Below are 57,962 nucleotides of genomic sequence, written 5' to 3'. Positions count from 1 at the left end.
AAACAAGTGGAAGAAAAACAGACAATACCATAGGGAAAAACAATTAACAGACAATACCATAGGGAAAAACAATTAACAGACAATACCATAGGGAAAAACAATTAACAGACAAACAAGTGGAAGAAAAACAGACAATACCATAGGGAAAAACAATTAACAGACAATACCATAGGGAAAAACAATTAACAGACAATACCATAGGGAAAAACAATTAACAGACAATACCATAGGGAAAAACAATTAACAGACAATACCATAGGGAAAAACAATTAACAGACAAACAATGTTATGCATGTTTGTCATACGTTTATTTAAATTTAGAAAAGGGTTTACAGTAAAATCATTAAAAAATACTGAACTCCAAGGAAAATTCAAAACGGAAAGTCCCTAATCAAATGGCAAAGTCAAAAGCTAAAACACATCATACGCATGGATAACTGTCATATTCCTGAATTGGTACAATCATTTTCTTATGTAAAATATTTATGTAAATTTTTTCAAAGCCAATTGAACTAAACACCACAATAATGAAAATATCTCTCCAACAAAATTGAACTGGATTTATCTTGAAAGAGGGGGATGAGTGGCAAATGGCCTCTGTATATAGTCTCAATGTAATTGCACCAAGATTATTTGTGGAGAATCAAAAGTGCAATGGGCAAATTATTGTGTTGGTTGTCCTGATCATGTTCAGACATACAAGCTGATTTTTGTATACAATATTAAGATGCCAAGTCACCAAGTCTGTGAAAATCTATAAAACTTGACAAAATCAAATACTGTAAATTCAGAAATTATTGTTTGCATTTATTATTGCAACTTTGTCATTTGGATTAAAATGTGAATTTAATTTTCACAATATTGACAAAAAATCCTGTTTAATTCAAATAACAAAAATCAAAGAGTTTAAATTCTTGCGATTCTATCCCTGTCAAATTTTTCACAATATTTTTTGAATTTACAGAGTGACACTTTATCAACCAATAGAAGAAATGGAAACTGACCTGATACAGACATTCGGACTTGCATTGGGCATTGGGACTTGTTTCAAATAATATTAAATGTATATTAAAAAAATATTTATTTTATACAAAATCATCAAAATAGGTATTCATTAATCCTGATATTGTTACATCATTCTGTAGTTTTTACATTAAACACAATAAAGATCTGATATAAAATGTAACATAGTCCCATATCTGAAAACATCATTTCATCTTAACTATATATATCTATCATGAACATTTGTAACTTGTGATTGAAACGATCAATCTATTTACCAGCAATGCAGGCTTTTATTTCTCACTTTGTCAGCCTCCCTTTCCTAATACTGAACACATTAGGTACATTAGGTAAACCTGAAATCAGTTTTGCTGATCACTGTAGGGAGATCACTTCATTACATTTTTACTCAATTATTTTCTAACTTATCCATTTATGAAATATTACAGATAAATTATCTATGAAGGGAGATCACATTACCTTTTTGTTCAATTCTTGTCTGCCTGTCCATTTATGAAATATATATTTTAAATTGACAGATACATAACCTATGACATTTTAATAATGTAAAGACCAAACTATGTTCAAAAGCATTTAAAAATAATTATTTTGTCTATGTAATTCCAATATTCAGTTTGGAATGATATTTTATGATTTGCATTTTTCATTCAATAAAATTAAAAATATTTTTTTTTGTATAAATATATTTGTTTTATTCCTCAACTTTCTGAATGTTCAACATCAGTAATTTCTCCTAGAATGGCTACTGCTTCAATCTCTACTTGTGCTCCCTGGAATAAAAAAAATAAATAATTAAAACTTCAGATTAATTAAATTTATACATATAACAATAAGATGAGGGCGTGGATGGGGTTTACAGAATAGAGAATAATTGGCAAAAAATAAGAAATAGCGAAAAATGAATACAGAATAATGAGGTGCTAGAATAAAAAGAATTACTCCAAAATTATGCCAAGACTACAGTTATATATCAAGTTGATACAGAAGAACAATTATATTTTACAAATAAAGAAAAATGAGCAAAACTATTAAAAAATACAGAAACAAATTACCCCCATCTATAGTACCCGATAGGATGTAGTTAAAAAATGTTAAAAAAAACTGATAGAGGTGTAATTAGGTACATGTAAAAAAACCTGATAGAGGTTTAATTAGGTACATGTAAAAAAACCTGATAGAGGTGTAATTAGGTACATGTAAAAAAATCATATTGACAATATTGATTGGTGGTTCCTTTCTGTCCAGTGGCAAATATTTCATGTATGTTCAGGTAAAAAAAATAGTGTTCCAAGAAAAAAATGAAGAAACAAAGACATATAAAATGAATAAGGATATAAATGGGGAATATGTGGAAGAGACAACAACCCGACCAAAGAGCAGAAAACAGCCAAAGGCCACCAATGGGTCTTCAACTAAAAATCCTGCCCTTGGATGCGTGCTTCAGCTGGCCCCTGTACATAAATATGAACTAGTTCATTGGTAAAAGACATCAAACTATTAGAACTTTTTAAAACTAATTTGAATGTGTACTGTATGTTTGTAGATTCAGAGTATTGTTCTACTGAGAAATACAAGAGAACTATACCAACCTTTGGTAAAGCTTTGAGAAATACAAGAGAACTATACCAACCTTTGGTAAAGCTTTGAGAAATACAAGAGAACTATACCAACCTTTGGTAAAGCTTTGAGAAATACAAGAGAACTATACCAACCTTTGGTAAAGCTTTGAGAAATACAAGAGAACTATACCAACCTTTGGTAAAGCTTTGAGAAATACAAGAGAACTATACCAACCTTTGGTAAAGCTTTGAGAAATACAAGAGAACTATACCAACCTTTGGTAAAGCTTTGAGAAATACAAGAGAACTATACCAACCTTTGGTAAAGCTTTGAGAAATACAAGAGAACTATACCAACCTTTGCTAAAGCTTTGAGAAATACAAGAGAACTATACCAACCTTTGCTAAAGCTTTGAGAAATACAAGAGAACTATAGCAACCTTTGGTAAAGCTTTCAGAAATACAAGAGAACTATACCAACCTTTGGTAAAGCTTTGAGAAATACAAGAGAACTATACCAACCTTTGGTAAAGCTTTGAGAAATACAAGAGAACTATACCAACCTTTGGTAAAGCTTTGAGAAATACAAGACAACTATACCAACCTTTGGTAAAGCTTTGAGAAATACAAGAGAACTATACCAACCTTTGGTAAAGCTTTGAGAATACAAGAGAACTATACCAACCTTTGGTAAAGCTTTGAGAAATACAAGAGAACTATACCAACCTTTGGTAAAGCTTTGAGAAATACAAGACAACTATACCAACCTTTGGTAAAGCTTTGAGAAATACAAGAGAACTATACCAACCTTTGGTAAAGCTTTGAGAAATACAAGAGAACTATACCAACCTTTGGTAAAGCTTTGAGAAATACAAGAGAACTATACCAACCTTTGGTAAAGCTTTGAGAAATACAAGAGAACTATACCAACCTTTGGGAAAGCTTTGAGAAATACAAGAGAACTATACCAACCTTTGGTAAAGCTTTGAGAAATACAAGAGAACTATACCAACCTTTGGTAAAGCTTTGAGAAATACAAGAGAACTATACCAACCTTTGGTAAAGCTTTGAGAAATACAAGAGAACTATACCAACCTTTAGTACTGAGAAATACAAGAGAACTATACCAACCTTTGGTAAAGCTTTGAGAAATACAAGAGAACTATACCAACCTTTAGTACTGAGAAATACAAGAGAACTATACCAACCTTTGGTAAAGCTTTGAGAAATACAAGAGAACTATACCAACCTTTAGTACTGAGAAATACAAGAGAACTATACCAACCTTTGGTAAAGCTTTCAGAAATACAAGAGAACTATACCAACCTTTAGTACTGAGAAATACAAGAGAACTATACCAACCTTTGGTAAAGCTTTGAGAAATACAAGAGAACTATACCAACCTTTGGTAAAGCTTTGAGAAATACAAGAGAACTATACCAACCTTTGGTAAAGCTTTGAGAAATACAAGAGAACTATACCAACCTTTAGTACTGAGAAATACAAGAGAACTATACCAACCTTTGGTAAAGCTTTGAGAAATACAAGAGAACTATACCAACCTTTGGTAAAGCTTTGAGAAATACAAGAGAACTATACCAACCTTTAGTACTGAGAAATACAAGAGAACTATACCAACCTTTGGTAAAGCTTTGAGAAATACAAGAGAACTATACCAACCTTTGGTAAAGCTTTGAGAAATACAAGAGAACTATACCAACCTTTGGTAAAGCTTTGAGAAATACAAGAGAACTATACCAACCTTTGGTAAAGCTTTGAGAAATACAAGAGAACTATACCAACCTTTGGTAAAGCTTTGAGAAATACAAGAGAACTATACCAACCTTTGGTAAAGCTTTGAGAAATACAAGAGAACTATACCAACCTTTGGTAAAGCTTTGAGAAATACAAGAGAACTATACCAACCTTTGGTAAAGCTTTGAGAAATACAAGAGAACTATACCAACCTTTGGTAAAGCTGCCACCTGGTACGCTGCTCTAGCTGGATAATTCTTTGGGAAATCTGTTAAAATATAGAAAATGATAATGGCAGAAACCATGTTAACTTCTACAGAAATCTGATGATGAAATTAATTGCAATTAAAAATTATGAAAACAAACAATAAGAAACAGGTTGTCATGACTGTTATTACACTCTGATGGTTTAAAAAAAAAAATGGACTCAATTTATCCATATTCATCTAACATATGTAATGCCTAGGTGTTCTAGGCATGTTAAAATATTTGATATACATCTAAATATTTAGTTGCCATTAGAAAAAGAAAAAAATTTGTTGGGCCAATTTGAAAAAAAACCAACAAAGGTACAGCCTTCAACATGGAGCCTTGGCTCACACCGAACAACAAGCTATAAAGGGCCCCAAAATTACTAATGTAAAACCATTCAAAAGGGAAAACCCAAGTGTTTATATGAATTTTACATAACATCTTGGGAGAGCTTATTGATTAAAACACTTTTGAGTGGGATAACCCTATCATTTGCAACGAAAACAAAATGACAAAATTAATCTGAAATGGACATCCTGGATCCGCCACTGTAGAGGTGAAATGAAAACTACACTAACAGGGCATTTTAGAACTTTTGCTTACAAATACTGGCAGGAAGGATTTATAAAATATGTAAATTTTAAAATGTACATATGACATGAACTGTTTTATGGAAAACAAACATTGTATTGCTATTTTATACTGATGATGTAAATAGATTTGGAAATTAATAAAGTTAACTTATCCTGCTTGAAATTACGGTTTTTACTTACCTGCCAGCTGTCATGAGCAGAGAGAAGATAGCAGACTGAACGAGTATTACATGTATTAACAATATTAAACTTATGTTTACCAGTATTTTTAAACTTTAAGACATTTTTTTTGGAGCTTCAGATAAAAATTCGTAATATTTTTGAATTGAATAAACAATTATTTCAAAATTTTGAAATTAATTAAGTTACTGGATTCAAACTTTTTCTAGAGTTTCAACTTTCAATAATTGAGGAAAAATGTACCTTTAGTGAATTAAGTAGTTATATGACTATGGTTTTAAATAATTCTGCAAATAGTTTGTATTGTGATAAATATTTTAATTCCTGGTACAAGTCAATCAGCTACATCCTTGATAATTGGTACCCCACTAAGAAATATTCATAACAGTATTTAAACCTTTGTGGTTTTAACTATAACTGCATATACAGTAAGTTTGTGATGTATTTAAACTGTCAATAAAATATCTTCTTACATTGACATTCATGTATGTAGCATATTTAATCTCTAACCATCTATAAAGGTAAACAGGTATTGAACAATCTAATTATCTTTTCAATAAATCTTGAAATACAATACTACATTATTTATAACGCCATATTACACATGTGTGTATTAACTGTAAACACACTTAGAAAAAACCAAGCCACTTGAAAACATTTTATTAATGCTTGAAGTTTGAAAAAAAGTTTATTGTTAATCTGTTCATTTTTAAAAATATTTTTGTTTTTGTTTTTGGGAAGGATGTTGGGCATTTTAAGTTTTAAAAATAATTAACTTATGCACTAAATGTGGCCTTATACCTTATTGGTTGACCAATGATTTTTTTTTTTTTTTTACACGAGAACTTCTTCTCAAGGAAAAAGTTAAGATTAAAGCAGATTTTATACTCTTGATTGCCTTCAAATAAACATAACTTTAAGACTAGATGACTTTTTCTCTTTAATTATAACTGAATAATCCATAAAATAAGTTTCAGTTCACCGTTAGAGCTATAAATTAAATTGCAAAGGATTGAAATGATGAATTTAAAATTATAATCGATTATTGAGATAGTATCATAAAACTATTAACTTTTAATGGAGTAATAAGGTCAGGAGGATACCTTAAATTATAGTGAAAATGATACCATCATTATTTCTGATGATATGTATTTACAGGCTTTTATTTATTGAATACATTAAAACCACAAAAGCGTCTCTCCATGTAAGGCCAAAAATATGTGTATACTTGTTTCCTGTCCTTTGGAAGAAAAAAAGAGATTTATAAGTTAGGTAAAATAATTTCATACTTGTAAATATTTTAATTCTTTAATAATAGGGTAATAAGTGTAATAAAACAGTGCTTAAATAGATTTTTTTTATAAAATGGGTTAGGGTAGACATGAAAATTCAGGCTCGATATAGAGAGACAGGTTACACAACATTATTTGCTTGGACTAATAAATATTTTTGTTTTGTGTATGAACAGAAATCTAATAAAACAATTCCTAACTTAAACACACTGACTTCAACATGAAACTACTGGTATTAAAATATAATCTGAAAAGTCAATACCGAAAAAAATCTAATTACTTTTCCTGTGAGTAATATAACTGGAAAGTTATTTGTTAAATGTTCTCATGCAAGGTTATATCTGTACACAGATATGATGAGGGGGATAGGACCTTTATGAGGACCCGGGGATCAGGTGTTTTTAAGCTCAGGATTTTGGGATTGACCGTTTCAGGATCAGGGATTTTTTTTTTCGAATGTCAGGATTTTAATTTATTCTAATTTGGAAGCCCTGGATTTCGGAATCAGAACCCCTCCTATCCCCATATGATACATACTAATTGAACTCATTGTAGTTCCTATCAGTAAATTTAATTATTACTCATGAACAGTACCATAGTTACTTCTGATATATTCAACTGGTACCCATGGTAAGTTTTATTAGCACTGATGTTAAATTCTAAAGATATTTTAAACTTACATTTCACATAAACATCATTGACTGCTGCAAAATCATTCATATTCTGTAATAGAACTGTTGCCTTGACAACTAAAAAATAAAATAAGGAGATTTTATGATTTGGATCACATAGAAATAAGTAATTGACAACAAGAATTTCTCAAGAATTTTAATGAAAGCATTTAAGCAAGATTAACAAAATATTTTTTACTAGCCTATCATAATTTTTTAGATTTGTTCAGAACACATCTGTTTACTCACTGTTATTAAAATCAGCTCCAGCGGCTCCTAACACAGCTCCCATATTTCTAAGCGCCTAAAATATACAATATAAAACAGTCTTTTAGTTCTGGGTTTTCCTTGAATGCTGTCAATGTTCAATTGTAATGTCTGTATTATTGAGTTAGGTGTCTTATCAATAAAATTGAGATTGGCAATGGGGAATGTGTCAAAGAGACAACAATCCAACCATAGAAAAAACAACAGCAGACGGTCACCAACAAGTCTTCAATGTTGCAAGAAATTCCTGCACCAGGAGGCGTCTTTCAGCTGGCCTAAACAAATATATACTTGTTCAGTGGTAATGAACGCCATACTAATTTCCAAATTGTACACAAGAAACTAAAATCAAAATAAAACAAGACTTACAAAGGCCAGAGGCTCCTGACTTGGGACAGGCACAAAAATGTTCATTTTTTTTTTTATTTCATATATAAATATATATTTAGTATGGGCAGGGTTTAGTCCTATCACACAAGTTTAAATATAGGATGATGTGGTATGGTTGCCAATTTGAAAAGCCTCCACCAAAGTCAAAATGAAAATGATGAAAGCAACTATAGGCCTTCAACAATGTTAAAACCCATTACCATTATAATCAGCTTTAAAAATTTAAATTAAAATAATAAGTGTGCACAGTTTGAAATGTTGTACACAAATAATTTGAAGGTTTGACACATGTATCACACAAACTTTAACAGTACCAATGATCAATGTAAATAAGGGCAAGGTCAATGACCTTAAAGTCATACCAGTCACAAATATAGATTAGAACTTTGGTTTTCCCGTTTGAATGCTTTTACACTTGTTATTTTGTAGCCATTTATAGCTAGTTGTTCGATGTAAGCCAAATTGTAATTTGGATGGAGAGTTGTCTCATTGGCACTCATACCACATCTTCCTATACAATGTACCTATTAGCTTCTAGTATCTGAGAAACAAAACAATATAACAAATTGAAGATTGACTAATATAAAAAAGAAGATGTGGTATGATTGCAAATCAGACAACTATCCACAAAAGACCAAAATGACACAAACATTAACAATTATAGGTCACTGTACGGCCTTCAACAATGAGCAAAGCCCATACTGCATATAGTCAGCTATAAAAGGCCCGATAAGACAATGTAAAACAATTGACTAACATGACTAATGACCCATGAAAATGAGATCAAGTTCAGATTGACCCTGCCAGAAAAAATGTAATCCATGAAATCATTTCAAACACTAATTATAGCATGTATAGCTGACTCATTACTTATACTACATGTATCTGATAAACCTATACATGCTATATAACCATGAAACCTTAAAGTCATAAGAAACCTCAAATAAAAAAAAAATTAATGCATATGTTTTTTATAACTCAATGGATAGTTTTCATTGTAAAACTTATGTACATATACTTTTTTCTAAAGAATATTCTTTAATTTATTCATATTTAGAAGAAGTTTACTGTATTTGAATAGCTTCCTTCCAGAAAGCAATTCCCCCGACATATTTTCAGTATGCAAGGTGACCTCAGTGTGACCCATCTCGTAAAAATCCAGTGACCACAATTCGCATGGATGTCCTTAAAATAAACTATTATCTGAATTTACATGTTAAACACGTGCTCAATTTCCATGCTTTTTTGTTTATTTTTCGTCAATTGTTGACAAACAGGTGACAATTGTTAAACTTCGGCTTCAAAACACGAACTTTAATTACCTGCCATATTTTCACAACAACACTGACCAATTGAAAAAAAAATTGAGGATAATACGAAATTTACACAAAAAAAAATATAAATTCGAGCACAGAAGACTAAGTTTATGATGTTTGTAAACATTGGTTCAAGAATTGGAAGAACATTATTTTTCACCGGTCACTCGTTTCTTATGACTTTAACATTGGTCAATGAACCACATTGAACCCTGCCAGAGTGACATTTATATACTTGACACTTTATACTCAATACATCAAATATAGTTGACCTATTGAAGCTTTGCTTAAAGTATCTGATACATGGACAAAACCAAGAAAAATAATGACTAATGAACCATGAAAATGAGTTCAAGGTCAGATTAAACTGACTAGACTGGAATGTACATCTTACAATCATTTCATACACAACGCTTGACAGTATGTCTACATAAAACCTTTAAAATTAATTTGAACCTTAAACTGCCTTGTTCATAGGACTGTTCCCTTTAAAATTCAAACCAGACACTGAGGTTACCAGTTGAAGGGACCATTTTCACATATGCAAAGGTTTATTTTTTCCTTTGTGATATATTATCCTGGGGATAATTTGTAACAGTAATTTTTTTCCAGACATGGAATTTCACTGGTAGATTTTTTCGCGGATAATATGTACCAGTACCAGTATATATTTTCCAAGTTTAACCCAGATACAAGTTTGCTTTACACATACCTGTTCTGTCTCTGGCACAACTCCACCAGATACAAGGTTACCAGTAGAAGGATCCATTCCTATTTGCCCAGAGAGATACATAGTATTTTCAACCAGCACAGCCTGACTTTAAACAATAAAAGATATTTCAAAATATAATAGTATGCATCAGAACAGTATTATGCACTGAGAAAGCTCTAATTCAAAAACATTTTTTTATACAAACTACTTGTAAGAATTTCACTACAAAGAACAGAAAGTAAAAAGAGTTTTTTTTCTTTGAATAAAGGAATGAATCCATTCCCTTTTCAAAATGAGAACAAGCCCAAAATTATATATTTTTGTTTCCTGCCTCTGTGTATAAACTAATTTCACATGAAAAAAGAAATCATTTCAGCTTCCCAACTTCCCAATTGTGAAGTTTCTATTTCCTAGTAGTAACATTCCAGCAGTGCCTGGCCCAAGGAATATCCTATCAATTGAGAGATATATATACTTCGTTTAGTGGCTTGTATTTCCTATCATGATTTCCTTGAAAGAGGGTTGCTGCTCACAAGGAAGCTATTAATCAAACCAAGTGTTCTAAATGGTGAAGTTGAAATCATCCCTTCATAAATTTTACAGACGCCATGAAGATTTGGTTGAGAATAACCTTTTTACAGATGATATCGAATATGTTCCTTATGTCGTAATGACACTACCTCTCCCTTTTCATGAATGTGACTTCTTACCGAACTAGACAGATTTGTAATAACATAAGCAACATGATGAGTGCCACATGTGGAGCAGGATCTGCTTACCCTACTTGAGCACCTGAGATCACCTCCAGTTTTTGGTGGGGTTCGTGTTGCTTAGTCTTTAGTTTCCTTTGTTGTGTCTTCTGTACTTCTATTTGTCTGTTTGTCTTTTTATTTTTAGCCATGGCGTTGCCATTTTATTTTCAATCTATGAGTTTGACTGTCCATCTGGTATCTTTCTTTCCTCTTTTGAACCCTTAAACAATTTAAATCTTGAGAATTTTGATTAAGCACCTATAAAGGGGCTTTCAGATTCCTGTTCACTGATATGTTTCAAATTCTCCAATTTGATTTTTAACAAATTAAAACTTAAATCCAATTTAAAAAAAAAGTCTATATAATAAACAATTTACAATGAATGGGCTCAATAATATGTATTAGTATTTCTTGTGCATTTTTGTCTACACTCCATCTACTGAACAATTGAGATGTTCTAAGAAGACTGCATATGGTCGACAAGATATTATTAACATGATCAGAGGCGGAATTAGGGCCCCCCTTTTGGGGAAAAAATTTGGTTGCTTATATAGGGAATCACTGAAGCGTGACTGGAGTAGGCCCCTCTCAGGTCAGTCACTTATGAAAATTTCTGGATCCGCCACTGATGATACATATAAATAGATAGCATTCATGTGCAATCACATTTTTCTAGGTTAGTTTGATTCCATATTATGTCATGTACAAATGTATATTATTATTATCATTTTAAATCAAAGAGCAGAATGCTCTGAGGGATACGATTGCCATAGTTTTCATTGACACATGTATAGCAGTTCTGCCAAATTTTCATTAAACAAATGCATGAGATTTGGCCAAAATTCAAAAGATCAAAGAGGAAAGAAATAGATCCAAGAATACTGTTGCAAAAAAAGCATGAACATGCGCGAGTCTCAAGCATTTTTGGCCGGTAACCCTGGTACAGCTGGATAGTATTATTCTCTAAACTAATTCAACTGCACATGCAAAATGTAACAATCTGAATAGTCACTCAACTTAAAGAATAGCCAATCCCCGTTACAAGTGTATGAGCCATGTACTTATTGTGTTTTATCGAATTATAGTTATCCTGTACCATTGTAAACTCGTACCATTAAAAAAAACAAAAAAAACTCGAACCATTGCTAACTCGTACCAACTTATTTAAATGCATTCAAATGGTGTTAAATGATGAATATACATGATATACGTTACTTTCATCCAATACCTCTTAAGTCTGTAAAATGTATATAATTTGAAAGTACAATGGCCAATTTGTAGCTTATGTTCCTTGTATATTGGATAGAAAATACTGTGGCAGATGTAGATAATTAAGGTATATACAGTTTCACCCGAAGAAATTTTTTTATGAATAATAAAATCTTAGCAGTTAGTCAAAATGATTGCCAAAATTATTTTTACTGTCTATAAATAAATGTAACAATGAAATTTAACTGATTCCTATTAAGGGGGTCCGCATTTTCCCCGCAAAAAAAAGCACATGGCTTTCAACAATTGTAAACATAGCATTCAATTTGTGATCATGGATTACAGCTTTAATTAACTTAAATTGGATATATACATATTCAACATGTTCAATTTTAATAAGGTACAGTTAAAGCAATGTTTTAACTTTCCTCTGGATTAAGTTCTACAGTGGCGGATCCAGAACTTTTCCTAAGGGGGAGCCCGCTGACTGACCTAAGAGGGGGCCCGCTCCAGTCATGCTTCAATGATTCCCTTTATTATCAACCAAATTTTTTCCACAAAAAAAGGGGGGGCTGGATCCGCCTATGTTCTAGTTTGAAAGATCAGTTAAAACATTAATGCTTTAAAACATTCTTTATTTATGTCTAAGTTTTCATTTAACTCCAGTGTAAAATTCAAGTAATTCAACTTTATTTCTATTAAGTTTACAAACAGAAACCCATTAAACATCATATTCTTTATATATTTTTCTGAATGTTACGACTTCCCAGTAGTACAAGTTAACTTTTTTGGTTCCAATGCCGTGGTACGAGTTAACTTGCTTCCGTATCTTATCACCGTAATTCTAGGAGGAACCCTAAACTGGACCCCTATCATATTGTGTTCACTTATCGCTACACTGACCTTCGGTGCGAAGCTATATATAGAACGGCGGACCAGTTTAGGAGGAACCCCATTTCTTACTCTTTAATTATCGAAGTTCCTTTGGGTCAGAGGGCATGACTCCTTTCCGTACACACTCCTCTGTTTACATTGAGATCGTTCTTAATATAATACGACGTTTACCGGCATTAACGACTTCTTGACGAATACTTCGAAAAGGGAGACAACTCGAAACGATAACATGGAAGATATCATTTCTGCTGAAGGGGTGTTATAGGTAATTTTTATGATGATACATTTATTTTAATTTAAATTATGCATGTGATTTAAAATTATGCAACAACAATAGCCCTCCATATGCAGACAGACATAGAAAGAATCCCATGAGTTTCAAATTAATCAATGAAGCGGGGAATCACTCAATCTGATACCCCTTGAAATCAGGAAAACTACACGCATGTGGGGTCTCACTAATTAGCGACAAAAAGCGTCAAGAAGCGACAAGAAGAAAATAATAAGTGACAAAAAGCAACAAGAAGCTATTTAGCGACAAGAATACATTTTGTTATCACATACATTACAATATTTTTTAGGATTATATTGAAAGATGAAGAAATAAAAAAAAATTTGATGAAGAGATTGTGTACTTTTTATTATCATATTGATAGATGCAGAAATTAAACATGTGTAAGAGCAAAGGAAATGTAAACGCTATAAAATGAAAATTAAAAACAAAGATTTGTCACCTTCCTTTTGAAGGATTTAATAAAAACAAAAACATGAAATATTATTTCCTTCCTAACTGTACAATTAATTTTTCCTGATAGGACCAACATTAGCTGTGGCTTCACTCTAAGGTAATACACAATTAAGAGCAACAAATGAGATTAACTAGGTGCGTGTCCTTTGTTTTATTGCAACAATAACATCCATTAACACCTTCATCAATTACACGCACCAGAATATAAAATTATTGTACCGAATAGTGAACACCTGTTGAAAACTCAAGATTGTCATCAGTTTCCTTTAATCTTCAATCTATATCCATAAACATGATAAATATCGTTAAATGAGACAATACACTAAATAAAATGATGAAAAATATTCACATTTTAATTATGTTTTCCTCTTGTTTAATTTCAGTTCTTAATTTGTATTTCACAATTTGTGTATGAATTTTCTGGACAATTATGCACAAATAATGCATTTTGCAAGTTAATTATATATTGTACAAAAATGGTTTTAAAAACAAATAAAAAGACAAAATATACTTCCTGTGATACCTTATAAAATATCATGTAAATAAATGTAGCAACTGAATTAGATTTACAAGTTTCATTTCCCCCCCCCCTATCAAAATTAACTTTCCTGTCGTTGAAATTGTTTTCTTTTGCATATTTTTTTAATATTTATTTCGAATAATAATATAAATAAAAAAATGGTTTCTTGTCGCTAAATAGTTTCTTGTTGCTAATATTATTCTTCTTGTCGCTTCTTGACGCTTTTTGTCTCTACAATTCTTTTTGTCTCTAATTAGTGAGACCACGCATGGACATTAATACATAAACAAACCGCGACTTGCGATTTGGAACAAGAACGTTTATTAAATGATATGATGAATGGTTCTCCATTTCTTTATGAGAGTACAGTATCAAATATCAGTTTCATAACGGTAAAATATAGAAATACTTCACTTCAGTTCTTGTGACAGAAATAGAATTATCGATCGGCTTTCAGAGAACTCTCGCAAGTTATCAAAATTTGGGAATTCCCTCTGACGTGTTTCTAAATTTATAAAAACACTAAATATAAATACTGTTTAATTCTGATTTTCCGTATTGTTAAAAACACGCATATAAGTCAAGGAAAATATCATACATGAAGATTATGAGTAAAACATTACAGGAAAGTTGTTTATGTTCAATTGTTTTGCTTGTTTTTACCTTTTAAAGCAAGACAATCATAAGAATCTGAGATGTTGCCGAATGTTTAGAATAAAACGAATGACGTGAGGGAGTGTGTCATAGGGTCAATGGTAAAAGTCTACAGATTGCTTGACAGCAATCGTATCCCAAAAACCTGTCTAAGAATGATTATTGTGGATCAAAGAAACCTACCGTAATAGGACTCATTGTAATTCCCTTTTATCATATATTTGCAGCTCTTGATCGAACCAATACATCAAAATTATCATTAAGTATGGTTTTCATATAGATAAAAGGACAAGAAGGTTCACCTTTGGCCAATAATGGCCATGATTTTCAACTTGAAAGTAATTTTTTAAAATGGCCATAATTTGGTTCTTAAATGGATCTATCGTTAAAAAAAAACTGGCTTCCTTGACTTCCATGTTAGAATAAATCTCTTCATAAGAGTAAATTATTGGCTTCAAAATCATCACATTTCAGATATAATGTCAAAAAGCTATGGTTTTGTGCATTTTTTCAGACTTAAAAAGCTTGAGAAAACCTAAATGGCCACAACCTAGAATCCATAATATTCTGTAACCAAAAGTTGCCAATGATGATATTGGATACCTAGACATAGAAAAGTTCTGGATCATGGGTGATGCCCAAAGTGTATAAATGCAAAAAAAAAATATTAAGAATTATCTAAGATTTGACCAAATCTGACATAACAACACAATAAATTTATACTGATTATGATGAAAATATTTCATGGAAATAGTAATATCACAACTACATCTATGTGAAATTTGTAGTATTTTTGCTGGCTTAAAAAAACATCACAAACTTAAGGCTAATTCGAACACATTTAACCCTGATTCTTGAACTTAATCCTTTATATTCAGTAATTCTAATTTCTAGTTTATCTAATAACATAATGAATAAGGGAGATAATGCAAATTAAAAACTTAATACATAAATCTCTTTTAACACAAAATAAAATAGGAAAATTGTCAAACATTTTCATGTCATATATATAAAGTCCAGTCAATCTAGATAGCATAAATTTGACCCTGACATGAAAGTAATTGCAACAGATGATTTTTAAGTTTTAATCTTTAGCATTATACCACAAACATACACTGAAAATAAGTCCAATTTAATCTTACTTGAGGAGGACTAAAAAAATCACCATTTAAAATTCATCATTTGGAGATTTGCATTGAAAAGGGAGATAACTATTGCAAAAAAAGCAGAAATATCAATAAAATTGATACAAAATTATAACTTTACCGCTTCTATTCATCAGAATGCATTGATTCTTGATTTTTTAGCAGTCTTTAGAGTATAAAAAACAACTCCAAATATGTTTTAATATCTTTTATCAAGCTATAATCTAGATTTCGTAGTTCATTAATATGAGGCAGGCATAAACCTGTAAATGGGGACGAAGTCTGCATGAATTATTTTTCTGTAACTTAAATATTTGTTTAAAAAAGAAACGGAAAAACCGTAACGTTTCCAATTTTGGTTCTGTTGTTAGGGATTTTAGTTGTGATGTTATTTAGTTATGACGTCATATGCAATGTAAACAAAGAAACACTATCATCAGGTAACGTTTTTTTCATATCGAGGAATTATTAAAAATGAAATTGGTATTGCGTTCCTTCCTATTTATAACAGACTGGTAAATATATATTTTACTTAAAGATTCATACAAACAAAACCGGAAAAAGGTCTGAGTACATTGTAGAATTCTGCTCAGGTCCGTGATTTTAAAACATGACACAAAAAAAATTGAATGATTTTGAGTTCATTAAAACAATGAAAAATTCGGGAAATTTTCCCGAATTTTTTTTTATTGAATTTTCTACTGTTATTGGGGACTTCGTCCCCATATTATGGACTATTTATTGAATTTTTCAACCTGTCAAGATAAAGAATCTCAAATTTAATAAAAATAATTAAGCATGTATTCTTCTTTTTGTGGTTTAAAGTCTCTTTAGACAAGTAAAATGCTGAAAAAATATAATATATAGATATAAACAATTCCAAATTTTCACAATATTTTATTTAAATGGTCACAAAGCTTCAAATTTGCAATTTCTTTAATGAAAAATGGGGGGGGGGCCCTTTATAGCTTGTTGTTCGGTGTGAGCCAAGGCTCGTGTTGAAGGCCGTACTTTTACCTATAATGGTTTACTTTTTAATTGTTATTTGGATGGAGAGTTGTCTCATTGGCACTCACACCACATCTATATCACTTCCACCTGGAATTCAGTAACTTAATAACAAGGATACTCCGACCAACAATGTTATCAGAGTAACTTGTGAAAACAGCAAATTATAATATTTAATAAAAGTATAAAGTAAAATTGCTCAGCCTCAGGTGACTTAAGGTGCACATTGTCAGGTTTCTTAAATATTTGGCATAGATAATCACCTGTATGGTCCAATAGCAGCTGGAGCCTTTACTGTCTTTATTATCTTTCTTACAATTCCTGCCATATTTCAATGTGTTTGGTCAGCTCAGTTTAATTGTTTGTCCTTGTCATATGGGAGGTAATCGAGGAATAAAACGGTTCTTAAGAAGCGCGATCCTGAGCATTGATCTATTATATTTTTAAGTTCATGCCACATTTTTACGTTTGGTTTTGTAAACTATGATTTTTTTATAATAATGGTTTTCATTTTCTGGTCATATCATATGTTTTAAACAGTGACATTATTTCTTTGGTGGTGAAATAATATTTCTCTAATTTTTGTGCTATTTTCACATTTCCTGACCGGTGTGAGAAAAATATTTCTCCTCACTAGTGAAAAATCTGTTCTCGGCAAATGATTAGTCGAAATTTGATTATGACGTCAAAATGTTTTGTTTTCTTCTCAATTTTCCTATTGTGACGTCATCAAAAAAGGAGACCTTGGCTGATGACGTCGCATAAAAAAAGCACAATTTTCTGAATTTTTTTGAAAAAGAACGATAAAAAGCATTAGAGAAACAGATTCCAACACTATAACTCGTGTATTACGATATTTCTCCACTCTCGACAGTTAAATTTTATTATTTAAAGGGCTCGGCAAGCCTCGCGCTTTAAATAATAAAATTTAACTGTCTCGAGTGGAGAAATATCGTAATACACTTGTTGCAGTGTAAGAATCTATATATCATTTATTCCGGAAGTGAATCGTCTGTCGTGTACAATAAAATGTCTGCGCCCATCAGAAACATGTTCTAAAACTCTAAAAGATGTAAGCGGATTAAAGTTGGTCAAATATAGTGAATTAGATTTGTCAAGCAGAAAAAAAATACTCTTTACAGGACCATGGTATGATTTAACATGTTTATTTTATGTATTTTATGGAAAAATACCTCAAATATAGTAGATAGTTACTAGACAACCTGATAACCGGCATTTGAGTTTTGAGTTTTGAGTTTACAAACAGGTACTTGTTTGTTTATCCATGGCAACATAAACAAAACATGTGCCTGTGCTTGAGTTGTTTAACTACTAAAATGTTATGCAGCAGGGGCTTTGCTGGGTTGCAACACAGGCATATATAAAGGCACAAAATGTGCACCATAATAGACCACTTTCGAGTTCATCCGTCACCGGAAAAAACTTGTCAATTATGCGCGCATTTATGACGTCATTTACCAGATAGAGGGGCTCGTCTGTATCCCTGCACTATTAACGTTCATCAAGTGTCTTAGTGATCATCGTTGTGCAGGACAAACTAGAAATAATGGTTGTTCTGTAGGTACTTAAAATGACAATTCCCTTATGACAGCAGTGCTGATTATCAATTTTGAGAATTCAATTTGCCGAACAATTTGTACAATATAGAATTATAGTTTACCAACCACTCGCTCAACATTAGAATAGAAATGACGACAAACCTAAACGCTCAAATGACGTTTACTAAAAGAGTTTTTCATGGAAATGCATCAAACTCCAAAGTTGTCTATTCAGTTACCTTGTTATGAAACCCCCATTGACATAGCCCCACCGGACACAATTATGAATGATTTTTGAACTATTTTTTATGCAGACTACATTTCTTGAATTGTTTATGTTTATACCTGGTAAAGAGTTTAAGATGTATGAAGGCTTTCCATTTTGCATCATACATGTATCCCACATAAATTTTTATTCATGTTATGATACTTTAGTAAGATTTGTGTGACCCTGTTTTACGGCTCAAGAGAGCCACATATGGACGCAATTCCAAACAGCACTATATTGATATATCTTGCAGAAGAAATCAATAACAACAGTCTAGATTAACAAATTTAAAGCATACATTAATCTTGATCTCAAACACATTTTCATAGCAAAATAAGATGCACCAGTCTGTTTTTTACTTCTGCAGTGGTTGAAGACGAAATGTTGGTCATGTGTAAAGGAAAGATTTCTGAATTTTTTTTTTTCCTTCTTTAAAGGAGCACTAACATGACTAAATTCAAGTTTATCCATTTCGGTGGTGTACTAACCATTCATCTATGATTTTTTTTATATAGGTCAACTTTTCTTTCAAAGTTTTCTGGACTTTTCAATAAAATTAACACATTTTCTGTTGACCATAAATAGGGTCACAAGAGTCTTAAAAACATCAATTTCAGGGTTATTTGGGCAAGATCAAAGGCATCCACGCATATGAACAGAATCAGGAGATATTTTTCTTTCTATATATTAACAAAAGAAGGCAATATGCACTTACCTTTATGTTTTTTCTTATATAGCTTGCAGGCCGGATTGCAGTTCTTATAATATTTTCAGAATGATTTTGTCATCGTCATCAACATTCACCAAGTGCACATAAATTGTATTATCATGAAAACAAGGGAATTTTAATCATGTTAATAGGGGTTTTATTTATAAAAACATTTATTGATAAACATAAATAAATATGATCTCAGAGAGAAAACATTGGAAATCGTTCGTAATTGTGTCCAGTCGTAATTGGTGGTACATTGTAATTGCGTCCTGTGGGGCTAATGGTTACATTTTTAAAAACTATCATAAATCATCATATTCAGAAATTTTCAAATCATGGTACATGTACCTTCATTGACGTAATGGTTACATTGGTTACACTGGTTACACACATACAAGAATCCCTTGTAACCATGATGTTACCATGGCAACACCATTTTTCATGGCTTCCAGGTTACATAAGTTCTTTAGGGTAACAATGGTTACATGCTTTGAGAAGTACGGTTACAATGGTACTTTGTCCATATAATTATGATGTCTTGAAACATATTAAAAGGAGATGTGTTATGATTGCCAATGAGACAACTCTCCACAAGAGACCAAAATGACACAGAAATTAAAAAGTATAGGTCACCATACAGCCTTCAACAATGAGCAAAGTCCAGTTTAATATAAAAGGTCCTGAAATGACAATGTAAAACAATTCAAACGTGAAAACTAATGACATCTTGAAAGGCTATTTAGACATGTTAGAAATAAGCTCTGAGGTTAACCATGACGTCTTGAAAGGCTATTTAAAAAAAAAGCTCTGACATAAACTATGACAGCTTGAAAGGCTATTTTTGTTTTGTAAATTTAACCAGATTTTTTAAGGAAAAAACAGTTATTGATTTGGGGCATCTGTCAAACTGTCCGTTTATTTGCATGTAACATGAAGTCGCTTTTAAGATTTTTTTTAGAGTAAAATGTTGTTTCTGTGACCAAATGAAGGTCAAGTTCAATTTTGACGATTTTAGCTTTTCACGATGTTTAATAGTTAAAGCCTTCCCGAAAAGTTAATTTTTTGATGAATGAATCTGTTTCTGAGCAAAGGGAAATAACTATTTTTTTTAAAAACATTTTTTGTAAATATTTTAAATAATTTTGTGATAGTTTTTATTGTTATTCTGTGTAAAAAGCTTTCTAAATGCTGTATATGTAGTGAACTCCTTTAATTAGATAATTATCTTTTTTGTTGAAGGATAAATTTGATTACATTTAAAGTTGTTAAAATTAATTAGTTGCAGATCTGTTAAATGGTTTGTGACAAATGAAAGAAAAAATATTTGGATATATATATATATATATAATTATATTTGAATATTATTTGAAAATAGATATACATTGTGTTACATCATATCTCATTTTAGAGAATTCAAACTGTTAATCCTATCTTATGTTAGAGTACTATGTTAAACCATATTTCTGTTTAAAGGGAAATAACTCTAACTTATTCCATGAACTAGTACAAAATGTTATAACAAAAAAACATCAAAATGTCTTTACAACTATTTTTTGTTAAGTCATGTGTGTTATGAAGGAACATGTAGATGTCACAGTTGTTATGTGGTATTTTATTTTTGTTTTGTATGTTAATGTTTAATATTTACACGATCCTGTTAAGAGTTCAGATTTGCAAATATCATAATCATTATTAATTAGTTAGTAATCCATGTAATTTATTTTAAATATTAAATCACAATCCTAATTCAGAGCTGTGTCAAGCTTAAATGTTGTGCCCTACTGTTCAGGGTGAGACTTTTGCAGAAAATTTAGGTTGCTCTCACTAAACAGCCTCTTGTTATTCAGATATATCAAAGTATTTCCCTATACATTTTGCTATATACATGATGTAAGTCATAATCATTTGTAGGTTACTATATATATTTCATGGGAAAATATGATATACGATTTTATGTGCTTATCCAAGGGTTATTTTCAGAAGTTTTTTTCACGAAATTTTGAAATGAAGTATTTGTGTCCTATATCCTCATAAACTGGTACCCACAACAATTAACCAATCCACTGTAGAACATATTTGGTCTGAACATCATGTGACTCAGAAAGGTAAAACAAGTCACTGTTTCATTAGTGGCACCCATTGTGTAACAGAAAAGCCACAGACAATTGTTAATAATAAGTAAAATTGAGAATGGAAACGGGGAATGTGTCAAAGAGACAACAACCCTTTTTAGCTCACCTGGCCCGAAGGGCCAAGTGAGCTTTTCTCATCACTTGGCGTCCGGCGTCCGGCGTCGTTGTCGTCCGTCGTCGTTAACTTTTACAAAAATCTTCTCCTCTGAAACTACTGGGCCAAATCAAACCAAACTTGGCCACAATCATCATTGGGGTATCTAGTTTAAAAAATGTGTGGCGTGACCCGGTCAACCAACCAAGATGGCTGCCACGGCTAAAAATAGAACATAGGGGTAAAATGCAGTTTTTGGCTTATAACTCAAAAACCAAAGCATTTAGAGCAAATCTGACATGGGGTAAAAATGTTTATCAGGTCAAGATCTATCTGCCCTGAAATTTTCAGATGAATCGGTCAATCGGTTGTTGGGTTGCTGCCCCTGAATTGGTAATTTTGAAGAAATTTTGCTGTTTTTGGTTATTATCTTGAATATTATTATAGTTAGAGATAAACTGTAAACAGCAATAATGTTCAGCAAAGTAAGATCTACAAATAAGTCAACATGACCAAAATGGTCAGTTGACCCGTTTAGGAGTTATTGCCCTTTATCGTCAATTTTTAACCTTTTTTCGTTAATTAAAGTAATCTTTTACAAAAATCTTCTCCTCTGAAACTACTTGGCCAAATTAATCCAAACTTGGCCACAATCATCTTTGGGGTATCTAGTTTAAAAAATGTGTGGTGTGACCTGGTCAACCAACCAAGATGGCCGCCACGGCTAAAAATAGAACATAGGGGTAAAATGCAGTTTTTAGCTTATAACTCAAAAACCAAAGCATTTTGAGGAAATCTGACATGGGATAAAAATGTTTATCAGGTCAAGATCTATCTGCCCTAAAATTTTCAGATGAATCGGTCAATCGGTTGTTGGGTTGCTGCCCCTGAATTGGTAATGTTGAGGAAATTTTGCTGTTTTTGGTTATTATCTTGAATATTATTAAAGATAGAGATAAATTGTAACAGCAATAATGTTCAGCAAAGTAAGATCTACAAATAAGTCAACATGACCAAAATGGTCAGTTGACCCCTTTAGGAGTTATTGCCCTTTATAGTCAATCTTTAACCATTTTTCATAAATCTAAGTAATCTTTTACAAAATCTCCACTGAAACTACTAGGCCACAATCATCTTTGGGGTATCTAGTTTGAAAAATGTGTCCGATGACCTGGCCATTCAACCAAGATGGCCGCCACGGCTAAAAATAGAACATAGGGGTAAAATGCAGTTTTTTGCTTATAACTATGAAACCAAAGCATCTAGAGCAAATCTGACAAGAAGTTAAATTGTTAATCAAGTCAATATCTATCTGCCCTGAATTTTTCAGATGAATTGGACAACTGGTTGTTGGGTTGCTGCCCTCCAATTGGTAATTTTTAAAGAAATTTTGCCGTTTTTGGTTATCTTGAATACTATTATAGATAGCGATAAACTGTAAACAGCAATAATGTTCAGCAAAGTAAGATCTACAAATAAGTCAACATGACCTAAATGGTCAATTGACCCCTTAAGGAGTTATTGCCCTTTATAGTCAATTTTTAACAATTTTCATTAATTTGGTAAATTTATGTAAATTTTTACCAAAAATAGTTCTCTGTTACTAATGGGCAAAGTTCATGATAGATATAATTGTAAGAAGCAAAATCGTTCAGTAAAGTAAGAACTTCAAACACATCACCATCACCAAAATACAATTTTGTCATGAATCCATTTGTGTCCTTTGTTTAATATGCACATAGACCAAGGTGAGCGACACAGGCTCTTTAGAGCCTCTAGTTACTGTATATTTTACTGATTGTCAAAACCTTGAACATTTCTTTTTCAGAATTCCTATGGTCAAAACAGAGGAATGAAGAGGAAGGCAAATGTTTTAATGGAAAGACCAAAAGGTAAAAGCTGTGCTCTTGACTCAATAAGAATATATTATAGAGGAAGGCAATTGTTTTGTTAGAAAGATCAAAAGACCAGAAGGTAAAAGCTGTGCTCCAGATGGGTTAGATTTTCATCTTAATTTACAAGAAGTTCTTTTTTCCTGCTGAGTGTTAAGGTTTCTCTATACACTCTTGCTTTCCCTGCCATTAAAAAGAGACCAACCTGATATAGGAAACAGTGCTACAAGTGGCTTTAAAACACTTGAAAATCAATCAATCTCTGGGGGCCATGTAAGTATCTGGACAGACCACACCAACATTTAAAGAATGAAAAGATGTGTTTGATCTGTATGTTTTATATGGTACTGAAGGTTGTCAAATAACAATTGTCTCAAGTTTCTCTCTTCTGTCAAATTGTATAGTGGCAGTCTTAATAGAAAGAGGAAGATGAAGATGTGGTATGAGTGCCAATACACCTTATCGCTATTTTTCTGCCATTGCTGGATATCACACAGGTTCCCGTAAAATTTTGACGTCATAAAACAAAATGTCTGACGCCACAATGGAAAAGTGATTGTTGTATGCGTCAAAAGTTCAAGGGGCCGGGTCAGCTGGGATTAACGATAAGGTGTATGTAAATACCTGTAATATATTACCTTTATATTTTGCAGAAGTTGGCATTATGCAATATGCACAGAGTAGAGCCAATGAGATAGAAGCTTTAGCTGAAGAAATAAAGAAGAATACAGGGGCCAGAAAGGTTTTCCAATCACTTCCCATTCACATGAGGAGACGAGCCATGAGTCATAACATCAAACGTTTACCTAGAAGACTACAAAACATAGCAAGGAAAGAGGTTATAATCAGTATTTAAATAATTTATATTGATTATTAAACTCATGCTTAACTTTTAAAATAGAAGTGACAACTTCATGGATGTAGTATGCTACTATGTCAATATTTGATTTCAAACCTCATCATAACAAGTTTCATTAAAATAGATAGATGCTGTTACTTTTCTCAGCCTGTAGTAGATAGAAGTAAGAGATTAGCCAGCTTGGTGTTATGTTCTCTGGTATGGTGACATTTTTCCCATGGATGAACACCTTGCAGCTAGAATGTATACAATTCACATCAGTATGTCAGTCTTTATCAAAGTATATATTTTTTTTTTAATATTTCATAATTATTGAACCTTGTTTAATGAGACATACTTGAAACGCTACTATCAAAGTTTTAAAATGTAATTTTCGATTTTTATTGATTATTTGCAAAGTCTGAGAAAAAATATAAATGTTGTGGATTTTTAAAGACATCATTCCTTAGATTTGTTTTAATGCCCATGTCGCATCGAAGGGGGCATTAAGTGTAACTCTTGTCAGTCTGTATAGCCAAAATTTAGTTTCCGTTCTCTAGCTACAGTTTGCCTCAACCAAACTTATACAGGATAAAAAATAAGAAGATGTGGTCTGATTGGCAAGGCGACAACTCTTTATAAGATAAGAAGATGTGGTATGATTGCCAATGAGACAACTCTCCATAAGAGACCTAATGACACAGAAATTAACAACTATAAGACACCTTATGTCCTTCAACACTGAGCAAAGCTCTTATTGCATAGTCATCTATAAAAGGCCTTAAAATAACAAATGTAAAAAATTAGACAAGAAAACTAGCGGCCTAATTTATGTACAAAATCATGAACAAAAAAAACAAATAAACAATCAACAACCACTGAATTATGAGCTCTTAACTTGGGACAGACACATACAGAATGTGGAAGGATTAAATTAGTTTGAAGGGGGTTCTCCCCTTCCTGTAACCTTAGACAACGCTTATTACCTCAAAAACATATCAAGTTCTTCCTAAAACACAAACTTAATAGGGCAATGCAGATGACAAATATATTGAACTTAATCATTATGTTAAAATTCAAACTGACATTTAGATATTCTCAAATTAATGTATTTGTAAAGCATGTTCAAATCCACACTAATATTGTTTCATATTTTTTTCAGTATGATAAAATTACATCAAATCCAAAGCGTCCAAGTAGAAAACATAGGCGTCGACCTAAAAATCTACTTGAGGAATATCAGCGACGACAGAGGAAGCATATTTGGTTAGAAACACACATTTGGCATGCAAAACGTTTCAAAATGGAGGACAGATGGGGCTATAGGATCCCATTACATTCAACAGATAAAAGTATTAAAGCATGTTACCGAGCTACACAGAATTATTGTCAGATTCAGGTAAATGTTTACAAATAAATAAAGAGAGTAAATGTTTACATATAAATAAAGAGAGTAAATGTTTACAAATAAATAAAGAGAGTAAATGTTTACATATAAATAAAGAGAGTAAATGTTTACATATAAATAAAGAGAGTAAATGTTTACATATAAATAAAGAGAGTAAATGTTTACATATAAATAAAGAGAGTAAATGTTTACATATAAATAAAGAGAGTAAATGTTTACATATAAATAAAGAGAGTAAATGTTTACATATAAATAAAGAGAGTAAATGTTTACATATAAATAAAGAGAGTAAATGTTTACATATAAATAAAGAGAGTAAATGTTTACATATAAATAAAGAGAGTAAATGTTTACATATAAATAAAGAGAGTAAATGTTTACATATAAATAAAGAGATGAGGTATGATTAACAATGTGGCAACTATACATCGAAGGTCAAAGATGAAGGATTTAAACAACTGCAGGTCATTTCCATACATGCCATATTGCATTCAACACTGAAAAAAGCCTCATAGCATATAATAGATTAAATTCATGTTCACCAATTTGATTTCTGATATTTTATTTGTAACTTACTAAAATATATATTTGAATAAAAATTTCTGAAAGAAAACCCAATTAACATGCATAGGCTCGCTATAATGTATCGCCATTTGTGTGTTTTATAGACTAAACACCTGTAACTGGAGAGCATGTATCGACTCTACAAATTTACATCGTCACCACCAGGATAAACCCTGGTCGCCTGCATGACAGTCAGTGGGTTAACCCACTTAGCCAAAGAACTGATTCTCTAGCTCAGTTGATTAAGACTGACTTATATGTTCTACCTGTACTAAGGAGGGGACACAACCCTGCTACACACCATTGAATTATCTATGGAGATGACCCCAAAAGACTGCAGACAGTTATATAACTCTGATTGAATATTCAAAACAAAGCAAGCAATCATATTTTGTTTTCATATTAGAGGTTAAGACTATACTTACTAAAAATCATTGTTTAACCTGTATATTAAAGAATGATTTATGTGTCATTCAACAAGATTATTCCTAGTGTCTCCCTTGTTTTACATTTCAATGTTGACATTTTTTTCTAATAATGAATGAGCCATGTTTGGAACACATGTGCAGAACACTTCCACTAAAGGTTAAATTAAAGGTTACATTCATAAAGAATTGAATGAATTGAATTATTGTCATGCTAGTAATGTTAATGATAGGAGTTTTTAACAACCTGGACTATCTATAAAGCCCTGGCACGGTCAGTGCTAGTAATGTTAATGATAGGAGTTTTTAACAACCTTGACTATCTATAAAGCCCTGGCACGGTCAGTGCTAGTAATGTTAATGATAGGAGTTTTTAACAACCTTGACTATCTATAAAGCCCTGGCATGGTCAGTGCTAGTAATGTTAATGATAGGAGTTTTTAACAACCTGGACTATCTATAAAGCCCTGGCACGGTCAGTGCTAGTAATGTTAATGATAGGAGTTTTTAACAACCTGGACTATCTATAAAGCCCTGGCACGGTCAGTGCTAGTAATGTTAATGATAGGAGTTTTTAACAACCTGGACTATCTATAAAGCCCTGGAACGGTCAGTGCTAGTAATGTTAATGATAGGAGTTTTTAACAACCTTGACTATCTATAAAGCCCTGGAACGGTCAGTGCTAGTAATGTTAATGATAGGAGTTTTTAACAACCTTGACTATCTATAAAGCCCTGGAACGGTCAGTGCTAGTAATGTTAATGATAGGAGTTTTTAACAACCTTGACTATCTATAAAGCCCTGGAACGGTCAGTGCTAGTAATGTTAATGATAGGAGTTTTTAACAACCTGGACTATCTATAAAGCCCTGGAACGGTCAGTGCTAGTAATGTTAATGATAGGAGTTTTTAATAACCTTGACTATCTATAAAGCCCTGGCATGGTCAGTGCTAGTAATGTTAATGATAGGAGTTTTTAACAACCTGGACTATCTATAAAGCCCTGGCACGGTCAGTGCTAGTAATGTTAATGATAGGAGTTTTTAACAACCTTTACTATCTATAAAGCCCTGGCACGGTCAGTGCTAGTAATGTTAATGATAGGAGTTTTTAACAACCTGGACTATCTATAAAGCCCTGGAACGGTCAGTGCTAGTAATGTTAATGATAGGAGTTTTTAACAACCTGGACTATCTATAAAGCCCTCGCACGGTCAGTGCTAGTAATGTTAATGATAGGAGTTTTTAACAACCTTGACTATCTATAAAGCCCTGGCACGGTCAGTGCTAGTAATGTTAATGATAGGAGTTTTTAACAACCTTGACTATCTATAAAGCCCTGGCACGGTCAGTGCTAGTAATGTTAATGATAGGAGATTTTAACAACCTTGACTATCTATAAAGCCCTGGCATGGTCAGTGCTAGTAATGTTAATGATAGGAGTTTTTAACAACCTGGACTATCTATAAAGCCCTGGCACGGTCAGTGCTAGTAATGTTAATGATAGGAGTTTTTAACAACCTTTACTATCTATAAAGCCCTGGCATGGTCAGTGCTAGTAATGTTAATGATAGGAGTTTTTAACAACCTGGACTATCTATAAAGCCCTGGCACGGTCAGTGCTAGTAATGTTAATGATAGGAGTTTTTAACAACCTGGACTATCTATAAAGCCCTGGCACGGTCAGTGCTAGTAATGTTAATGATAGGAGTTTTTAACAACCTTGACTATCTATAAAGCCCTGGCACGGTCAGTGCTAGTAATGTTAATGATAGGAGTTTTTAACAACCTTGACTATCTATAAAGCCCTGGCATGGTCAGTGCTAGTAATGTTAATGATAGGAGTTTTTAACAACCTGGACTATCTATAAAGCCCTGGCACGGTCAGTGCTAGTAATGTTAATGATAGGAGTTTTTAACAACCTGGACTATCTATAAAGCCCTGGCACGGTCAGTGCTAGTAATGTTAATGATAGGAGTTTTTAACAACCTGGACTATCTATAAAGCCCTGGAACGGTCAGTGCTAGTAATGTTAATGATAGGAGTTTTTAACAACCTTGACTATCTATAAAGCCCTGGAACGGTCAGTGCTAGTAATGTTAATGATAGGAGTTTTTAACAACCTTGACTATCTATAAAGCCCTGGAACGGTCAGTGCTAGTAATGTTAATGATAGGAGTTTTTAACAACCTTGACTATCTATAAAGCCCTGGAACGGTCAGTGCTAGTAATGTTAATGATAGGAGTTTTTAACAACCTGGACTATCTATAAAGCCCTGGAACGGTCAGTGCTAGTAATGTTAATGATAGGAGTTTTTAATAACCTTGACTATCTATAAAGCCCTGGCATGGTCAGTGCTAGTAATGTTAATGATAGGAGTTTTTAACAACCTGGACTATCTATAAAGCCCTGGCACGGTCAGTGCTAGTAATGTTAATGATAGGAGTTTTTAACAACCTTTACTATCTATAAAGCCCTGGCATGGTCAGTGCTAGTAATGTTAATGATAGGAGTTTTTAACAACCTGGACTATCTATAAAGCCCTGGCACGGTCAGTGCTAGTAATGTTAATGATAGGAGTTTTTAACAACCTGGACTATCTATAAAGCCCTGGCACGGTCAGTGCTAGTAATGTTAATGATAGGAGTTTTTAACAACCTGGACTATCTATAAAGCCCTGGAACGGTCAGTGCTAGTAATGTTAATGATAGGAGTTTTTAACAACCTTGACTATCTATAAAGCCCTGGAACGGTCAGTGCTAGTAATGTTAATGATAGGAGTTTTTAACAATCTTGACTATCTATAAAGCCCTGGAACGGTCAGTGCTAGTAATGTTAATGATAGGAGTTTTTAACAACCTTGACTATCTATAAAGCCCTGGAACGGTCAGTGCTAGTAATGTTAATGATAGGAGTTTTTAACAACCTGGACTATCTATAAAGCCCTGTAACGGTCAGTGCTAGTAATGTTAATGATAGGAGTTTTTAATAACCTTGACTATCTATAAAGCCCTGGCATGGTCAGTGCTAGTAATGTTAATGATAGGAGTTTTTAACAACCTGGACTATCTATAAAGCCCTGGCACGGTCAGTGCTAGTAATGTTAATGATAGGAGTTTTTAACAACCTTTACTATCTATAAAGCCCTGGCACGGTCAGTGCTAGTAATGTTAATGATAGGAGTTTTTAACAACCTGGACTATCTATAAAGCCCTGGAACGGTCAGTGCTAGTAATGTTAATGATAGGAGTTTTTAACAACCTGGACTATCTATAAAGCCCTCGCACGGTCAGTGCTAGTAATGTTAATGATAGGAGTTTTTAACAACCTTGACTATCTATAAAGCCCTGGCACGGTCAGTGCTAGTAATGTTAATGATAGGAGTTTTTAACAACCTTGACTATCTATAAAGCCCTGGCACGGTCAGTGCTAGTAATGTTAATGATAGGAGATTTTAACAACCTTGACTATCTATAAAGCCCTGGAACGGTCAGTGCTAGTAATGTTAATGATAGGAGTTTTTAACAACCTTGACTATCTATAAAGCCCTGGAACGGTCAGTGCTAGTAATGTTAATGATAGGAGTTTTTAACAACCTTGACTATCTATAAAGCCCTGGAACGGTCAGTGCTAGTAATGTTAATGATAGGAGTTTTTAACAACCTGGACTATCTATAAAGCCCTGGAACGGTCAGTGCTAGTAATGTTAATGATAGGAGTTTTTAATAACCTTGACTATCTATAAAGCCCTGGCACGGTCAGTGCTAGTAATGTTAAAGATAGGAGTTTTTAACAACCTTGACTATCTATAAAGCCCTGGCACGGTCAGTGCTAGTAATGTTAATGATAGGAGTTTTTAACAACCTTTACTATCTATAAAGCCCTCGCACAGTCAGTGCTAGTAATGTTACATTATTTTCTGATTAGATTTTTCTTTATTTTCCATTTAAGGATGTATCCTACATGTGTTGTATAGAAATCAGTGGAGAAGAGAAGAATATCTTGGAAGGACTCTGTCATCTTACTAATTCAGCAACAGGTAACAGCTTTAGCATGTTTAGTGATATATCATTTCAATTTCAGATCAGAAAATACTTGAAAACATATTACACATATATACAGTACAGTCATTCTTATGGACAGCAACCCAAGGATACAAATAAACCAAAAGAAATCTAGAAGTCAACTTTTAGTCTTCACCAAAAGAAAGATTTCAAGCATTGTTGGAAATGTTTTGATATTATCCCCCTACCCTAGGAGTTGGGACTATATTCAGTGTTCCAGCTAGGCCGTTTTCAGAGGGGAGGCGCCCGCCCTTTTCTGAGTGGCGCCATGTGCCCTTTTTACAGTTTCCAGGGCGCCCTGCCTTTTTTGAAGATCGATTGCACATTAACTTGTTCGTATATAATTGATATGATACGCTAATTACTAAATTTTACCTGGGGAAAAGTTTGACTTTGTTTACGACCCCAAGCTAATCAACTGTTACAACTGGTGTCATAATCTGTTGTTATAGGTAATCCGTTTATCGGATGGGTCACTAATGATCATCAACATTAATTCATTCAAATAGAATCGGTCAGTCGGCAATTATCTTTGAAGAAATGTGCGTACAACAACTTGGGCACAATTTGCGATGTTTGCCGTAGTTTCATGGAGGAAACGTAATGACAGATAGTTGAAAACCATAATAAACTCGTTGAAGACATTGTTTTACTTGTTTTCCATGAAAAAAACTAAAAATTCAGACGTATTTGTCATTGACTGCCTTCATTTTTGATACGAAAAATAACAAAATCGGCCGCCATATTGTGATCATATTTACATCATATTTACGTGCTGTTTATAATCCTCCAAAGAAGGAGCACACCCGAATAAAGAAAGTTAACTCAATCTGATTTTTTTCCAAGCATTGAGTAACCCATTTACATATTCTAAAATATGTCTACATACTTCTTGCTTAAGAATATATATACATGTATATGTTTAGGTATTTATTTTGAGTTATGGGAAAAGTTAAAGAGGGTCTTAGTAGCAGTGTTGGTAGGGTGCCTTGGTCATCTTTTTATGTATTCTTTATTTTTGATGCAATTTTTCACTGTTGCTATATATCCTAAAGTTGTGCAATTTACTGAGCACAGCTGTTGTGTGCTGTATTGCCATTAAGCACAGCAGGGGTAGAAAGGTGGAACTGGTAAAATGTGGCAGACCATAGAAACAGTATTGAAACAGGTCACCTTTCAAAACATACTGCATATAAAGTTCAACTGTGCCAAGCAATGATAAAAAAAAACTTGTGTGACAAGCTGCTTGACAAGTTTTTCAGCCTTAAAAGTAGAAAGATAGAGTTCTATATGGGCTATTGATGTTTTTCTTTTATAACCTGTGATGCAACGAATAAACACAATGTTTGATTAACATCTTTTATAAAAATGTGCCCTTTTCGTATAATCATAACACGCGTTAAATGCCCTTTTCAGGATTGTCACCCTGCCCTTTTGAAATCCTAGCTGGAACACTGATATTTAATATTATTCCCCTACCCTAGGAGTTGGGACTATATTTAATATTATTCCCCTACCCTAGGAGTTAAGACTATATTTAATATTATTCCCCTACCCTAGGAGTTGGGACTATATTTAATATTATTCCCCTACCCTAGGAGTTGGGACTATATTTAATATTATTCCCCTACCCTAGAAGTTGGGACTATATTTAATATTATTCCCCTACCCTAGGAGTTGGGACTATATTTAATATTATTCCCCTACCCTAGGAGTTGGGACTATATTTCATTCACCTATCAAACACTTTTCAACACTTAAAAAAGTATGCGTTACTCAAATTTATTGATGCCCCACCTTGGGGCAGTATGTTTTTGGTCTGTTTGTCCAATTTGTTCATCTTCTTTTGTATGCATATATGTATGATTTTTTTAACTAATTTTTCAATAAATACTATTTAAATTCTTTACTTTGTATATAAAAAGAAATGTACTGTAAACAAAAGAGGATGTAAGGTCACCATTGGCAATTGATCAATGCATTTGGGGGGGGGGGGGGGATAGAAATACCTTGAGTCAGTCTGTTTGTGCGTCTGTTCTTGTTAGCATTCTCACGTGTACAAATCTTGCCAGATATCTGCCTTATGTGAGCACCCTAGATTTGTGTTCTACCCAATTAATTCTGAAATATGTGCCATTGTTATTATCTAGCTGGATGTTATGTTATTTATAACTAATTGGACAATTTTTCATACTTTTAATTCTTGATTACAAAAAATATGACAAAAAAAACCTTAAATGATCGTCGATTTATCCAAAAGTTTTGAAGTTGCACATAGGAAGTAGGGCACATTAGGAATCCTTATGTAATTTATTATCCCTGAGATTTTGGCTAAGCTGTCAAAGAACAAATGTATGAAATGATTAATCACTGAAAATCTCTGAAGACGAGTAGTTTAGATTTCCCAAATGACAAAAGTCGTAGGAACATTGTTTGTCGTCAATACGTAGTCAACTACGTCAGAAGTCTTAAAATAAGTTCCACTGTTCATGCTGTTGGCTCCAATTTTAAATTATAAGACAATTTTTTTATCTTTTCAATTTGGAGGCAGGGGTTCATATTAGCTGTTGTCCAAGGTCTGCTACCTTCCACTTTTGCAGTCGGACTTTCGACTTGGTTACTAGCTACGCTCGACATGCCTGACTTGAGAGGAAATAAAAAAAAACTTTGCAAACCGTTTTATCAAAGTCTCCTAATAAATGATCTCAAAACTTGTTTTTAGCATTATTATTCATGACAGCCATGTTCATTTTGTTCAACCGCAAGCTTTATACAGAAAATCGCAAACAAATAATGTGTAAATTCGAATAAAATTGTATCTGACAAAAACAGTCAACATTGAAAACAAAATGGCTGACCTGAGAAGAAAAATACAATATCAGATCCGATTCCTGAAGCGGATATGGGTAACTCCAGGTTTGGGCAATCAACTTTAAAAAAAATAAATCTTTGCATGGTAAATTAATATAAACACAAGAATTGAAAACCAAAAGATGCATCACTGGGGTAAAGCTGATGACCGTAACTGCATTCACGGTCATCCCAAGATGTCGGACGAAAAATTAGGTCAGTTTCTGTATTGTCTGTTAAAGTGTTTCTATAATCATTTTCTTAACAAATCATACATTGAAACGATGTAAATTTATAAAAGAATCACTCGGAAATCACTAATTAGTTCCGAGAAATGTACATGAAACGGGAAATTCGATTTGAAAAAATCGTTAAGATGACCGTAAATCATAATCAAAATATTTTCAAGATGACCGTAACATAAAACAAGGATGACCGTGATTGGTAAAAAGATGACCGTAACTTGTGAAGGATGACTGTAATTTGTAAGGACTGACTGTAATTTATGTAGGACAATCGTAACTTTTATAGGATGACCATCAATTCTAAGAAATATCCGTATTGTATTCAAAGCTTTTTTGTTGAGTTTGTCGATCTCAATTGGGGTATTAAAATGTTTCATAAATTTCTTTTTTTAAACTATAATATAATTGGCCGTATTTTGGATTTAGGACAATGATAGTTAATTTGCATATTTCTCGTAAACAATGAAATATTTATTGAAAACGACGTTAAAATTTTAACACAAATTGACAGCGATACGACGAAAATTTGAAGAAATATGAATTTGTCCCTAGTACACGGATGTCTCATCTACACTATGTTTAGTGGACTGTGAAAATGGGATAAAACTGTAATTTGGCATTAGAATTAAAAAGATCATACCATAGGTAAATTGTGTACTAAGTTTCAATTTTATTTAACTCTAAGCTGGACAAACGGACAAACAAACAGACGAACGGACGAACGTACGCTCAGACCAGAAAAACTTAATGCCAATAAATGGAGCATTAAAAACATGAATAATACATATGAATATTTTAGTTCAAAAATTTTCGTGTCTGCCCTTCCATTATGTGACTGAATCATGAAAAAATTCCCCAAAATAGGTAACGATTCAATGTATTGGAAAGAGAAAGTCGAGTGCACCTTTTTATGTTAGGGCATGTTTGGTGTATATTTTGTCTTACAAAGCAAGAGTATTTGATATATCTTCTCACTTCAGATTCTATCATTTTTATATATCAAAGCTACAGGTTGATTTTATAACGTCAAAAAAATCACAGTACGAAAAAATGAAATATACGGGTCAAGTGAAATACCTATCTTAGAATGAATCACAAAAACAGAGTAGGTGTGTTCGAATACCTATTTTTTTCTAAGAGTACTTGACGTCAGTCTTTTAATTTGGATGATGAAAATGGATATCTTCGAAAAAAATATGACTTTCTTGTGTGTGATAACTAGGGTTTATAATCTTCAACCACTGAAAATGTTAAGTCAGCCCTTCCACGGCGCGAAATATTTAATAATGGTTAAGAATTTTCCAAAATTCCACCTGACATCCAAACAGACAATATTTTTAAGTTGAATCAATGCAGACGAGATCATTCACTGATGCTCATTAGCTAGTAGATACATTTGTCTTTTAAGATATAACTGATATATAACGATCGATCGTAATGGTACTATGTTGATAAATTTATCAGATTTCAAGAGAAAAATTGGCAGAGCGTCATCCCTACAATGGCTTCCATTTCTACGATTGTGAGCATGAACTGGCGTAATGGAGAGACAATTTTGAAGAAGTAGAATCCTGACTGTATGAATAACATTTCTGTATATATACAAATTGACAACGTTCCGCCTTGTGATACGCTATTCGTACAAGACTATTTTAAGGATCTAGTTTGCTGGAGCTCACCTTCACTAGTTTAGTCGTATATAATATTTTCAAAATATTTCTGTTATTTTATTTGCACGACAAAATGGAAGACGATATAATATCAATGGGTTTACATGCATTGAAATTTTTTAAAATGTGTATTTATTATATGTCATTAAAAGGAATACCAGAAATAAAAAAAATCTTTTGTCGAGCAGTTGGAGGCTGTGCACCGTATTTTTTTCATATACTTGTGAGGTTTCATTTTATCGCGCTTTTGTAGCATGCCATTTTGCAAAGTCATTTTAAAAATTAAACCCTCTACTGTAAAAAAGATACATATGGTAATTTATGCATTTGAAGGACTACTTATTTTCTTCTACCTATAGGATAATACTATCATATTAATATGTTTATACCAACACGATTAATTATTTGATACAAAAAGGTAGTTATATAAATACGGATATTTCTTAGAATTGAGGGTCATCCTTTAAAAGTTACGGTCATCATTTACAAATTACGGTCATCTTAAAAGCAATTACGGTCACCCATGTTATGAATCGCTGATTCTGTTACGGTCATCTTGATTGTGATTTACGGTCATCTGAGCGATTTTTTCAAATCGAATTTCCGGTTTCATGCACATTTCTCGGAAGTAATCAGTGATTTCCGAGTGATTCTTTTATAAATTTACATCTTTTCAATGTATGAATTGTAAAGAAAATGATATAGAAACACTTAAACAGACAATACAGAAACTGACCTAATTTTTCATCCAACATCTTGGGATGACCGTGAATGCAGTTACGGTCATCAGCTTTACCCCAGTGATACATGTAAAAGAGTAAAAAACAGAAAATGTTTTGTATTGAAACTCAAAATTACTTTTTGACAAATTTTAATGTCAAAATCCAATACAATGTGAGTTTTTGTGACAGCTGGGAACAGTATATAACAATAACTTGATATATACGTTGCTATTGAAAATATTTACATTTGCCTTGGTTTTTGGTTACTGCCTACAGTGCTTACAGTGCTTTGATTATGAAACTTGTATCATAGGTTTTACCGTTTATTTTAGCAATGTCTCAGATAAGTTTGAAAACCAGTGCCAATTAACTATTTTCATAAGAGTTATTATGGCCCTTGGAAAAATTAATGATATAATTATATGGAAAATTGTATTCATTAGTAGCGCTTTCATACATACAATTCTTGCCAGGTTTTTATAAAATTTGTATCATAGGTTTGTTTATATCAACAATGTCTGAAAATCAGTGCTGATCAGTTTAAATTTTTGATATTTTTGAAAAAGTTGTGCACCATTGAAATATTGTTAATATGGAAAAAAGTATTTCAGGTGTCCATGTGTACAAATTCTTACCAGATATATATTAAATTTGCATGAAAGGTTTATTATTGGGTTGTTGTTTCTTTGACAAATTCCTGAATTCCGTTTTATATTATATCAGAAATGTTTCTGACAATTATTTAAAATCAGTGCCCATCAACAATTCTAAAAGTTTTATGTCCCTTGGATATATTAATTGTATGAAATTGCAAATTCAAACAATCATTTTTAAGATATTGATAAAAGTTTTTAATGAATCCAAATTATATTTTAGTAATTGTCCAGAAGTATATTAAATATGTGCAATGTGGAGGGCTATGGTTTTATTGGTTTTTAACTAGCTTTCGGTAACTGTAATTACTGTTAGATCAGCTCTAGTGTCTTTTGTATTTAAGTTAGTTGTTGTTTTGCGATCAGAAGTGTACAAAAGTATAGTACTATATATTATACAGTTCATCAAACCAGGCCTGGGGTCATTACATTGCAATGTAATGCATTACATTACAATTATTTTGTGATTCTTCCATTACAATTACAATTACAATTACATTTTTTCCACATGTAATGCATTACATTACAATTACTTTGCCTGTGTAATGCATTATATTACACATTACTTTTTTGATATAAAAACTAAAAACATTTCAAAAACAGATTTTTATAAGAAATTATTACTGGGGTACATGTATATGTACATATAATACTACATATATATACAGTGTTATAGACATAGACTTCAAATACTGCTTAATTAACATGTCCATTGCGCTTTATTATCATAAGTGTTTCAAACATGCTGTCATTAAGAGAACAATGATCAGGTATATATATACACCTTTCCGGCAATTAATACTAAAAAGCCTTTCAACAGGAGCTGATGTGGAGGAAATGGCTAAATACTTGATATAGCTGTATTAGCTTAAGAAAAATGCACTGAATTTGACATCAAGTATTCCAGTGGATTGATTGACATTTCTTCACATGGCTCTGACAAGTAAATGTCAAAATCATGTACTGCACCAAACCTGTGTCTACTCTTTGGTGGAGTAGTAGGAGGCATGAAACTGAAAAAGTCACTTTTAAGTTTCTTCAGTGGTGAAAAATAAATAAATTATCATATAAATTTGTTTTTATCATTGATCACTTAATCATTAAGACATCATAAAGGGATTTCAAAGAGATAAAATAAATGTGTCATTAAAGGATTATCCTGTTAAATGCCTAAAGGCTCTTTGAAGACAAACATAAGTTGAGAAGATTTGATTGCAATTTTGATAGTAATTAGGAAAATAACAACACAGACAGGACCCAAACCCCAGTTTGGTGTAAAAATGTTAATTAACATATTCAATCTTTCATTGAAATACATGTAAGGTGTGTATAGAATACAAAAGTTTCGTCTTCATATTTTTTCCATCCATCTATATAGTTTTGTTTAATATTGTTTTAGAAGATTTTTTCATAGACCACCAAACACCAAAATATTCCCAATATCTTTTTATACAAATATCAGAAACCAAGATTAAGACTAGATGATTTTAACAATTTTATATTTCTTACCTTAATATGTGTGTTAATGTTTGATGCAATTTATTTAATACAGTAATCAGCTGGTAATTAACTTTGACAATTTTTTACTTTTTATTCAATACTTTCTTGTGTTTTTGTTAATATTTTATTTCTATTTTACAATATTCTTCAATTTCATGTATTTTACAAATTTGTAATGAAAAGTAATGTACAGTAATGGAGGCATTACATTGATTTTTAACAAAAGCATGAAAAGTAATCATTACATTACATGTAATTGTAATGCAGAAAATGTGCATTACAAATTACTTTGCATTACTTAAAAAAAGTGTAATATTACAATGCATTACAATTACAAATTACCATTACCCCAGGCCTGCATCAAACAAAGTAAAGTCCTATACATAAATGTGATTAACAAATGTCTGGGTAATTTTTAGCTTTAATACTATAAATACTATATGAGTTTTGCTTATTTTTGAATGGTGTATGGTGGCCTCTAGTTGCTTACATCTTTTTCTATTGAATAGTTGTATAATTTGTAATCTTATGAAATCTTGTTTTTATTCAATTTTTATACAATACAATTCAAAAACATGCATCACAAAAGTACAGTAAATAAAGATTAATAGAATATAACAAAAGTCCATAAAAAGGGTCATTGTACAATGCATTAATGTGTCCTTTATTTCTTATATGCCATCATATTGAGTGTTTTTAAAAGATTGGAACAAAAGTACATGAGAGTTTATATTTTCCTTGTGAAAAAATTTCTACTTTTACTAAAATGCAGTCTAAAACATAATTTAAATGTTTAAAACTATAAGTTGATTTCACTGGATGGTCCAAAATCACGGACACCAACTCCAATTGACTAAGTCCACGATTGAATGATGAATGAATATATATATGAATGAATAAATAATTTATTAAAGTGCAACCTGAAAAGCCATTATATAATACATATGATATGAACATTGTTATTTTCAGCCAGCCTTATAGGCTTACGAAGCACTGTCATTTTAAAACATTATTATACATGTATAGCTACATTTGATTTGATATAAAATATTAAGTTTTACAGTTTTTAAGTCTTGTAGTTTTGTTAAAGTAAAAATGTTTATATAACATCTTGTCTTATCCTTAAACAGTCTATGATAAAGTTTGCCACTGTTTTTGGGTTGCTGGTGAACAGTTCTTTTAGTGTTTCTTCTGGGGAGTCAAAGTTAACTGAGGCGAGTTCTTGTCTGAATTCGTTCCTTCTAACAGAGTAACGGTTACAAAAAAACAAAAAATGGATTTCATCTTCAGTCATATTGGAGTTGCACACTTTACAGATTCTCCGGTCGGCCGGAATATTTCGATATCGACCTCGTTCGACTTCTAAAGGTAGTGTACCGCATCGAATTCTAGCTATACTCGATCGTTGTTTTCTGGACAAGAACTTTTTAACATACGGTTCAGTACAAAATTCTGTCTTAAGTAACTTGTATGTTCTTAGTTTTGGCATGTTCTGAACATTAATAGTCCATTCACTTTTGAAAGTATCTACCAGTTTAGTTTTAACGGATTCAATTACGTATTTTGTTGAGATTGTATCGTGGTTGTGTGTACAGTTAATTAAGGCTGATAGACCACTATTGTTCAATATTGTTTTAACACTGTTGAACCAGGTGTTCTTGTAGCGTGTGGAAAGATCGATATCCCAAAGGAACACTTTACGACTGATCCTGAAATCAGGCAACTTTATAAGTCTACACCATAAACGAACTATGTTACATTGATTGTTTACAAGTATAGGAGTCCATCCCATATCACCTGTTATTGCTGGAATCGGCGAGGTTTTTCCAACACCCAAGAAAGTTCGGATTGCTCTATACTGGAGTCTTTCGAGTACATCATAACGCTTTGATCCCCACACCCCTGACGCATAGTCCATTACAGGGATAACCGTATTTTCGAATATCTTTGTATATGTAGCAAAGTCCATATTACCCATATGAAGGTATTTTGAGGTAAGTGATCCGAGCGCTCTACTAGCTGCTGTTGAGAGCTCTTTCACGGAAACAGCGTAGTCCATATCTTCAGATATAATTAAGCCTAGATAGCGGTATTTATTTGTGAAATCAATCCGAGTATTTCCAAGCATAAATTCTGAGTCACATCTAGCGGCCGAAGCTTTTCGAATATGCATGATCTTCGTTTTATCAATATTGACCTGTAAACAGTTTAATTTTGTCCATTTATGTAGAGTTTCCAGCTGAGTTTGTAAACCATGAGCACTTTCAGATATAAACACAATATCATCTGCATATAGTAAGCAACTGACCATATCATTTCCAATTGGAACTCCGTAAGATAGACTGTTAATCTCTGGCACTAGGCTGTCTATGAATAAAGCGAAAAGTGTCGGAGCGAGGTTATCACCTTGACGAACACCAGAATCTATTGAGAACCATTCCGTGAGTATACCAGGCGATAATCGGACAGCAACTTTGAGTTTTGAATAAAGACATCTGATCGTTTTGAACATATTCCCAGATATTCCTGAACTTAAGAGTTTATTCCACAAGATAGTGTGGTTGACCGACTCAAACGCTTTGCTAAAGTCGACAAAACATAAGAATGTATCCAAATTCATCAGTTTTCTATTTCGCAGAATTGTGCACAAAGAATAAATATGATCAAGACATGACCTTAGGCGCCTAAATCCATTCTGTTCTTCGCTCAGTAAATTGTTGTTCTCCAGATATCTTACAAGTCTTTTGTTCATTATTTGACTAAAAACTTTAGCCACAGTTGACATTAAACTTATGCCTCTATATCCCAACGGGTCACGATAATCCTTTCCGTTCTTTAATATCGGACAAATAATGCTTTGACACCACATATCAGGTACTACACCATGTAAGAAGCAAAAGTTATATAACTCATGAAGAATGGAAGTCAAATTGTTACTTTTTAAAATTTCATTGGGGATGTTGTCGATTCCAACTGCTTTGCCATTCTTTAAACTTTGCAATGCACGTTTTGTTTCTTCCAGTGATATCGGATCGTTCATGAGTAGTAAATCCGTATCAATTGTTTCGGTAGAAGGATTGAGAGTTTCATATTCATGTTCTAATTGTTCGTTTAATTGCTGTAAATGCTCAATAAATCCAGAGTCGGCTTGCTGGATGTCGCTGGAAAAGAGTCTTGAATATTCCGATTTCCACCTAGACAAAATATCATTTGGGTTACTAGAGACACTTCCATCATCCATTATCACGCTATCGATATTTGTATTAGCTTTTCCCGGACCAAGTTTATTTACTTCCCGCCAGAACTCTTTTGGATTAGTACGGTTAAGTGTTTTAATATTATTAAGTCTCTGAGCTTTATATTTGCGTTCTTCCTGGCGTAAACATTTGTCAAATTGTCGCCTTTTTTCTTTAAATGTGTTTTTCAAATTGTTTTTCAGTCGGCTGTCTCCTTTAAAATGTAAATAGTTTTTCTCTGCTTTGTTCGTAATTATTAATAAGCCTCGTAATTCGTTGTTCCAGTATGGCTTAGCGTTTCTTCGTTTGCGTTTGTTAGAGCTTGGTGTGAAGTCTATGTAGTCCATGTTGTCGTCCATTTCATTGTGGAGGGCGTCAATGAGGGTTTCATAAATAGTGTTTATTCTTCCTTCAATGTTACGAACATCAAGTATTGAGTCAACCACATGTTCAAGACATCTTGTGCATCGCTCACTCGCGAATAAACCTTGTGGAATTGCGGAGACATTATATTTACGTGTAGATTGATATTTCGTACCTTTAGAGCTAGTTTCACATCTTTCAAGCCTTTCGTTGCGGATTCTTTCATATTCCGAGATATTCAGTGTACAAGTTAATATTGAGTGATCCAGTATTCGTGAGTTCGTTGCTAGTTGGATATCATAATCAATTAACAAGGAAGAAATCAGTTTTACTTCAAAGTTACAAACATTCGGAAGTACTGTGTATGGAACAATCATATAGTCAACTACTGATTTTCCTATTGATGAAACATACGTAAAATCGTCTTTTGAGGGATCCCCGCGCCCATTTAGCATGCAACATTTTGAGTCCTTCAAAAAGTCTAATAAGAAATCACCAAATGCATTCCGTGTGTCATCTATAGGTAGTCGTGTAGGTAGACGATCCAGTGAGTCATTAAAATCCTGAAGACCTCCAACTCGCCCATTAAAGTCACCGCAGATAAAAATCGGATTATCAGAACTATACAGGTACATTTGAGAAAGAAGATAGTCATAAAACTCCTGTGCAATGTTACCTCTACAAGATCGTTCGGGTTGTAAATAGCACACGCATAAATATATACATAGATCTGGGTCATGTTTGCCTTTTAAATAAATCCATAAGATGTCATCTCTACTATCATCTAGAATATCAACTTCAAAATTGTCATAAACCGAGTTTTTTACTAAAAATCCGATCCCCCCACTTCCACGCCATGCCTTGTTTGAAATTAGTTTTCTATTATTTCCAATCCATTTAAAACCTTCTAGAATTAAAGTTTGATCATTTCTCAAATGACTTTCGCAAATTCCAACTATATCATAGTTCATTGCAGTTAAAATATTTTCCCTTAGATTTCGACTATCATCATTTTGTCGTGTCATATACCAACCATTACAATTCCAACTAGCTATGTTTAATTTAGCATCGTTACTATTTGACTGGCTTAAATGTTAATTTGTTTTCTGAGTTACACGTCCGCCCTTGAATTGGAGCGCTGGAATAGATTTAATTATTTGTCTCATGTTTGCTTCATGCATTCTTTCTTGTCGCAAGCGGTCTGTTTCTATATAGATGTTTTTGTACCCATCAATGTCTTTTAATTTTCGTTTGTTCTTCAAGACGTCAATGCGATGCTTTTCGTCTGCGAATGTGACAATGACTGGTTTTGGATGTGATGTATTGCCCGCGTTAACTGTCCCGTGATTAGGATTACCGATCCGTTGAGCGCTGACTACACTAAATTCTAATCCTAAGGCATTTAACAGTTTGTTAACATATGTCTTCAGGCCATCGGTATCTACACCATCGGATTTAATGTTTTTAAATACAAGTTTTGACTGAACACTTTTCTCGATGACGGTCGATTGTGTATTGATAGTATCTTGTTGATTTAATTCAAAATTAGACATCTTAATTTCTAATTCCTTTATTTTGTTATCAACCTGAGCGAATTCTAATGACATTTCATCTTTTAATGTTTTCATATTCATCTTTATTTCGTCTGTAAATTTTATTTCCATGTTTGTAATTCTTTGTTCGAGAGACATTCTCAGGGAATCTTGATTTTGTTTAATTGTCATCATTAACTCATAAAGGTCATTATTGGATATCGTGTGAACAGGCTGAGGCTGGGAAGAGGTTTTCTCTGGATTTTTGGAAGACATAGTTAGGTTTATTGGCAAAGAGTATGATTTAGGTTTCATTCGTTTTGCATTAAAATATAATAGGTTGTAGTGTCAAAGAGAGGCTATATCATCAGATTTAGCAATGCATATGTTATTACAGTATTAAGAAGATAAATTGAATGTTGCCAAGTATGTGCCCCTGTTATCACAAATAAAACCTGAAGACTCATTATGTTTAAAACAAATACACCCAGGATACTTCAGTCCACCCTCTTTACCAATCAGTACTTTACTATTCTGTCCATCTTTTGATATAAGTACTATCTTACCAGAGTAATAGTCTGCTACAATAATGTTACCATAAGTATCTATACAAAGTCCTCTTGGTCCTCTTAAATCCTGTGTATATTGCCAGATCTGTTTACCTGATTCATCATAACAGTATACTGCATTACCATTATAGTCCCTATAGATTACTTTGTCATTACAATAAACAAGGTTCCACAGGTTTGATGCACTCTTGACTTGTATTGACTTCAGTGTATTTCCTTTCAAGTCTATAATACGGATTTCTTCATTGCTCAAACCAACAGCCAGGGAATTATTGTAGAATGATAAACCCCAGCATTGCTTGTCTAATTCGATAACTTTGGTAACTGTTTCATTCTCCATATTGAAGATCTTAATGGCTTTCTCATTAGGATAAGTTATGGCTATAGTGTTCTGATTGATCTGTGTGACACTCCAGGCTTTACCAGGTATAGGTAACTGTTTCTGTAGTTTGCCATCAGAAGTAAGTAGGTTAACTTCACCAAACTCTTCCACTACTATAACTCTTCCGTCCATCAGACAAATCATGTCACTGATACACTTCTCTGTGTTGATCTTTATCTTTGTCTCTATATTCATGGTCATGTTGTTTATGTTGGATTGTTCTCTTGATTCTACTTGTGCTTTCCTCCTCACACTTGTTTCTAAAGTCATGTCTGTTTCTGTTTTAACAACCATTACTTTTCCTAGGGATTCTAATGATTTTAACTTGCTAAGTATGTTTTCCATTTCTTCACTTAGCTTCATTTTGATGTTAAATTCTTTCGCCCCACCATCATTTTCCAGATCATCAACATATCGCTGACATTGATGTACTTGTTGTTGAATCTGATGTACTCCTAGAAATGATTGGAGTTTTGAAGTGTGTGGTATGACTGTTTGTAACTGGTCTTGCATTTCCTTTAAGTTATTCTGTTTTCCTTCAATTTCAGTTATTAAATCGTTTGCTTTTGATTTTTCCTGAATCCAGATAGTATCTGCCCCATTGCATAATTTCTTCTCTAGGTGGGTTAAATGTTTATTTATGTCCTTGCGAATTTTAAAAATTAATTCTTTTATGTTATAATTTTCTTTTTCAGACCTTTTAATGTTTTTTGATTTGTTGTTAATCAATTTATCTAGGAAATGCTTTATAGAGTCAATTTGTTTTTGTACAGATTGTGTGGACTTTTCAATTTTAGTTTTCTCCACCACACTAGCTAAACTTTTTATTCCCGTACACTTTGAATGACTGGTGGAAACACATTCATCACAGCAAGGCATTAAATGACTGGGACAATACAAGTTAAGCTGTTGGCCATGTTTATCACATTCTGTAGTGATAGCTTGGGTTGAGGGTTTATTACTTTTGATATCAATAGTTTTATGATCACGTGTTCCTTTGAATTTTTTATGATGACTGGAACATGTTGAACATAATCCTTCATCACAATTGTAACACCAGATATCAGCTTTAGTGTTCACTTTTCCTTCTTGACAAGGTCTACATGGTATAGGCTTACTGGATGCCATGACCTAAATATATACAAGATGTAAAGTTATTTAACCTATTTGTCAAGGTCCAAATTGTTCAACATACTAACTACAACAATATACAAGTGTATTATAAACTTGAGAATGGAAATGAAGACTGTGTCAAAGAGACAACAACCCGACCAAAGGGCAGATAACAGCCAAAGGCCACCAATGGGTCTTCAATGCAGCGAGAAAATCCCACACCCTGAGGGGTGCTTCAGGTGGCCCCTAAACAAAAATGTATACTATTTCAGTGATAATGGACGTCATACTAAACTATATACTAAATTTCAATCTTACAATATATCTGAAGACGACCTCTGACAAGCTTAATGAATATTTTGATTTTAAATTTATTTGCTTCAACTGGTAAAGCATTCTGCTGTAAGGAAAAAGAAGAAAAGGAAAAATAAGCTGCTTACACTTACTGGAACTGTAGTGAGATGATTATAGCTGTAAATTTTCTCCTGGGAAATATCTATGTACGTTTTGGCATTAAAGGATATCAACAGGTTGTAGGTATTCATATTGGCCAATCTTGGTCAAGATCAATTTTTAATTACATTTAATTGATAATTTTAAAATCACTTACTGTGGTCACCTTGATGATTCATGGTTTAACAATATAAATGATATTTTGATTAAAATAATCAGGAATTTTATACAGGTAATTTTACTGCAGAAATTTACCCAAGGTAACTTTACATAAATCTTATACATACAGCAATAATTGTCCCTTTCTAGATTTAAATATTTCAGTTTCTCACTAGAATCTGTATACAAGAATTTACAACAAAAGAGCTTATTTTTCATCGATAGTTACCGGTAACTTCCCCTTTTTAGAAGGTGATGTTCTTTGGTCTCTTCTTATGGTATATGTATATTTCATAACTTGTTGCTCTGCCAATGTCTGTAGTCACATTTTAGATGTCAGTGAATGAAATTTACGTGTAACTGGTAAATTATTAAGTCAGGGATTTTGTTACCACAAATTAATTGAAAACCTTCACTAAGTTTTATTACAACCGCAAAATTTGAAAAAAATTTCGTCGTATATTGCTATCACGTTGGCGTCGTCGTCGTCGTCCGAATACTTTTAGTTTTCGCACTCTAACTTAAGTAAAAGTGAATAGAAATCTATAAAATTTCGACACAAGGTTTATGACCACAAAAGGAAGGTTGGGATTGATTTTGGGAGTTTTGATCCCAACATTTTAGGAATTAAGGGCCAAAAAGGGGTCCAAATAAGCATTTTTATTGGTTTTTCGCACCATAACTTTAGTATAAGTAAATAGAAATCTATGAAATTTAAACACAAGGTTTATGACCATAAAAGGAAGGTTGGTATTGATTTTTGGGAGTTTTGGTCCTAACAGTTTATGAATAAGGGGCCCAAAGGGTCCAAAATTAAACTTTGTTTGATTTCATCAAAAAATGAATAATTAGGGTTCTTTGATATGCAGAATCTAACTGTGTATGTAGATTCTTAATTTTTGGTCCCATTTTCAAATTTGTCTACAGTAAGGTCCAAAGGGTCGAAAATTAAACTTAGTTTGATTTTGACAAAAATTGAATCCTTGGGGTTCTTTGATATGCTGAATCTAAAAATGAACTTAGATTTTTGATTATTGGCCCAGTTTTCAAGTTGGTCCAAATCGTAGTCCAAAATCAAACTTTGTTTTATTTCATCAAAAATTGAATAAATGGGGCCCTTGATATGCCAAATCTAACTGTGTATGTAGATTCTTAATTTTTGGTCCTGTTTTCAAATTGGTCTACATAAAAGTCCAAAGGGTCCAAAATTAAACTTTTAACAAAAAATGAATTCTTGGGGTTCTTTGATATGCTGAATCCAAACATATACTTAGATTTTTGATTATGGGCCCATTTTTTTGTAGTTGGTCCAAATCAGGATCTAAAATTATTATATTAAGTATTGTGCAATAGCAAGAAATTTTCCATTGCACAGTATTGCGCAATACCGAGTTCAATTGCACAGTATTGTGCAATAGCAAGTCTTTTCAATTGCACAGTATTGCGCAATAGCAAGAAATATCTAATTGCAAAACATTGTGAAATAGCAAAAAAATAGCAAAAAAAATTTAATTAGAGTTATCTTTCTTTGTCCAGAATAGTAAGCAAGAAATATCTAATTGCACAATATTGTGCAATAGCAAGAAATGTTTTAATTGGAGTTATCTTTCTTTGTCCAGAATCAACTAAAATCTTTGTTATATTCAATATACAATGTATATTCACTTTTTACTACCAACTGATAGATTTATCTTTACCATTCAGTGATAACAAGCAGTATTTAAAAATGAGTAGTTATTGTTGCAAATTTCATAAGAAAATTTAAATGAGATCAGTTTTGGAATAATGGAAAGGGGGATGTGAAGAAAAAAAATTGGGTTCAATTTTTCTCATTTGAAATTTCATAAATAAAAAGAAAATTTCTTCAATCATTTTTTTGAGAGGATTAATATTCAACAGCATAGTGAATTGCTCTAGGAGAAAACAAAAAAAAAAAGTTCATTAGAACACATTCATTCTGTGTCAGAAACCTATGCTGTGTCAACTATTTAATCACAATCCAAATTTAGAGCTGGATTCAGCTTGAATGTTGTGTCCATACTTGCCCCAACCGTTCATGGTTCAACCTCTGCGGTCGTATATAGCTGGGCCCTGGAGCATCTGGTTGTTATATGTATTTCTATCTGTATCTATCTGATGAGTCAAGCCTTTTTTAACTGATTTTTATAGTTCGTTCTTATGTTGTATTGTTACACCCTCCCAGGTACGGGGAGGGTTGGGATCCCACTTACATGTTTAATCCCGCCACATTCTGTTTGTATGTGTCTGTCCCAAGTCAGAAGCCAGTAATTCAGTGATTGTCATTTGTTGTGTTGTTACATATTTGTTTTTTTCTTTCAATTTTATTTTTTCTGGTCTGTGCGTCGGTTCCTCTGTTCGTCCGTCCGTCTGTCCCGCTTCAGGTTAAAGTTTTTGGTCAAGGTAGTTTTTGATGAAGTTGAAGTCCAATCAACTTGAAACTTATTACACATGTTCCCTATGATATGATCTTTCTAATTTAAATGCAAAATTAGAGTTTTTTTACTCAAATTTCATGGTCCACTGAACATAGAAAATGATAGTGCGAGTGGGGCATCCGTGTACTTTGGACACATTCTTGTTTGTACATTTATTAGGTCGTTAGTTCTTTCGTTTTTCTTGTTTTACATTAGTTATTTCAGGGCCTTCTATAGCTGACTGTGCGGTATGGGCTTTGCTCATTGTTGAAGGCTGTACAGTGACCTATAGCTGTTAATTTCTGTGTCATTCGGTCTCTTGTGGAGAGCTGTCTCATTTGCAATCATACCACATCTTCTTTTTTATCCATTATGTGCCTGTCCCAAGTCAGGAGTCTGTGATTCATTTGTTGTTGTTGGTTTTTGTCTGTCCTATTTGTTTTTCGTAAATTGGATTGTATGAATTATAATGTGAGGTTAACAATTCATAGATAATCTGCAGTTTTTGGTGGGGTTGGATTTGCCCAGTCTTTAGTTTCCTATGTTGCATTTTGTCTTTTGGTCATGTTTTTTTGTTGTTTTTTTTTATATCATTGTCACTTGGTTTTCTACTTCTGATTTCTGAATGTCCCTTCAGTATCTATTACTTCATTTTAAATATAGTTATTTTTTAATACGACAGTTGTTTTCCATCCATTTGATGTGTTCAAGCTTTTGATTTTGCCATTTGATATGGAACTTTCATTTGGCCTTTTCCTTGGAGTTCGGTATTTTTGTTATTTTACTTTTTACTAATACATATTGTATTGAAGTTTGCATGTAGAAACTGTTTCATAGCTCAATATTCGAAAATAAAAAGTAAGAACAACAAAGCTAATTGGAATGAACTTAGTCTTGATATATTTTATAGAGCCAAAATAAAACACTGCAACCAATCAAAATGCTACAGAAGAAGTGGGTAAAATTATTGATAGCAATTAATTAAAGAAACATAAATAAATCATGTAAAGGGACAGTTGCTTTTAAACTGTTGTGAAAATAGCACTTGTTATCTCCTTTATGGAATTAAAGTTTGGTGATCCAGCTTACTTGACCATAAAATCATGCATTAATACTAAAAAATAATAAAAATTAAAAACAATCTGAAGTAGAGCAAATTGTTACAAAGTTGAAAATGCTTAATAGGTTTTATTGAGATAAAGGGGTTATTCTTGATATTAGGCACAGATACTAGGTGAGCAGTACAGGCTCTATGGAGTCTTTAACACAGAGAACCCCTCTGCAGTTAATACCAACCAAAGTATTGAATAGAATAGTTAAGATTTTCGTTTTAAATTTAAAGGAGAAGAGTAATTTTACAACAAGTACCTTTTGATGTTGTTATGACTTCAGCTGTGTGTTGACTATGGAAATCTATTTTCTTCCCTATTTCTCAAATTGCTTACCAACCAGGAAAGTATTTAGGACATGTTTATACCTGATTTGGGTTATTTAAATATTTAAATGACACAGAATATACCTGACGGAATAATAAGTAAAATCGATACCTGTTGTTAATAATTGACTATTTTTAGAGAGATTTAAATTTTATGCCAGACTATATAATGATCGTTCTAGATACAAAATCATTTCTGATGGTTAATTTAAATGCATAAACAATCTTTTTAAAAATCTTCTCCTCCGAAACTATTAAACCAGTTTAATTTTATTCTGGTCCCTGAAAAACATTACCTCCATGGCTAAAAATAGAACATTTAAAAGGTAAATGCAAATATTGTTTCTTGAAACCATACTGGAAAGAAAATTATACTGACAGGACAAAAATGTTCGAAATCTCAAAAGCTTTATCAGATAGATTATAACTGTAAACTGCACAAATCATCAGCAATAGTAGATCTTCTTAAATGGCAATACAACCAAAAAATTAGATGGCTCCTTGAGAAGTTATTGAGTAATTCTTTTGCCATTTAAACATTGTTTCAAAGATCTAAGAACTAACAGTACCCTGAAACTAATGAACCAATTTTTACCAAAATAGATGTCAATGATCCTTATATTTCATATTTTTATGGATTGAGGTGATGCTGTTTTTTTGTAGACACAAGGTCACTAGCTTTTTTGTTTGTCTGTGGAAATTATAAAGTTTGTGGAACAATAATGTTAAAGATTATAAAGTTTGTGGAACAATAATGTTAAAGATTCACCTTAAGTGTACTAAAGTATAAATAAAGGCAACAGTAGTATACCGCTGTTCAAAGGTCATAAATCAATTGAGAGAAAACAAATCAGTGTTACAAACTAAAACTGAGATAAACACATCAACTACAATACTAAAATACCTGAAAATAAGTAACCTACAAAATATCTATAGTTAATAGTTCTTGCAATTTTATCAAACTTTTTCACACATTTTTCAAATTTGCATTATATATTTAAAAAGTCTTTGTCTTTTGAATAACAATTTTCTTTTTAAGGTCTCACTTTTGGAGCTCAATCTTATATGAATGGAACAAGAGAAGGCCATACATGTGTATACAAATATGACAAATATCCTTATCATGCTATTGGCTCTGTGTCATATCTATGGAAACCAGAGACCAATCAAGATGAATCTAATCTAATCAGTAGACAGTTGTGGATTTGGTGTCATCCATCATGTTACAATGAATTGTGGGAAGAGTTGAAAATCTGTTTTAAACCTGAAAATAATGATTCAACCATTTCTAAATTAGGGCAGCAGACATTTTCATCACAGGAAGTAACTGTCATTTCATTGAAGGACACTTTAAATCGTCATCGTCTGATTGGTCCATCATCAAATCAGATTTTGTACCAGGTTCTAAAACCTGCAAATATTCTGAAGAAAGATGCAAGTGAGCAGTGGTGGCAGAAATACTATCAGATTCCATCACAAAGTCTGGCCTACACCCAACAAGGAGAATTTATTGAAAGTTTGGATAAAACACCCTCACCAGGAGAATATACCCCTCATTCTGTGATTGGGGTGACTGTAGGGGATCCAAGAATATCGAGACCAGAGCGGAAAACTAAAGTTTCAAAAATCAAAGGTATGAGGTGCAAATTTAAAAATAATAATATCACACCATGCTCTATGCTCATTTAATGTAAAAAAAAGAAGATGTGGTATGATTGCTAAACATCCTCACCAGGAGAATATACCCCTCATTCTGTGATTGGAGTGACGAGGGGAGCCTTGAATATCTAGACCAGAGAGGAAAACTAAAGTATCAAAAAGCAAAAGTATGAGGTGCAAATTAAAAAATAATAAATAAATAAAATGTTGACAAATATAATGCTTACCCATGTTGAAATAAGCAGGATTTTATCGCTGTGTTAAAGACCCATGATGGCCTTCATCTGTTATCTGCTCTTTGGTCAGGTTGTTGTTTTTTCACATGTTCCTCATTTCCATTCTCAATTTTATAGAGCATGGCATTATACATGTTATAGAACTATTACAATCTTAATACATAAATCAAAACTTTTGTACTTAAAAATAGACCTGTAAATTTAACATTACACTATCCAACAGAGTCTAAAGTCTTAAGTGAAAGTCAACATACAGCCTTCAAAAATGATTAAAACCCATACAGTCAGACAGTTTAGCTAGATATAAAGCTCTAACATGACAAAATGTAAAACCAATTCAAAAGAAAAACCAATAATCTCATTTATGATAAAACTATAAGTTAAAATTATAATCAAAATAAATTAAAAACAAATATGACCAACTAAAACCAATAGAAACCCACTGACATATAGGTTACATTTTTGGAAATATGGACAATACAATTCCCCATAGGAACTCCCTTTGCAGCTTTAACTTTGCCTTGTTTCTAAAGAAATCATATTCTAGAATAAAAAGTTGAAATGCACTACTATTTTATTCAAAGGTAAAAAAAAAAGGGTTCATATGCAGCATATTTTCAAAATTTATATGTCCCAAACTTGTTAGAGTTTATACTTATATTAAAATTCTGTACTACCCCATCTTCTTCAGAATTCAAAATTTCACAGCAATAATATATGTTTCTTAAATAGTAACGTCCCAAATTATGTCTCTTTGAAATGTAACAGAGAGATCATGTCTAGAAACCAGTATATCAACAAATCAAATTATCTATGAAAATTATATATCTCCCCAAAGGAGGTGTGGTTTCAGAAATAGCTGTAAAGTGCAACCTATACTAAGGCTCCTTTCTTGTGATATGCTGGATATTAACTGAGACTACTATAACACAGTAATCTCAGATATTTCTGAAGTGTTTTTTTCTGAATTCTAGAGGGTTTTTACTGCCAAAGTAGCATGCTCTCTTTATTCCTAGGACAATATTTTGTCATCAAATCACTTATTTATTTGTTCAATAAAAGACAAAATGTTCTTTTAACCTTATTTTACTATTCAGGAATAAAAAAGATAAAATTTCACAGTGGCAAAGTGTTTAAAATTGAAAAGAAGAATTAAAAAAAGTGGGAAATTTAATACTAATTTTTTTTTTTTTTTTATCTAAAATCTGATTTATTGCACTATTGCTGTTATAATTAATACCATGTCTACAGCATTTGACAGGGCATCCCTGAAGCGTTAGTTTTACTGAACAAACAGGGAGATTGTTCAGTAAATTAATAATAATAGTAAATGGTTAGATTAACATGTTACAATATTGTGTATACAGATTATACAGATTACTACAGAAATTATTTTCCTGAAAAAAATACATTCGTGAACCGCTTTGACTCTGTATATATGCTAGTTGACCTGGTCATGACCTATTGATCAAGGATTACACGATGGAGGTAAATTAACAGTCGATTAATTTAATACTTATTGCATTTTACTTTTTTAGTGTCATAACTCCACAAACAGTTTGCTTACCTGGTTACATGATTTTTTCAATCTATGAATCTCTTTCAGATGTTGACACAGAGAATACACTGTGTTATGATAAACTGGTTCCTGATGTGTCTTTGTCAGCTTTGTGGAATTCAGACATCAGACAGGAAGTAAAAACAACCAAAATGTCAGACCAAAAACTTAATGAGTTAAAATCAGACATCATGGTCCCAGGTTAGTTTTGAATAGTTATTTAGTGAATAAATTATGAATCTACAGCAATAATGACTTACATAACAAGTGAATATGTAACACTGTATTCACATAAAACACAAATCAGATTACATGTCCAAGTAACTTACAGTGACTGAGAAGTTGTCATATCAAATGAAGACACAAAAAACAATGAATACAAAGGAAAAACAGTGACATTCAGATAAATAGCAACTGATTAGGTTTTTGACTTGAGACAGACATTGTACCGTTGGTTTTCCCGTTTGAATGGTTTTACACTAGTAGTTTTGGGGCCCTTTATAGCTTGTTCGGTGTGAGCCAAGGCTCCGTGTTGAAGGCCGTAATGTGACCTATAATGGTTTAATTTTTAAATTGTTGTTTGGATGGAGAGTTGTCTCATTGGCACTCAAACCACATCTTCCTATATCTATGAGTAAACATTGGTTAAAACTAGTGTTTAGCTTTTTTCCTGCATTAACTTTTGCCATCACTTTAAAATTACATTTGTCAAGACAACTCCTTATAAGAGTTAGTTCCCTTAAATGACATGTTTTGCCAATTATCTTAATCTAAAATATTAAAGAGAGAAACTTTTAATTACCAAAAATTGTCTGCATATCAATATCTAAATAAATTAAGAGGCTGAATTTGTTTGTCAACACCTTTTTCCTCAATCCTAAATTAAAAGTTAAATAAGAGTTATTGCCCCTAAATGAATATGTTTACCAATTTGACTTTGATTTTAAACAGCAAATACATAAATATTACATAGTGTTAATACACATGCACCATTTCCGCCAGTGTTTTGAATTTTTTATGCCCCTTTTATGGGCATTATGTTGTCTGGTCTGTGCCTTTATCTGTTCTTTCGTCCGTCTGTCCCACTTCATGTTATAGTTTTTGGTCAAGGTAGTTTTTGATGAAGTTGAAGTCCACCCAACTTGAAACTTAGTACACATCTTCCCTATGACATGATCTTTCTAATTATAATGCATAATTAGAGATTTTATCAATTTCATGATCCATTGAAAATGAAAATGATAGTGTAGATGGGGCATCCATATTCTATGGACACATTCTTGTTTTTCCTATAAAAAAAACCAGTTAAACCATACAGTTTACAATTTCTGGTGCAAAAAGGATATTTAATGAAAACATTTACCATTATGTGAATGTAATGAATGCTTAGTTCTTGATTCGTTGTTGGTGCGAAAAGGATATTTAATGAAAATATTTACCATAATGTAAATGTTAACATATGCTTAGTTGTTGCATTTTTGTTTGTTTTAGGTTCATTTGCAGATTTAGGTATAGAAGAGTCCAGGGTACCAGTAATCCTTGTACAGAGACCAGGAACCAGTGGTAACTATGGTTCAGGATGGGATGTGATACTTCCACAGAATTGGAGCATGGCTTTCTGGTTAACATTTATATACCATGGAGCTAGAGCTGCTGGGTCCAGAGATTTGGAAAGTCTAGCATTTGAGCAGAGTACACCATATTATCCTAATGATTATCCAGATACATCAGCTGGATCAATACATGAACAGAAATCAGCAGAAAAACGGAAAAATAAGTTTGATAAAAGACCCCCAGCAAAAAGATGCAACTATGTTAAACTTGGTATATCAGCTCCTTTCTTGTACCCATGGAAAGATCTAACAAGTAGTTGGAATGATGACTGTATAGAGCATGTATATGTTCTTAGAGACAGAAAATCTTTGAAGGTTTTAAGCCAAGTGTTCAACACAAATAATAAATCAATCAATCAGCAATACCCAAATAAACCACGCCAGAAGACAATACATGGTAAACTTGAAATCACCAAAGAATCAGTGTTTGAGAAACACAATTCTTCTCTTGTACATGTGGAGTTGACAATGTTACTAAGAGGGGTACCAGATGAACATGCTATGATCTGTATCCCAGTTGAGAAAGATATTGAACTGTTTCAAAAAGATAAGACATATTCAGGTCCTAAAGAACCAGTTCATAAAGACAAAAACAAAACACTAAAAAAGAAAAATATGGCACAATCTTTAATGGAATTAAAATCTGTCGACTCATCACCCTGTGTGAGGAAATCATGTAGAAGAGAAATAATAGGGTTTGTTAACCATGGAGGATTTTCTCTAGGATCAGGAAATGGGCGTGGACAGGGATTTTGTACAACAAAAGGACTTCAGTTTTTATCACAGCAAACTTCTCCTTGCTATGTACTGGTCAGAAATCCTACGTCTTACCAATATAGATTTGCTTACATAAATATATTATAAAGCTGAAATTCTTGTCTTTTCTTTTCAAATAGATGAACAGGCAAACTATTGTTCATTTAAAGACCAACAAATATTATTTAAAAATGTGTATTAAAAGATAGGCAATAACAAGGTTATAGTAGCATCAGGCATGAGTTATTTGTTTCGTTGTTTTCCTTTTATAGTTAATGTGTATTCCTTCATTATTTATTTTTACCTGTTTTTTTTCCCTCTCTATTGATTTATGACTTTGGAACAGCGGTATACTACCATTGCCTTTATTTATTTTTACCTGTTTTTTTTCCCTCTCTATTGATTTATGACTTTTGAACAGCGGTATACTACCATTGCCTTTATTTATTTTTATAGTGCATTTCTTTTGACAATATATTCAAACAAAAATATTGCACTGCTATATCTCAAAAAGTTTTTAACAGGTAATTTAACAACTTTTGAGACGGATAATATCAAAATTTTAGAAAGGTCTATCAGCTCCACCTCAAAATATGGACCATTCTATGTTAAGAGGGTCTATGATTGAGTTTCCAGCTTTAGATGTACTAATATTTGACCTCTTTTAAACTCACCAATTCCTTACTTTACCTAACATATATCACCCAATTGTTTAATTTACCTAAAATATATCACCCAATTGTTTAATTTAACTAAAATATATCACCCAATTGTTTAATTTAACTAAAATATATCACCCAATTGTTTAATTTAACTAAAATATATCACCCAATTGTTTAATTTAACTAAAATATATCACCCAATTGTTTAATTTATACACTGTCAACTTTAGGAACTATATTTATAGACAACGAAAAATCAAAGGATGATAACTTGTGTCCTTTGACCATCACCTGGATATCTCTCATCCAGCATCTTGACCTATGTACGTTTGACTGTTATACATATGCACTCACATCTGGTGAGAATGGTGACGTTTAATCTGTTGCTCAGTTTGGAAGAGTGCTTGGATGTCCGTACATGCAAATACTTGAAAGGGCTTGAATCATCAGATCAGCTTGAAGCAAAAACATGAAAAGGCAAAGGCTCTGTCTAAGAGTACACCTTAGTTACTGAAAGCTAGCATTAAGACAATTACAGCCCTACTTTAAAAAAACCTGCTAAGGTAATCTACTCATGGGATAAGAAAATCCTTAGTGTTTTGTACAATTCAAAGTTTTGTAACAGGAAATTTATAAAAATGACCATATAATTGATATTCATGTCAACAAAGAAGTGCTGACTACTGGGCTGGTGATACCCTCGGGTACGAAACGTCCACCATCAGTGCTTCTGTCTAAGTTTGGTAAAAAAAAAACTAGAATCGTTTGAGAAAGTGATGATTTGTTTTATATTTCAAACTCAGAGTGAATGTTATGTTAACTTGCAAAAAAAACTAAATCCATTTATAAGAAAAATACAGACACACAGTATTTTTTTTCAAAATTTACATCCAGATATTATCTTATGAGCATCAACAAGCTTCATGTCTTAAGTATTTACTGCTGAAGGGAAGCAATACTTTCACACTTGTTTGCTTAAAATCATTGGTTAATAAGGCCGATGGATAAATCTGTTTTAGAGTTGTGACTGACTCAGACGTACTTATAGATATAATTATTTTCTGTGACTGTGTATCTTACATTAATTTGTAGGATCCTTTACTATAGATAATTCAGCTGATCTGTAATCATCACATCTCCATGCCTTATATATCATGTACTGTAGTACACCGCTAGATAAAACTGACGAGGAAAGGTAACACACGGCCAGCGAAAGCTTTATTTTTGTAGAGCCCGGTGGTTGTGTGGTCTAGCGGGACGGCTG

At 32.5% G+C, this 57,962-nt stretch overlaps 3 protein-coding genes across 3 annotated transcripts; 1 reads left to right on the top strand and 2 right to left on the bottom strand.

Annotated features, from left to right (window-relative positions):
* Positions 1-1,064: 1,064 nt before the first annotated feature.
* Positions 1,065-17,382, bottom strand: LOC134697898 (2-iminobutanoate/2-iminopropanoate deaminase-like). Its single transcript, XM_063560188.1, has 6 exons — positions 17,204-17,382; positions 10,011-10,116; positions 7,575-7,629; positions 7,335-7,403; positions 4,550-4,605; positions 1,065-1,793 (listed from the first exon to the last, which is right to left on the bottom strand). The coding sequence occupies exons 1-6, from the start codon at positions 17,266-17,268 to the stop codon at positions 1,722-1,724; spliced, it is 423 nt and encodes a 140-aa protein (XP_063416258.1). The 5' UTR covers positions 17,269-17,382; the 3' UTR covers positions 1,065-1,721.
* Positions 17,383-17,965: 583 nt separating this feature from the next.
* Positions 17,966-56,152, top strand: LOC134697877 (ribonucleases P/MRP protein subunit POP1-like). Its single transcript, XM_063560167.1, has 8 exons — positions 17,966-18,089; positions 23,534-23,597; positions 24,251-24,435; positions 25,598-25,834; positions 30,785-30,872; positions 51,254-51,847; positions 53,716-53,868; positions 55,159-56,152. The coding sequence occupies exons 1-8, from the start codon at positions 18,087-18,089 to the stop codon at positions 56,142-56,144; spliced, it is 2,310 nt and encodes a 769-aa protein (XP_063416237.1). The 5' UTR covers positions 17,966-18,086; the 3' UTR covers positions 56,145-56,152.
* LOC134697888 (uncharacterized) lies at positions 44,040-50,278 on the bottom strand. The gene is made up of 2 exons (XM_063560178.1): positions 50,148-50,278; positions 44,040-45,750 (listed from the first exon to the last, which is right to left on the bottom strand). The coding sequence occupies exon 2, from the start codon at positions 45,745-45,747 to the stop codon at positions 44,068-44,070; it is 1,680 nt and encodes a 559-aa protein (XP_063416248.1). The 5' UTR covers positions 45,748-45,750; positions 50,148-50,278; the 3' UTR covers positions 44,040-44,067.
* Positions 56,153-57,962: the final 1,810 nt, after the last annotated feature.

Source organism: Mytilus trossulus, chromosome 1 (assembly GCF_036588685.1).
Source record: "Mytilus trossulus isolate FHL-02 chromosome 1, PNRI_Mtr1.1.1.hap1, whole genome shotgun sequence".
Lineage (NCBI taxonomy): Eukaryota > Metazoa > Mollusca > Bivalvia > Mytilida > Mytilidae > Mytilus > Mytilus trossulus.
The sequence above is the reverse complement of the archived record's forward strand: the minus strand, read 5'-3'. Positions and strand labels throughout refer to the sequence as shown.

Coding starts and splice junctions, on each gene's coding strand:
- LOC134697877 (XM_063560167.1), top strand. Junction 24,436..25,597: donor AAAACATAGCAAGGAAAGAG/GTTATAATCAGT, acceptor TATTTTTTTCAG/TATGATAAAATTACATCAAA. Junction 53,869..55,158: donor ATCAGACATCATGGTCCCAG/GTTAGTTTTGAA, acceptor TGTTTGTTTTAG/GTTCATTTGCAGATTTAGGT.
- LOC134697898 (XM_063560188.1), bottom strand. CDS start 17,268: ATGGCAGGAATTGTAAGAAAGATAATAAAGACAGTAAAGGCTCCAGCT. Junction 7,630..10,010: donor TTGTGCCAGAGACAGAACAG/GTATGTGTAAAG, acceptor TGTATATTTTAG/GCGCTTAGAAATATGGGAGC. Junction 4,606..7,334: donor CAATGATGTTTATGTGAAAT/GTAAGTTTAAAA, acceptor ATATTTTAACAG/ATTTCCCAAAGAATTATCCA.
- LOC134697888 (XM_063560178.1), bottom strand. CDS start 45,747: ATGGCATCCAGTAAGCCTATACCATGTAGACCTTGTCAAGAAGGAAAA.